The 72,089-nt window shown below is 32.6% G+C and overlaps 3 protein-coding genes and 1 long non-coding RNA gene across 11 annotated transcripts; 1 reads left to right on the top strand and 3 right to left on the bottom strand.

The window, feature by feature from the left end:
- Nucleotides 922-6,681, bottom strand: LOC18592727 (30S ribosomal protein S1 homolog A). Of its 2 annotated transcripts, none has more exons than XM_007019586.2 (8): nucleotides 5,759-6,681; nucleotides 5,384-5,458; nucleotides 5,236-5,307; nucleotides 4,224-4,331; nucleotides 4,012-4,109; nucleotides 2,077-2,202; nucleotides 1,420-1,468; nucleotides 922-1,335 (listed from the first exon to the last, which is right to left on the bottom strand). In XM_007019586.2, the coding sequence occupies exons 1-8, from the start codon at nucleotides 6,617-6,619 to the stop codon at nucleotides 1,159-1,161; spliced, it is 1,566 nt and encodes a 521-aa protein (XP_007019648.2). In that variant the 5' UTR covers nucleotides 6,620-6,681; the 3' UTR covers nucleotides 922-1,158. The 2 variants fall into 2 exon arrangements, with proteins under 2 accessions (XP_007019648.2, XP_007019649.2); XM_007019587.2 differs by having other exon boundaries at nucleotides 4,224-4,304.
- Nucleotides 28,763-43,001, top strand: LOC18592725 (type IV inositol polyphosphate 5-phosphatase 3). 6 transcript variants are annotated; one of them, XM_018126120.1, is made up of 12 exons: nucleotides 28,763-28,961; nucleotides 34,876-34,907; nucleotides 35,023-35,182; nucleotides 35,368-35,439; nucleotides 36,417-36,495; nucleotides 36,629-36,733; nucleotides 37,011-37,905; nucleotides 39,579-39,763; nucleotides 40,999-41,107; nucleotides 41,224-41,366; nucleotides 41,452-41,690; nucleotides 42,561-43,001. In XM_018126120.1, the coding sequence occupies exons 2-11, from the start codon at nucleotides 34,878-34,880 to the stop codon at nucleotides 41,657-41,659; spliced, it is 1,986 nt and encodes a 661-aa protein (XP_017981609.1). In that variant the 5' UTR covers nucleotides 28,763-28,961; nucleotides 34,876-34,877; the 3' UTR covers nucleotides 41,660-41,690; nucleotides 42,561-43,001. The 6 variants fall into 6 exon arrangements, with proteins under 6 accessions (XP_017981609.1, XP_017981612.1, XP_017981611.1 ...); XM_018126123.1 differs by having other exon boundaries at nucleotides 28,764-28,961; nucleotides 35,068-35,182; XM_018126122.1 differs by lacking the exon at nucleotides 28,763-28,961 and having other exon boundaries at nucleotides 34,693-34,907; nucleotides 35,068-35,182.
- LOC18592724 (50S ribosomal protein L13) lies at nucleotides 44,677-47,715 on the bottom strand. 2 transcript variants are annotated; one of them, XM_018125329.1, is made up of 5 exons: nucleotides 47,455-47,715; nucleotides 46,500-46,571; nucleotides 46,110-46,276; nucleotides 45,585-45,696; nucleotides 44,677-45,298 (listed from the first exon to the last, which is right to left on the bottom strand). In XM_018125329.1, the coding sequence occupies exons 1-5, from the start codon at nucleotides 47,497-47,499 to the stop codon at nucleotides 45,272-45,274; spliced, it is 423 nt and encodes a 140-aa protein (XP_017980818.1). In that variant the 5' UTR covers nucleotides 47,500-47,715; the 3' UTR covers nucleotides 44,677-45,271. The 2 variants fall into 2 exon arrangements, with proteins under 2 accessions (XP_017980818.1, XP_007019643.2); XM_007019581.2 differs by having other exon boundaries at nucleotides 44,684-45,303; nucleotides 47,455-47,709.
- LOC108663097 lies at nucleotides 59,169-60,838 on the bottom strand. The gene is made up of 3 exons (XR_001929023.1): nucleotides 60,798-60,838; nucleotides 60,068-60,141; nucleotides 59,169-59,197 (listed from the first exon to the last, which is right to left on the bottom strand). It is a non-coding gene; the product is annotated as an uncharacterized LOC108663097 (long non-coding RNA).

Here is a 72,089-nt window from a genome sequence, read left to right as displayed (position 1 = left end):
ATTCAAGATAGCCCTTTAGGCTAATGCTGCTGCGTGTCAAAGACAAATTTCTGAAATCCCGGTTTGAGTGTATAAATAATTAATGAAATCCCATTTATTGGTACATAGAAATGCACGCAAATTTTGTACTGCTTACTCTTTTTCTCTGTCCTTAATGCTGATGTGTACTGGCACACTTGGAGGCAAATGATTTGGTAATAGAGTAAAAAGCTGACCTAAGTTTACAGCTAGAACCCAGCTAGATGAAAGGGTTTTCCTACTGTAATGTAAGGCCAATTAAGCCCAAACAACTTCATGGTAGAAATTTACTAGTAGTCTGCAACGTTTGAGGCAATAGGTATAGAGAAATGGCCCTAGACACCCCAACCTCACCACACCACCCCCCACCCCCCGGCAAGGTTGCTCAATTAGTGGCTACCCAGAGAGCTACGAGGGGCATTATTTTGCCCTACAAGTATATTGGCATAAACTGATTAACTGGGCTGTTCAAGTTTCCACAGCCAATACCATGGGCAAACTTGTTAGCAGGTTATCCCTGCTTATATGCCTTTTTTTTTAACCCCAGAGATGCAAAAGCCAACATATGGCCTCAGTATGTTCATGATTATGCAAGTTTGCCTTTGTATTTCCCTTCTACTATAGCTTTGGGTCAATTAAGCACGTATTTAAACAAACACATTTTCTTTAGTCATCTAAGTTGGAGAGGCACTTGTAATGCAAGCAAGTTAAATCATCAATGAAAAACTAAATTAGATTTAATTTTGAAACTACAAATTTGCTCCTTTCTAGCTTTTGGCCGATGCCATCAGTCAAAAAAAAAAAAAACCCGAAAATGCTACAGCTTACAAGAATTTACTACTACTACTACAAAATAAGTTACAATACAAATTTGTGCACAACAGTTGAACAATGGAGATCATGTTGACGCAACAATCATCTGTGTATACTTGTATTTCAACTTCCTTTCAACTGGATTATGTATTTGTTATCTGAACTAGAATACAGGCTGGAGAAGATTCCTCGGGTTACAACAGAATCGCCAAAGATCACCTTTCTTCCATGCAATGAAGGCCATTATGCAGATTTTACAAGGGGTGGGGCACTGAGTCTCAAGTCTTCCCTTTTACAGTTCATATTCTGGTAGGGCAACCTTACAACTCAACTTGATTCATCTTCTCTTTCAAATTTGAACCACTTCCAATTTACATACAGACTTTCTTCATTGTCAAAAGGTAAAGCATCAGTTGGAAGAGGTTCTACATTACGTGGTGCAGAAACAGCAGGTAGATTTTGCCTATACTTCTTTGCCATCTCTTCAGCCTCAGAAAATACTCTCTGTGGTAACATAAAATTATCAACTACTGTGACAAACTTAAACCATACTTGACAATCCTCATGAAAAAGATCATAAATCTATACCTCTTTGTTTGATATAAATAGGCCAGGCTCACTTTCGAGGTCGGCAGTACTGCAAGATGCATGAGCAAAATTACATTATCGTTTATGGACTTACGGACAGATATAAGTTACACATGCATGTCAAGTATACTGCTTTCTTATACCTTCTTTAACCTGCTCAAATTTCCAAACATCAAACAACATTTTCATGAGCTGGAAGTAAGTGATTCTACACTTCCGATACATAGGAGAGGCGAGTGATGGTAAAGACATTAACAATCATACAACTACACCAACTTCAATTGAGAGATTTAACAGGAAATAATTTCCAGCAGGCATAGAAATCTGCTTAGAATAATTGATGATGTCTACTTATAGCAAGATATGGCCAGAACATTTTATCTCTCTTCTTTTCTGCACTTATAACAGTATAAAAAACTTGGTCACAAGCCATTGTAAGTGCATATGCATTTGTTTGTGCGTGCACAGGTGCCACTTCCAATGTAATTTTCCATCATGTCCAAGGAATTTTATAAATCCTTACAATTGCTTCAGATAAAGTGTCAAATAAAAGAAACTGTTATAGTTAAGATTACTCCTGAAGAGAAATAAATTTAAAAATTAGAATGGTGCCAGAAACACTTGGAATAGCAAAGATCTCTAAACGGTCCCAATTACCTGAGAGATATTTTGTCAGGAAAGAGTGACTTCACAACCAGAACCTTGATCTTCTCCCCCTCTTTAAGCAATTCAGCAACAGAAGTAATACGTGTTTTACTCATATTTGAGATATGGAGCAACCCACTGCAACAAGCAGAAAATTCAGCATAATTATGACCATGGCAAAAGAAAAATGTTAAAACTTCAAATGAACCAAATAAATATGCACACACAACTCATGTAAATCGAGAGCCATATCAAATAGAAAAGCAAAAGAAAGTGCTCATTTAGAGTCAAATGAGAAGGGGGCTTCTTTATTATTAAAAAAAAAAAAAGGCTTTCGAATATACTATAGAACTATGACTAACAAGGTGGTGAAGTATCTGGGTTGTAAAAAGCATCTTCTAGGCACACATCACGTTATGCCTCAAGGCCTGGCATAATAAAATAGCACCAAGGTGCAGTGCAGAAGGCATTTGCCTTTTCCTGCTGGTGCATGTACCCAACAACAGGATGTGCACTTTTGTCATACAAGTGTAGCATACACCTTTTAAACATCATGTTTCTTTTTTGCAGTGTAAACGCCTATTCTTCCAAATCTTTGATCAAACAAAAACACATGAGCTAAGTTTATAAAGAATAAAAGGGTTTTGAAAATTTCTTTTTAAAGTAGAAATATATAGAAGTGGAGGGGAAGAAAGCATATTTGAGAAGGATAGACAAAGAAAACAAGCAAGAGAGGAGGCAAAACTATTGCAGATGGACTGATATAAAAAGAAGATGGAGCAAAAAACAAGAGGGAGTAGGAAAAGCTGCAGATTTCTCAGTGGATCGAGCATCACATGTAACTGCAAAAGGGGATAGTAGTGGACTAAAATTCTTGTGGCACTATGTGAGTACAAGAAAACTCACAGGGAAAGTGAAAGATGGTTCTGGACTAAATAGGAAATAATTAAAAATTGTCAAAATATAAAAATGAACAAAAAAAATGCATTATGATAAGCCAGTAAAATTTTATTTATTACATGGATATGGGTGAAATATGACTTAGGATTGTTGGGCCTTATTTCATGTTAAGATTCACTTGAATTAGTTCTCCTTTGAGAAACAATGTGTAAAATTACATAGTTTACCATTTAGCATTTACATCATAAAAGAAGTGTTAAAAAAATTTCTTGTTAACTTTAAACATTATTTATCAAATGCTTACTATTTTTTGGATAGTGCTCAATAATGCTCAACAGACTTATGCCCAACGCTTTGGGGCCAATGCATTGCCTCAGTACAACAAAACACCTTTACCTCTAAAAACAGTGTGCACGTAGTTTGGACCAATATGGAATACATACAGAAAACTTTTTCTTTGCACCAATTTTCTTCCTCTAAAACACCCTTGTATATAAATTTGAGAGAACAAAATTTTCACTAAGCCTTTGCAGTGTGCCTCTCAGCCTTAACTTATTTAGCTAAATTATATGTAACAAAAATTACTTTCTATACTTGCAATTGGAGATAAAGTGAGCACCATAAAGTTAACCAAAAATGATTCAATGCTGCATTTCCTCAGTCTTTTCTGCTCCAGTCATTTTCTCTCACCCTCAAACAACCATCATGTTTAACAAAATCTAAAGTGAATGTTCAAAATGTGTAGGGACTCTAAACATTCATTTAATTTTATCCATTCACTGTTTAACATCCCTCTGCCCCTGCTCACTGCCTCCCAATTTCCATTATCTTTTAAATCTTGTCCTCCTGCCCCTTTCTTTTATCTTCTTCAAAGAACAGGTCTTTAATCCAAACATTATCAGAAAGCTCTCAGACTATCTTTTCATTACATTTTATGATGTTGATGAATTTATCTTTAGATGATAAAATAATAATGGAAAAAATCATAGACATTTGTATTAAACTTAATATTAGGTGAAAACAATAATATAGTACTATTGTACTCACCTTCTATTGGAATCCCCTATTCTTACTTGAGCTCCATATGGTAAAATTTTCACAACAATTCCTTCTAAAAGTGTTCCATCTCGAAGGTGCAGCATTTCCTACAACATTTTACAGTTACATCAGCAGGCACCTAAATTTTAAACTATAGTGATAGCAACCCAATGAATTCTTAAATAGAAAGAATGAGAAAGGGAGAGGCCGTAGTGACTAACCCAAGCTTCCCTCTCACTCAGTATTAAGTCATTGTTAGCCTCATTTATTCGAGTAATCTTCACATACATTCTGCAGCCCACCTGCAACATAAATGAACCAAAAAATGTCTTTAAAAGCATAGAATCAGTGAAAGAAAACGAGGATATGCAGATAGAACAGAACTACATTCAATTGTGTAATTATTTCCTTCTTACCACCATCATGCTTCTCTTATTCTTCTTACTACTACTACTTTTACAAATACATGTTTTTATTTCAGCACTATTTAAATGCTGAAACTCCAACCTTGAAATTTGTTTTGTGTTTCTAATTCTTCAATTTCTAATGAAGTTGTTCATTGATCATATACCTAATCGGTTCAAACCGTTCCCTACAAATTGGACAGTACATTAAATTAGGAATGCCACTTACATAACTAGGTGGATTTCCTCTTATCATGGGAGCTAAGGGGAAGGAAGCTAAAATTAACCTTGTAAAGGGGGTAAGAGAAGAAATGCCATTTGATAAATAATATGGGGCAAACCATTGGTCATGCATTCAGAGGCATTTTGTGATATATGAAAAATTTCTTTTATTTTCAAATAAAACAAAATCATGGACTGAGAAGTTGCTACACCAACATTCCAGCACCAAAAATTGAAAGATTTAGTTGCCTAGACCCCTCGACCAACAATTAACATGCATATGGCTTTGAAAGATCCTCATTTTCACGAAAAAAATACTCCTGCCATGACATAATTCCCCAGAACTCCTAAATAAAGTGCATACCAAGAATATTTCAAGGATGATGTATTCCATAATCAGAAGCACTACCTAAATGCATAAAGTTCAACTATAATGGGCTTTCACCTATTAAATCTAGATAGAATAGTCACAAGGTACATCGATAGATGGTTTTACACTTCAGAAATGCCTTTTGACTGAGTTAGGCCATTCAATGCATGAAGGTGAGGCATTACACAAAACAGAAACAGAAGTCAATAACTGAAATTTCCATGACAAGAAACTTACATATTCTTTCAACTCAGAAAAGTTGTTCACTCTCTTCATCAACTCAGCTTTTGGAAGGAAAGCTCGCAAACCCTGCAAGACCATGACTGAAAAGTGTTGCACATTGATACACATTCAGATGTATATAACAGAAATTAGAGACACAAACCTCAATTCTTGTCAGCAGGCCACCTGTATTCCACTCTGTAAATTTGACCTCTATAGGTTCATCGAGTTGTTTTATCTGTCCAAAATTTAGTTAAAGGAATTAGTTAATTTCAACAATTGGAAAGCTTAAGATTATCTGAATGCTAATCTTGTGAGGTTAACAAGTTGAAAGAACAAAAAGAATAATTGACAAGAGATCCTGATATAAATATATGTAAGAATTATAATTATCATCTTAAAATTCCCCTTCAACAATTAAAAATAAAGGGATGAATATGTTCCCACAAGCAACTAGGAAACCATCAAGCAAGTCAAAAGTATAAACACGAAAGTCACCAAATTTACTAGAAAGAAAAGAAAAAAGTGAGAAAAGAACCTGCCTCACTCGATGCCAAGCAATCCTCCTGAAGAGTCGTCTAGTTGAGAGCAGCGGCCTACCACTAAGTGTCCTTCCAAGAACCTCAGCAAACAGCATGGTTCCAGTCTCAACCACTGGCCTTCCAGGCACAGGTCCCCCGCTCATTGCGTCATCATCCTTAACAATTCCCATCTTCCCATAACCCATAAACTCCTCAACATTAGTTTTCAAATCACACGACAAATATTCCATCTCTTTATCATACAAGGGCAGCACCTCTTTTGTCAACATCGTACCCAACATGTCAGCCCCAACATTAACATCAAGCTTATTCTCATTACCAGAAACAACAACACCAACGACTAAGTCACCAGGTTTTGGCTCATAGTATTCAACACCAACCTTCTTGAATTCATTACTTTTCTCCTCAGAAACTCCTAACTCACCTCCTCCCTCTTCTACTTCTAAAGATTCGCCAGGCCTAAAGAATTTCAAGAAAGGCTCCAAAGCCTCATCTTTATCGGGTTTTTCAACATCCGCCGCAAACCCATTATTCACAGGTACTGGACTAGGCTTATTAAGCAGTTCAAGCTCCTCATTCTCTCGAATTCTACTATCATTTTCAAGGCTTTCAGGCAATTGGGTACTTGAGAATTCATCAAAGGTATCATTTTGAGAGCAAAATACAATCCGGGTACTTCTCAAAAACGTAATCTTCGAAAAAGACAAAGCTCCGGGTGTCCCAGTAGTGGTAAAGGAATAAGAAGATGGAGTTGTTTTAACAGAACATTTGCATTTGGGAGCACCATTAAGAGAAAAGTATTGAGTTAAAGAGTTGAGAAACGGAAAAGACTTACAGGGTTGAAGCAGGGTTTGCATCTTCCTTATCCTGCTTGCACCTCTCTACCTCATGAGCTCTTTTTCTCTCTTTCGATTTCGGAACTCCTTTTTCCCACTGTCAGAGGAGGTGGATATACCCAGGTTGTTTTAGCTTTTTAGAAGGTTCAAGTCTAGTCCACAGTTGACCCATTTCAAGCCTTTTTTGGGCCCATTTGTGCAACTGGGATGCTTTAGTTTTCATATTTGGACCTGCTTTTGTACTTGGAAACTTCATTGTTAAATACTCAAAAATACAAGTTTTGACTTTGTGGAAGAAATACTACAAATAAAAATATAAATTGCGGATGAAGCGTCATGTTTCTAGCCATTCGCTAATTTGTAATTGGATATGATTCTATTTTTTATTTATTAATAGCTAAATTAAAAACTGCTTGAATTTGGAACAATTGCTATGAAATTTCATTTAACATCAACTCTATTACCAAACATGTTTTTTGTTACTGTTTTCCAAACAAAAAAAAAAACTGAAAACGATGGCAAATGATGTTAAATAATGCACCATCATTTTAAAAACGGAAAATTTGCCATTGTTTTTGACTATGGATGTTCTTGCCATAAAATGACGGTGCATTGATTAGTGGCGCACCGACATATATTATATTATATAATATAATAAAGTTAAAGTTATTGTTTCTTTTTTTATATATATATTTTTAAAAAAATTTAAATTATTTTTAAAAAATAAAAAAATATATTATTTTTTATTATGTTCAATTAAGTCTTTACATTTTATTTTAGATCAATCAACCGTTGTTAGTAAAAAACGTTACATCATGTTATATGACATAATTTTAACATGATATAATAATCAGTCACAGTGAATGATGATGTGATATGTTAATGTGATATAATTATATAATCATATAATATTTTTTACCGTCCATATCAACATCATGTAACATCAAAAAATAACAAATGACGTTTTAATTACTTACAATTAATCCACTATTATTTGATTTAAAATAAAAATATAAAAATTTAATTGAATATAATTGAAAAATAATGACTTATTTAAACTTTTTTAGATAATCAAGAAACTTTTAAATCATTATGGCTTTGTTTTTTTGTTACAGAAAATAAAAGTTATTGGTGACAAGCTATCAAGATGAGATAACATTTTCAACTTGTATAATTAAATATTTTTCTTATGTTATGTTCGAAATTTTAGAAAATAAAAATAGAGAGGTAAGAATATATAGAATTGAACATTGCTGACAAAAAAGGATTTTACTATTTAATTAATATGTTCAATTTTATTTTCCTTGACGATTCTCATAAATCCAACACAGTTGTAAAGAATCTAGGTGTTAATTGTTTGACTATAATGCCTCTTTTTTTTTATATATGGAGAACTAAAGTTTTTGATACCCTTTTCTTCTTGACATTGAAACATTTTTTATTAGCATAATCTCATATATTTAATTAGCAAAGAAATGTTAAAGAATTTGTCAAAAAAATTAAATCATTATGAATAAACTAAATGTTATTATAAGTTTAAATGTACGAAACATTAAAAATTTGTCCTAATTATAAAAAATATTCTTGTTTGTGTTTGTTTCTTTCCCATAATTTGTATAAATGAATAACATGGACTAGATGGATTAACAACATTTCTTTTTGTAGTTTATGTTTATCGCTAGATTATGTGTACTTAATTAATTAAGGGTTATTATTAAACAGGATTGGCTTTAACATAAAGCCACCAAAATCTCTGCTTTAGGCCTCACAATTTTATAGGTTCCATAATTTTATATAATATAATTAATTATATTAAATATATATAAAAATTAAAATAATTAATAAAATATTTCTTAAATTAAGTGTTTATTAAATATTTATTTTCTCTCACTTCTTACTTGTTATTAATTCTCAACTATTTATCTTATTTTTTACTTAAGTAAAAGTCAAAATAATTAATAAAATTACATATTCTCTCACTTTCTCAATTATGTGTCAAATAAATTTATATTTTTTTATCACTTTTCAATTCCCATAATGCTAATAATTCTTAATTATTTTTTCTATTTTCAATGATCATAATATGTTTTTAATTATCTCCAATTAACAGTAATTATTTTTAATTTCAATAAAAAAAACCTCATCTAAATATTTAAGCATTTTAGACCTTTAAAGGTATTGAGCCACTCTTATTATTAAACCAAATCAAGCCTTACTTACCCAACACCACATTTTTTTTTTAATTTTAAAGTCAGAGACTTGAGTTGAAAGGATGGGATTTGGTGCCATCTCTTTTTATAATTGGTTGCATTTATTGTTTAAATAAGTCTATCATTTTATAATTGATTGAGCATCATAATAGAGTTGAAATAGCCTAATAGTAAACATATTGCATATTGGACCTTTGAGCCCAAAACAGCTCATCTGTCAGGAACGTTTTCTCTCTATTTAATTACGATGAGAATAAAACAAATTGAACCAAACCATGATGCAAATCAATCATCAGTTGCCAATCGCTATATATCAGCAATTATTACTCTATCAATTCATCATTTTAAAAAATATGACATTTTTCCTAATATATATATATATATATAAAGAAAAACTAAAATTCTTTACAAATTATATAGATTGTAAGGGTAAAAGTGAAAATATTATGTACTCATGTTATTACGTTATATTAGTATGTTATATCATGTCATCAAGGCCAGTCCTTGGGTAAAGCCAACCAAGCAAGGGCTTTAGGCTTCCAATTTGAAGAGGCTTTATAATTTTATACTATAATTTATTATATAAAAATTATATAAAAATTAAAAAATATAAAAATAAAAAATAATTGATAAAATTACCTGTTTTCTCACTTTCTTAATTATGTGTATAGTAAATCTCAATTTTCTATCACTTTCTAATTTCTAGAATACTATATTATTTTCAATCAACTAACGATCATATCTATTTAATCATCTCCAATAACAATTTTTTTCTCACTTATTTTTTTTATTTTCAGTCAACATATTTAATGATTTCTAACAACTATTTTTTCTCCTATATATAAAACAAATTATTTCTTTTTCAATATATAATATCCACTTTTGAATTTTTCTTTTCTCATTTTCGCTTTTTTCCTTCTTCTTTAACTTTAAATTTCCTTCAAAGAATACACAACAAGTTCGTTATATTATTATCTTTATAAAGCCATGAACCTCATTTGCGGTTTGTAATAAACATTCAACAATTAAGTACTGTTATTCTAATATTTACAGACTTTTTAACTTTAAATTTTAATTTATATTTTATTGTTATATTGCTTTTATTTTATGTGATAGTTGATTTATTTGAAACAAAATTTTTGATTGTTGATTTTGTACTAGCCATTTAAAAAATATAAAAATTTTACATCTCAAAAAGCTAGAAAAATAAAATTTTAATAATTTTTTTAATTTCAATAAAAAAAAGCCTCATTGAATATTTCGTTTTAGCCCTTTAAACTTATTAAGCCGCACCTACATGTCATTATTTATTATAATGTCAGTATATGACATAAATAATAATTAATCGTTTATTAATTATAAAATTTTATTTGATTTAAAATAAAAATATAAAAATTTAATTGAAAGGTAATAAATGACACGTTGATATGTCATAATGGATCATGATTTAATATGTTAGATTTTTGCCTTCCACGTAATGTCATGTTTGCGTCATTTAAGCATAAAATGATAAGTGATATATTGATTAATTATAATTATTCAACTGTTAATTATAAGAGTTTATTTGACCTAAAATAAAAATATAGAAACTTGGTAAAATGTAATAAAAAATAAAAAATTATTTAAAATTTTTAAATAGTTCAAGAAAATTTTCAAACATTATGTCAAGAATAAAAACTTAGTCAAATTTTCTTAAATAATTTATAAATTTATTTTTAAATATTATACCTTTAATTATTGACACCCCAATTTGTTACGTGTAGCTAAATGTGAACAAAGGCGGTCTGCCAATCGGTGACCTCTCAAATTTCTAATACAATTATATATATATACACATATATATGTATAGTCCAAATTTAAAATATAGTTGACTTTCTGTCATCTATAATGATGTTAGCCTTTTTAGATTAACTGCAATCCATTTAATTAAATAAGTTGATTCTTATAGGCTTAGAACCCATAAATATTATAAACCTACCTAGGATATATACCCAATAATGTAAGCAAATACATACAAGCATTGACTATTTATGTTGAGCCAAATTTAGATGGAAAAGTAAAGGTTAAAAGTGGATGGTGCTGCTTGTCCACTACCAATTTAAGATGCTTATGTCTGATTGCATGCTACAGAATAAGACAGAAATTATCACCCCTTTTTCAAATATTACCTAATTAATTAATAACAATAATGAGCTAAGACAAGCTACAGCTTTCTGATCAAATTTGATTTAATCCAAGTGCGGAGAAGAAAATAATTGCTGGCAGGAGAGGATAAGGGCAGTATTGATTGCACTTGTTAATTAATTGTTGTCTTCATGTAAAGGTGGCATGAAAATAGAGGTGATAGATTCAGGAAGTTTTTATATTTATTTAATTTTATAATGTAAATCGTTGAAAGAATCACAAACTGTATTTTAAGATTGCTTTGGCTAATAAACTAAACTAAATGTTTATTTTTCATCAACCACATTGCCCTTTTAATCAATCTTGATGATGACAATGCTAACATATATTTTAAACAATATGAATATATAAGTTATATTTAAAGCTTGGTCTACCTTCCTAGGATAATAAATTACACTGCCCAAATTTTTACTTTCAAGGATAACTCCAAATAAACAAGATAAGGCCAAAATTAATACAAAAAAATTGATTGAATAAATAAATAACCTTTGTGGTGAAAGTAATATCTATAGTAATTGACAAAGCCCTTCCATAAGTTAATCCTTGTACAATAATATATATAAATTGAGTATTTATGTTTTTTAAAATTGATAATGTCCGACCAATATTTATTGGTGTTAAAAATTTTTCATTAATTATGTTGATATGACATTCGACTGTATAGACGTAATATTAAATTTAATGATATTGAAGGTAGCTTTGATGAAGAGGGCAATAACCATTGAAACAAAGAGGATCAAAAGAAGAGCCAAAATCGAAGGCTATTATCATATTTAATTTCGTGTTGGTATAGTTAAATGCCATATTACTGTAACTAATGGAAAACTTTTAACACCGTCAATAATTGGATTGACATTAACAATTTTAAAAAGTATAAAAATTCAATTTTAACAAATTATTGTACATGAATTAAATTCATCACTTTGGCAAAATATAAGAAGTAATTGTATAATTTAATCAAAATAAATAAAGTAAAATAAGATTAACAACTTCAAGTTGTTCCTCTCTATATATAAGATTTTCACTAATATGCTAAGGCTTGATTGATTGTTATTTTTGTTATTTTCATTTTTGAGTTTCTTTAAAATTTGCTACAAAATAAGAGTAAGTTAATTCAAATATAGTTTTTTCAATTTAAAAGTAAAATTTTGTATTTCATTGTTCATAAAAATCAATTCATAATTTTACATGATTTTTAAAAGTTTTTGCCCTCAGATACATTTTTATCATTTACATTTTAATATAGTAAAAACAAATCAATTAGAGCATAAACAAGTCAAATTAAAATTGATCTCAAACTAAATTGGCAAATAAGTTTGAACATCAAATGTGCTTGTTAGCAAAATGAGTGCTCTAATTCAATTAAAATTAGAGATTAATTAATCATCGATTAGTGAAACTCAAATTTTACTTTTTTTTTCTTTCTTTTTCATAAATGAAGGATAATATATATGTAAAGTTAGGCTTTTGCACAATTAATGCAAGTATTAAATACTTTATTTTTGTTGAATAAATCAGTATTAACATTTGGTTTGAAATAAAAAAGTTCTTTTAAATAACTCATTAATTTTTGTTTTCTATTCATAAATAATGGGGAGAGGAAAATTATGAAGCATTATCATATAATACAAATCAAAATTTCATTTGAAAAATTTTCATATTCTACTAAACATTGAACTTAGTTAAAATACAATGATAGGGAGAGGAAAAGACTAATTAAGGCAATTTTAAGCTAAGTAATTAAACAAGTGAAGAAAGCAAAGGTCGAGAGTTTAAATTGTTAATGAGATGCGAAGAAAGCTAACTTAATATAATCTTCCTCTTCTTAGTATGTACTGAAAAATCCTGTTCACTAGTTTTAGGAAGGTGGAAGACTGCTGAATTACAGGGTACACACGCCAAGCTTGTATCAATCAGGTTTCAATCCTTTTATCAAACCTTATCTTAACAACACTTTTGGAACAATTCTACTCCAAAAACACATGTTGCACAAGTATGTCCGTCCCGACCAAAAGCTTCCCATCAACCAACTCTTGCGTGGCAGCAGCAAAAGCAAAGAAAACGAAAGAATATATAGGGAACAAAGGGACTCTCTCTTCCACCTCCCACGTCTCGCATTGGACCACACTCTTTTGTGGTAATGACAGTAAGTTGTTGGAACCAAGCTATATCGAATTAGTCAACAAAATGCACTTGGTTTTTGGATTGGAGTTCTTTGAAACTTCCTTTTCTTTTCTTTTAATTTTCCAGGAAAATATTTATGTGTTATATGACCACGGTCCATTGTGACTCTAAAGGCCAACTCCCACGACTTGGAGTGGCACTCATAACATAAAGAATATTAATTTGACAATTAATTTCCAATATAACGAGGGAATTAAAACTGAGAATGGAGTCACAAAGTAGATGCACTGTCTCACCAGGGGCGGCTCAATATTTTTAAAGGTTTAAAATGTTCAAATATTTAAATGAGGCCTTTTTGATTGAAATTAAAACAATTACTATTAATTGGAGGTCATTAAAAACATATTACGTTTATTGAAAATAAGATAAATAATTGAGAATTATTAACATTATGGAAATAGGGAAGTGAAAAAAAATAGAGATTTATTAGGCATATAATTGGGAAAGAGTGAAAATATGTGCTTTTATTAATTATTTTAACTTTTATATAAGTGAGGAAATGAGATAAATAGTTGATAATTAATAGGAGGTAGGAAGTGAGAAAAATAAATATTTAATAGACACTTAATTTAAAAAATATTTTATTAATTATTTTAATTATATAATATATATTTTAATATAATTAATTATATTATATAAAATTATGGGACCTGTAAAATTGTGAGGCCTAGAGTAAGGGCTTTGGTAACTCTATGCTAAAGCCGGCCCTGTATCTCACCAACCAAAACTTGCTCTAATAATTGTTACTCACATTTTCTTTCTGCCTTCCTTCAATTTTTACTGTCTAATGAAAATTATAATTGAGCCTAGTCTGTCAAAGAAAGAAGGCTTAGGAGTTTTCATTTATTTTGTACTTTATTACATGCAATTATAATGTGATACTAATCTCTTTCAAAATTCACATGTGTGGTCCTAAAAAGTTTTCAACCTTTCCCTTGAAAAAGATGAAGATTTCACACCATTTCCACGATGCCATGCATACCAGCAAAATGAATCATGTTTATTATACTTGGAAAATATTTCAAAACATATATTTGTTTGGAACATTAAAAATGTAATCCAAATGTAAACATTTACAGGTCAACAAGAAAAGAGATCCGTTGACTACATAAATTGTCTCACGCCCCAGAGAAGTGTAAGACAATTTCCAGATAACAAAAAAAAAAAAAAACTTATTTAAATGTCGATGAGACTAGTCGAGGTGCTCCCTATAGTACATTCCTAGATTCGAGTTACTTGGATCAACCCACCAATTGGTACAGTTTGTCAGTGAATATGTGGGAATACCAGTAATAAATAGATATATTAGTCACCGGATAAAGAAATGAGGCAAGGTGTACCATTTACCTAGGGCTTTTGCTCCCTGTATCAGTTTGCCAGTCACTAGTAGAGAAAGAACCTATTCTTGTATCAATTAGTTTGTTAGTATTCATTTTCCTACCTCTATTGATTGATCAACCAATGGTATGGAATCTAGTCCTACTTAGCATCCTTCTTAGCTTTGCCATCCCTTCTTCCTCCCTCGAGTTCCTTTATTGACATAGTGGTAAAGCTTCCTCCAACGACAAATCTCTCCTTCTTCAACCAAGTATGCTCAGTTCTCTATCTTCCCTCAAATTTGAAATTTCCTCAAATATCTCATTTCTCATTGCTTTTTCTTTCACTTTTTCTTGAGTATTTTTCATATTCTTCAAATTTCTTCTATTTTTATGATTGCATGTGATTTTTGAGGTGTTTGATTACTTTGTTTTGTGGCTTGGTTTATATTTGGTTTAGATTTTGTTTGGGTTATCATGCCTCTGGTTTGTTGGTTTTTACTCATAATTGATTTCATAATTCTTTGGTTGTGGTTATTACTCTTTACTAGGGTAACTTTTTTTCTAAGGATACTGGTGTCTTTTTATTTGCTTCTATTTCAAACAATTACATACATTCTTTGAAATTTCATAGCAGAATGCATACGTAACTTTCATCATTGTGCATGTATCTCTAGTGGTATTATTGGTCCCACTGAGGCTAAATGCACATTTAGGGTGCTCCGACCCTCACTTTAATTGGGTACTTTGACCCTTTTGTACACTAATGGTATCTTTGAATGCCTCATTATCAGCTATATAATCTTAGTGCTATTTTGCGACCCCATTGCAACCATGCAATGCATCATCAAACATAACAATCACATAGCATATCATTCACATCACATAAAACATAACATCATACCTACATAACTTAGCATCTAGTCATCAATCATTATATCCACATGACATGTAGCTTAGCTACCAGGCCCCTAAATGCACATCAATTCATAAACCATTCATAACTTAGCATATACTTATATACATAAGCATTGCATCTAATCGTAATTTATTCATGGCTAAACACACATGTTTATGTGTATAAATATTTCACCTAACCTTGGGTTCACATAACAACATGGAATTCAATTCAAAGTAGCTTGTTCCCATGCACTTTTCTATAAAATCATTTACACAGCACCATACTTTTAAAACCTTATTTCCTACTTTTCCAAAACCATTTGGATGCAATATCCACTCACCTGGTGGTAGCTCAAATCATAGCTAGGCAGCACAATTGATCAAACCTCGAGCTGCAATACTTGGTGCTTCAAATGCAATCTAGCATTAGAACAATGTATAATAATCATTAACATGCTTAATTCTTCATCATTTTTCTAACTACAATCTGCCTAGCATTTGTAGATCAAATTGTACCATATTTTCATTTTCTTGTCTCCTTCACATCATTCACAACTTAATTTCTAGCTAAACTTACCTTTTCTCGGCTTGTTTCTGTCCTTTGTGAGTCTTCCTTCATAAAACCAGCATTTGCAAAGATCCTAAAACAATTCATTTCCAACTCAATAGTTCCTAGGAATTTTTATTGTCCAAACTCATCTTGTTCTTTGTATTGAAAACCCATAAAACCCTAATTTAAAATTTCCTCAAGCTTTCCAACATTTGTAGACATTCATATACAAATTTCCAACACAATAACTATATATTTAATTCCTATCCATCCTTTAAATAACAACCCCAAGTATCTTACTCATTAAAACATCAAATCCTTACCTTAATGGCTAGCTTAAAGCCATCAAAATCTCCTAAATCTTCAAAATTGAGGAGAGAAAACAGTGGTTGGAACATAACTAAACTAAGAATTATAATTGGTAAAATTAAAGCTCAACACTTTAGAAGCTTGTTCTCACCTTGTTTACAGATTTCTAAGCCTCAATTCACCAATTTGGAAGCTCAAAATCCACGGGGAGTAACATGCATTCAGCTAAAGGAGAAAAACTTCAAAACTAGCTTTAAAACAAATGAAATGAGTGGAATAACTAATGTTACTGGGTGAAAAAACCAATGTTGCTTTAAAACCCATGGCTTCAGCCCCTTGTTTTCTCCTTTTTCTTTGTTTTACTCAAGGATATATTGGACTAATTGCTCCTTGAATGAATATCATGGGTTAATTGCCTTTTAGTCTTTTTTTTACTCTATTTACTTAGTTCACTCCTACTTTATTTTTCTTTTTAATTTAGTCCTCCAAATATTTATTTTTTTTCTTTCTATTTAGTCCTCTAACTTTTTTTTATTTTCAATTTAGTCTTTCCCTCAAACTTTTCTTTTAAGCCTTTACAGCTGAGAATCAATTCTTTCTCTACAAGGTGTTAGTTCTTTATACCCTGTGAAACTTCATTTCTCATATCACACATAGTTTCTTCATACTCCAATCCATGTGAAACTTAGTTTTCATATTTAAATTCCTTTCCCTAGGTTGGGGCATTGCAAGTAAATTAGAACACTAATAGATTTTAATGCTTTATCGACGAAATATTTTGTTGGTAAAGCCCATATTTTTGGTAGTGTCTTTTAAACTAGATCTTTTGAAACTAGCTTGTGACATGGAACTAGTAAGTTTTCCTTATTGTTAGGATTTTCAATTTGTGCAACTGTAAGAACACTGTTAGCACTATAAGTTTCTCTTTTCCATTAAATCTCCCTTTTGTGAACTTGAAATCTAGTGAAAAACCTATCAACCTATAACATTTCTCCTTATAATGACATTTCTTGCCACAATAAGTACAAAAAACATAATTATCTCTAGGTTTTCTATAAGTAGTTTCAATAAATGGATAAGACTAAACATGAATATTTCGTTGAGATTCCAACCTAAGAAGAAGGTTATTAGCTTCATCTAGTGTAGGGGAGGGCATAATATGATTTATTTAAGCCATTGAGAAATTTGAAAATATTATATTTTTATGTCATGACCTAAACCAGTGGATCTATTACTAGCACATGAGCTTGGCAGGGGGAGCCCGCGAGGTCTGAGCAAGCCTAGGTTTCAAATTGAACACATGCACTCAAAGGTTTTCAATTCCATAATTTCATATAATATTTGAATTTAAATACATAAATGTTGCCTTTGGCACATAGTTCATACGTGATATCCATAAGGCTATACATTGGCCATCAAACGGGTTCATACTTTATGACATTTACACAAATTTAAATGGCATGTCGTGCTTACAAACATAACAACTATATTGAGTGCGGAAGCTTGTGACAAACTCAGCAAAGTGACCAAAATGGTGTGGGGACCTACTGGATGCCAAAATTGGTTTGTCAATGGACGACCTTTGCCACGCACTGTCCAGTGGCCTATTTATCCGCACACGGTACAAAAATGGGTGAGTCATCTAATACTTAGTGAGAGGCGTAGATAAATAACATACACACGCACACATACATGTACACACATATAGCATTATCAATGTTAACTAACTGCTCTAACAAGCATCTCTAATATTAAGGTCATATCAGTCATCTCTATGATCTCTCAATAAGTAGTACATATCAACTAAGCTTATCTTTAAAGCTATTCAAAGTTATTCCCCACAAGCGCAGATTAATTGTTGGGGAGTCATATAAGCTCAAATCTATCTTCGCCTCTCCTAGGCTATGTCACATCATCCATGTCTCAAATCAAATCTTAGAGTGGTCTTTCTTTAGACATCATCAAATCACACATGATGGCCAACCGACAAAGTCAAATACACTCAAGGCTAAGCCACTAGCGAAGAATCAAATCACGTGCGTGTCAAAGTAACAGGTAGAGAATAAAAGTCATCATCCAGAGTAATCTCCCAACTTATGACATCACTCGGAGCAATCTCAGATGGGTGGCGTCAAAGCACTGCAGGTGGGAAACACAGGCGAGATTAGTACTATCATCCTTACTTACCACTATCCTTGTAGGACAAAACAAAGTCACGCGAAATAAGATGCCACTCAACCTCGAATCAAATCAACATCTGTAATTCATCCATCGGACGAAATGTAAAGCCCCAAATCAAGGCCATCATGCCTTGGGTATCACATAGACCACAACGCACATAAGAGATTTTCCTTAATGAGCTTTATACATCTCTAACTTGATATCTCATCTAGGTGCCTTTAATTCTCTAAAGCATTAAGTATTCATAATCCACCAAGGGTTAATTGTCTAGAGTAATTTACTCCTAGACGTTCATCATATCCTTTAGACTTCCTAGTTTAGGCTCACACAACATAGGCCACTATGTGGCTTGCATTAAGGCACACAACATAGCATATAGTCACATATGTTTTCGTTCTCTAGCATAGACACTTTCCTCTAGGCAATTATATAGACATACATAAATTTTTAATCTAGTACCATAGTATTGCCTTTATCAAGGCGTCATACATCACATGCATTTTAATTAAACCCACTCACAATGACAATCGAAAGTACTCCCACCACCAAGCTCAACTTCAGCCTCCAATCGTTCTCTAGCTCGCCAATGAGTCAAATAGCTCAATTTCCCTTTTAGAACACATCAAAACATCAAAATATAATTAAATTCTCAGCTTTCGAGAATACCCAACTTTTCATAAATAACTAAATTCTTAGTAATCCAACATACAAGTTCAAAATCTTCAACAATGAGATAAACCCATACCTTAGAAGCTGGGTTGCACAAATCTAACCTCCCAAATTGCAAGTAATTGAGGGGGACTAACCACAGCTAGAATAAATTGAATTTCTTGGTTATTTACCGATTAAATTGAAAATCAATTGGTAAAAAGGCTTAATCTTACCTCTAAAGGCATTTCCCAAGCTCCAATCTACTCTAAATGGCTCTAAAAATCTATTTAGCATTTAGGGTTTTTGGAGTGGTAGAGAGAGAGAGAGAAAGAGAGAAAGAGAGAGAAGAGAGAGAGAGAAGAAGTAAGGTTTAGGGTTTGTTTTATAATGGGCAGATAGTCCAAAACCATTTTTATTTTTTCTCATGCCCAAGGATGTATTGATACATATGGGAATGTATCAATACATTTGCACCAATTTCATCTAAATCTATCAATACATTTCCCAATGTATCGATAGAAATGTAGTAAAATGCTCATTGCCCAAAATGAATCAATACATGGGGAATGTATCTATACTTTTTCCCCTGGGTGCTCTTTGCTTCAAATCTATTGATGCATTTAGACAATGTATCAATAAAGGTTTATCCCCCATCAAATCCATCGATACATTGTTAAATGTATCGATAGAAAACCTCATGTTTGCCTTACATTGTTCATTCTACCAAGAATATATCGATACATTAGGGAATGTATCGATGCATTCTCCCCTGTGGGTAGATTTTCAGTTTCCAAACTTCAAAAAAAATCCAACCTTCTGTTAGTATAAGCCCTACAAGCAAATCTGTGGTTGTATGGGAATTGTATTTTTGAGATATTCATGTATGACACTTTGTTATTCATAATAACATTGAAGTAGTTCTTTATCCATAAGTTTGTAATTTAATTACTTTTTGTACTTAAGTAGATAAAGCCCATGGNGTTCTTTATCCATAAGTTTGTAATTTAATTACTTTTTGTACTTATATAGATAAAGCCCATGGAACTATATATACATTGCAAAGGAATTGTATTGGGATACAATTATGAGATTCTTATGCATTAAAGCATTGTTCCTAAAAGTTCCTGATCATTGTATTATTGAGACAGGGCATCAATAATGCTCAAAGATTGCCACATGTTATGTTCCTTATTTGTGAAGTAAGCAATCGTTCTCATAGGTTGAAGTATAGAGATATTTGGAACTAGCATGTGGGTGCTTGTCGTGGGAGAGCGAGTTCACTGAACATGACCTGCCATGAGAAGTGCATTTGGTACCTCACTCAAGTGTCTATACAATACTTCTCATGTGTCAGTTGTGTAACTACTCTTTAGACTTGAAACACTAGGTTGTCTTGTATGTGGAGTACTATGTTTTGATTTCATCCTTATGGGTGCTTAATCAAGGATACCAAAACGTGATGTTTTTTTAGTATAGTATGAAACATATGAAGGCAAATGAGTGATCAAGATAGGAATCATCACCCCAAGTGATTCAAGGGGAAATATCTCATTAGTTCTTGGTTAACATTAGCTTAATCAAATCCTTGGCCAAGGTGATTAGGAGATTATGAAATGAGTTTCATAAGTCTCCATAAAGCTAATGATCTAACTGTAAGAACAAATATATAGATCAATAAGAGTAGGCACTGCACCAAGCTCTTATCATCTTCGGGATATATGATGAAGGAATAAATTACACTGAAAAACTGTAATTGGGTGGCTATGATGCATTGCTAGATGCCAATCATGGTCTATGAAATTGAATTAGTTAATTTAAAATTGAATATGATTCATTTAAATTAATTAATTAATAATATTATAATTCAATTCCATTGCCAACATGTTAGGAACCTAATGGGTCACACACAAAGGTTGCAATTTAGATTAAATTGAGGGTGTGATGATTTAAGTTAGACTTAAATCAAATTCTATGTTTTAACTACAAAGGACCTAATTAAAAGAGTTTAATTAGGTATTGGTTAAATATTATAATTGTTATACTATTAAGGACTTATTTTGCAAATTTTAATAAGTTAAACCTAGATATAAATATCACGTTATAGCCACTCTTTTTCTCTAAGAGAGGAGAAGGAAACAAAAAAAAAAGGATTTTTCTCTTGAGTGCTGCCACTCTTGAGAAGTTTTTTTTTTTGTTTTGAAAAACTTCTCCTTTGATTCTTTGTTGGAAATCGAAGAAGAAAAGAGGACAAATCGTTGTCCACTTGCTAGCACAAGCCTGTGGCATAAAGCTTTCTCCTTGAGAATGATCCGTTACAATCGTGTGTGCATCATTGGAGGCCAAGCGATTGAGTGGCTGGGATTATTTCACACCAAAGGTGTTCATGTTTTATCACCAAAAGGAATCCATTTGATTACGATATCACTTGGAAAGGTACATTCTTTTTCTGATTTTATGTGGTACATAACTTTGCATTAAACAACCAAGATGTCCAAAGGTATGAGGCATGGTTTTTTTTTTATTCCGCTGCGTTGATGCTCTAATCATGCTGTTCCTAGCACCTTCAACACTTCAAAATCATTTCCTGTTAATATCACGTTTCAAATGATTCATATAACTTAAATCCATGTACATATATCTTCAAATATCACATAAAACTTATATTAAAATCTCAAACTTTAATATTCATTCATCACTTCTCATAAAAATAGCCTAAGTGTCATAACATAGGCTCCATACACTTACCATATTTAGTCTATCCTTGAAAATCCTCAAGACATAATATGGTTCATAAATCATTCTTAGTTAACTTAGTTTACGTCAAAAATTGGGGGTGTTACATCTTATGCTTATCAATATAATTCTGAAAACACTTATGATTACAGTTGCCACATTCACAATAAGGCATAGATCTAAAGTTCCTTATTTCCTCCTAAATTGAATTAATTCAAATAAAATAGATGCCTTTAGATCGAGTACCTTGAGAAATACTGCATAAAGAATATTATAGGTTACAAACTTTCACATCATCTAGTTGTGCAAACCTTCTGTTGAGAATGTCTCAAATCAGAGTTTCATTATTCATGTAGAACACAATGGAGACTATTTGAAGAGTGAGAGAATCTAACAACCAAGCCACTATAAGGTTGTTAAGCCTTGCCCATGCCATGTATAACTTGTCAAAAGGGTTAAGTGGAGGAATTAAGCCATCGATGAATCTTGTTTTGTTGTGGATTGAAAGAGCTAAAGTAAAGAAACGACTCCTTGAAGAATAATTACTTGAATTGAGTTTTGGTGCAATGATTACTGAACCATGATTGTCTGAATGATGGAGTAAATAAGGAAAAGCATACAAAACTTTAAGAGGTGAAGCTTTAGATTGCCATGAGTACAATTCTTGAATTGAATTGAATTAAGAATCAATTAAATAGAATTCAAAAAAGAAACTGAATTTTGATCTTGTGAAACCTTAGATGATACTTTGATATCATGTAAAAGAGATAATAATTGAGAAAGAATTATTCTCAAGGTGAATTTTATTTCACTTGAATGAATTATGTACAGAAAGATCCAACCTTTTTGTTAGAAGTATTGGCTCTATAATAATGAGAAAAATATCCAAGAGGGGGTGAATTGGATTTTTAATAATTCTTTTCAACAAATTTAAATTTTTTATGAAGGCGAGTTTGAAAACAAGTTTCTCGAATTTCTTTTCACTTTAAAACATGCCAAAAGTAATTTAAGCAAAGTAATGACCAAACAAGTTGAAAATAATTTTCAAACTCTTTAAGGCAAAATGCACTAGTGTAAAATTTTCACAAGCTTCCAATCAAGTCAAGCTAGAAATAATTTTCATAAATTCGTTTTTCTGTCAAAGTGTGTCAATAATAATTTGAAGAGTAAATTAAGGAATAAACAAGTTAAGAACATATTTGATAAATTCTTTAATGTAAATGCATAAATCAAGAAATGAAAAATAAAAAAAGAAGACACTATTTTTATAGAGGTTCAACTTCCTTGCCTACGTCGTCTCCCTTAACTCACTAAGGAATTTTAAATCCACTATGAAAAATACTTTTTAAGGCTCAAGCATAACCTTTACAATGTCTTTCAAGGATCAAACACAACCTCTCAATACAATGCCTTTTATGGATCAAGCACAACCTTCACAATGCCTTTAAAGGTTAAGGCACAACCTTTTCTCTCTTACAATTGAATAACAAGGATACCTCTAGAAAGTGGGTTTTGCTAAGTAAGTACAATATAGGAAGAGTGTGATGAGTATAAAAATGATTACAAAAGATAGGAATGAAGACACAAAGGAATTATAGCACAAGAAAGCTTAAAAGCTTGGTGGAAGAATATGAATTGCTTGCTCTAGATTGGTTTCTTTCTTTTTTTTCTTCTTTTTCTTCATATAATTTGATTCTTGATCAAATAATGTTTTTTCTCCACTCTTCTAACCTTGTAAATGTGTTGGAGGAGTCTTTTTCATAGTTGGAGAAGCTTTGGAGCCGTTAGAGAAAGTTTGGTGAAGAAAATAGCCGTTTTTCCTTTAATTTTTGTGTGTAACAGCTAGTTCTGGACCAAATGTATCGATACATTTTGGAATGTATCGATACATTGTCGAAATTTTCCTAAAGTTTGGTGATGCCAAATACTTGGACATTTCAAAATCAAAAGCAAGGAAGGTTAAAACTAATTTAAACAAGTTTAAAAGCTATTCAAACAAGTTCAAATATCATTAAAGCAATTTTCAAAACTCATTCAAGTAATTTTGAAACTTTTCACATGGAAACACTTAGGCACTTCAAAACTTATTTAAAAAAGTTTAAAAACTCATTCAAACAACTTTAAAAATTATTCAAACAAGTTCAAAGATCATTTAAACAATTTTGATTATTTTTCACATAGAAACACTTATGCACTCCAAAAGAAAATGTATGAGAGTTTTTAACATTAATAAATTAAGTTCAAAAAAATTTTCAAACATCTTCAAAAATCATTCAAACAAGTTCAAAGATCACTCAAAGAAGCTTAAAGATCATTGAAGCAATTTTGATCACTTTTGTCATTTCAAAATTATAATAATTTTAAACCTGATAAAGCTAACACTTTTATACTAGCATTGAAATTAGGAAGGAAAAACTCAAAAAACTAACTAATTGAATAACAAACCTTTAAAAGGGTAAATCGTTCTATAAATGTGTACAGTAATAGTTCATTTATTTGGTCATTAAACGGTAAAAGGATTCATTTACTTGAATAAATCTATTTTGTTTCTAAATGGAAATCTTTTACCTCTAGTAAGTTTTTGTGAACAAAGCACAGAATGGGACACCTTTAAAGGATAGAGGATTTCCATTCCTTGTTTCTACTCCTAACTAACAAACAAACATTGTTCAAATTAAAAACATAATACTTCAACTCCGTAGCTGCAAATTTCGACTGTGTTTTATCATTCTGTTGAGCTACAAATCGAGATAAATATTTTTAGAATAAATTTATCTTTAATATATTTTTCAACAGTTGTCAAAGATATGGTAAAAGACAACACCACATCACACAGTCATTGTCTTCATGTTCAATTTCTTTCTTTAATATGCAAAGTGGATGAAAGAAAGGCTAACTGATTCTCAACTTCAACTAGTTGTCGGATAATTTGTTACTATTGGTCTTATTAATCAAAAGTTGTGACTAAAAAGTTATAAATAAGAGAAAATTATGAGAAATAACCTTTCTTGATAAGAGCATTTAAAAAATAAACATCAAAATAAATTTAAAAGTTTTTAGCCATGACTTGACAAAAATACCCCGTGTAACTATTTTAAATAAATTAAAACATTCATTACAATTTCTCTCCATTTGTGCTTTCGATTTCTCTCTCTCACCATCCCACTCTCTCTAATTTTATCGATTTCTTTCTTCAGCATTCATCTGGTATGTTCCCGATTTCTTTCTCCCGCGCTTTTAGATTTCTCTTTCCTATGTTTTCAAGACACCAAGTGATGGTTTTGATGTGCTTGGGTGGGTGGCTATTTGAAGAATTTGATTTTTAGGTATTTTGGATAAAACTAAAACTATAGAAATGATCACTGATATTTAAAATAGCTTTTGATTGGATCAATTTGGGACTTAGACACCAATAAACTTAAGAATTTGAAATTTATAAACCTAGATTTTCAAAGAAATTTTTTTTTGATTGTTAGTTGAAATAGGTGTTTTAAATAAGAAAATTTGTGTTTTGATTTATGAAAACATGTTATAAACACTTTAATCGGTGCCAAATTATCAAAAAAACAAAAAAAAAATGAAAATAGTTAAGAGGATTTGAAGTTTAGGTTTGTAAGTAACAACAACTTTAGGTATTAAAGTACAACAAAATGTTTTTGAATATAGCGTGTAACAACAATATGTTTTCAACATGGTGTGTAACAACAATATTTTTTTTCAACATGGCATGTAATAACCTTTTTTAATCATGACGTGCAACATGTTTTTATACATAGTGTGTAATAACAATATTTTGTTTTCAATACGGCGTGTAACAACCTAACCATGGCATGTAATATGTTTTTGTACATGGTGTGTAACAATAATATTTTTTTTTCAACATATCATGTAACAACCTAACCATGACGTGTCACATGTTTTTGTATATGACGTGTAACAACCTAATCATGAAGTGTAACGTGTTTTTGTACATGGCGTGTAATTTCATTAAAGGTAATTTTGTTCAACTTGGCTAAAAATAGTTAAAATTATAAAGAGGGTTATTTTTAAAAATATCTTATCTTTAAGGGTTATTCTTAAAAATGCCCTTATAAATAATTACCTTATTAAATATAACTTTTTAATAGTTGTATTATGAAAGGTTATTCAATATAATTTTTATGAATAGTTGTATTATGAAAGGTAATAACTTTTGAATAGTCATTTTTTGAAAGGAAACAACTTTTGAATAGTCATCTTATGAAATAAATGACTATTTACATTGAAAGACATGTACGTTCGTTTATTATATAAACAACATTCTTACACTATCATTTTCATAATTCTAATAACTATGTTAAGGACTTTATTATATCCTGAAAATTGAAAATATACTTTAAAAAAAGTGTTAATTCATGCCCTTAAAATCATACTCTTCATTCTTCTCAAAATTTTTCTTTCTTCTCAAATATTACTAGCTGCTCCTTCACATATGCTATCCAATTCCTTAGCAAAACTGTCCTTTCTGAGGTTAGGTGGACAAATTGTCATCATGATTCCAGCCTGTCATTTCTTATTCTTACAATTTGTTATATTTTCTCAATAAAGAATTATGGATTTACATTATTTATATTTATTTTGTCTTTTATAAAATAGACTAAGCTTACTTGGTCTTGATAAAGTGACAATTAATTATATCCTATAATTAGATCTACTTATCATTTATTTAGCAGAGATACATGAATCTACTGATTCATGTATGCAAAAGAGATACACGAATATGAATCTACTGATTCATGTATGCAATAGTGATATATGAATATACCAATTCAGGTATCCAATAATAATACATGAATACAATAACTATGGAAACCTTACCTCCCATAAAGGGTCGGACTAGGGATTCATTATATAAAAGGAAAGACCAAGTCCCCTCTCTTGTCATTCGAAAAACATAAGGATCTTATCTATTAAAGAGTTGCAAAGAAAAGAAAAGGAAGATCGTAATGCACTGAAGACCAGCAGTCATTTGGTCAATATTATTTCTATTGTTGAATCATAGATTAAAAATTCAGTATATTTTGTGTTCTAAATTCTTATTATGATAGATCTTGGATTTATGTAACCTTATTTATACATAAAATTTTATCACTATTTTCCATAGCTTTTCCACCTATCAACTCTTGCATGCCAGCAGAAAAAGTACAGAAAACAAAAGAATAGGGAAAAAAAAGGGGGCATTGTCCAATTCTCATTCTTCCACGTGTCTCATTGGACCACACTCTTTTGTGGTAATCAAAATATTGAGCTATCGAAACTCCACAAAGTGGTCTTGCTTTGCGGATTGCTTTCCCTGGAACTTTCTTTTCTTTTAATTTTCCAAGGAAAATATATTAATGTGTTATAGGGACCATTTTGCACTGTATCTCACGTAGTTCTCCCTCTCTTGCTTTTTTATTTTGATTTATGAGAAAGAAATTGTTGAATTATAATGGATGACATTCTCAGGAATAGTTGTAATATAATATAATATAATATAAAATATATTGTTGAAAATTCTATCCTTGTTCTGTGATAGAGAAAATATATAAGGCTTGAATTCACATGTAGGGTTCCAAAAGTTTCCAACCTTTTATTTCCCTTGAAAAAGGTCAAAGATTTCACACGATTTCCACGATATTGTAATATAAATTGTTCAACCTGCATTCCAAATTGATATGTATATATACCCGAAAGACATATGTCATTTAAAACACGTGTTGAATTCATTAGCACTCGTGGTGCAAACCGCAGCAAGGAATGAATGAGCTAGAAAATAGAGTCGCAACTAAGCAAAGGTTTTGACAACTGCTCTAATTTTCTTTTCAAACCAAATCTTGTCTCTCTTTATATTAGGTTTGGTTCACCACCAAAGTAGATTAAAAAAATTTGAAAGCAAATAGAAATTTGGAGAAAGCAATAACAACACTATTATTTGATTTTCTAAAATTAATTTGGAATGCTGTTTTAAATTTTTATTTTTCGATACATGGGAAAGCTCGTTAAGCTTAAGTTATATAAAAAGGGAACTAACTCTGAAATCCTACAATTTCTTTTCAACCCTTTTTCACACCAAATATCCTACTTTCGTAAATTATCCTGATTAGAAATTAAGGATCAAATTCTTGAAGTGGGGTTGAAATAATTATGAGATAGAAATATATTGGTATAACACTCCAAAAAGTCCCTGAACTATTCAAAAAAATTTAAATAAACTTTTATTCTTTTATTACATTTAATCAAGTCTTTATATTTTTATTGTGATTAAATAGACTCTTATAACAAATATTTAATTAATTTTTACTAGTTAGAATATCACTTAAAATTTTATACTTACATGGCACTGACATGAAATTGATGTTGATGGTAAAAAATGTCACATTGTCATATTATCATATTATATTAGTATGTCTTGTCATCATCAATTATGATATTTCAAAATACCATGTTATAATCAATTATAACATTTCAACATACCGTATCAATATTATATAGTATAAAATAATAAGTGACATTTTGACTAAGTCATCTATTAATCATAAGAGTTAATTTGATTTAAAATACAAATATAAGGATTTATTTAATTCAAAATAAAAGTATATGGATTTAATTGAACGTAATAAAAGAATAAAAATTTATTTAAATTATTTAAAATAATTTAAGAGTTTTTTTTTTAAAGTATTTTGTGAAATATATTACATCCTAGTATGCGGAGATGGACGATGAGACGTGGAGAAAAATAATTGAAAATTTTGTATTCTTTGTTTAGATGAATCCTAGTGATGTCTAATCTATTAGATAAATAAGGTAAAATGACTCAAAGAACCAGGACGCAGTAGACAGGGACGTGCTGTGCCTAAGCTGCTACCCAAGTCTTTGAAATACATATAGCTTGCCAAAGAAGGCCAGACACTCCTTCCCTCATCAACTCAACAACCTGAAGAAAATTAAAGCTTCTGTTGCTGCGGAGAAAACAAAATCCACCCTCTCCTCTCCATAAAAGGAAGCCCCCCCTCGCTCCACTACCAGAGCATAGCCTTCCTTTCTTTTTCTGGAAAACAAGATAAAACCTGAAAGCGCTTTTTATTTTCTACAGAAGCTAGCTGAGTTTAGCCAAGCTACCAAAGGTACGATCTCTTTGTCAATTGGGTGTATATATGTATATATATATGTATATGTTTGACTTCATTTCTCTATAAGGTTCTTGCTGCTTTTTTGTATCAAAAATGATCCTTCGAGCTTTATTCAGGTTCAGTCATGTGTCAATTGGGATAAAATGGATCTAAACTCTAAGAAACTGGTTTTCTTCAACAACTGTGCTTTCTTTCATTTCATTAATTTACTGGAAACTCTTTTTTTTTTTTTTTTTGTCCAGAGATTAATTTTCTATACGTTTGCTCTGATAAAGTCTTAAAAACAAATATTAAAATGAAGACAAAAGATGAAAGAAAGCACATGCTCCTTCCATTTGATATCAAATTAAATATGACAACTAATTTCTTTCTTTTTTTCTTATAATTATCAAGATTTTGACATAAGTGAGCAGATGTTAGATTCAAGACAAATATAATGCCTAAAAAAACTCCTAAATTATTTAAAAAACTTAAATAAATTTTTATTCTTGTATTACGTTCAATCAGCTCCTTAAATTTTTATTTTGACTCAAATAAACTCTTATAACGACTAACTATTATTAATTAAAATATTACTTATCATTTTATGTTATGTGATATTAATCTGACATACTGACATGTTATCATGTCATAATATGTGATGAGATTACTATGTGACATTTTTATTTTTCATATCAGTGTCACTTAAACTTAAAATGACAAGTGATATTTTAATTAATGATAATTAATCAACTATTAATCATAAAAAAATTTTTTAACTTAAAATAAAAATATATAAACTTATTGAATATAATAAAATAATAAAAACTTATTTATAATTTAAATTTTTTTCCAAATATCATGTCTAAATTCAATATTTGGCTAGCCAACAAATAAAATCTAATAATTATATGATAGGGCCATAGATTTGGCCACAAGTTTATATAGAAGGGATGCATGGTACGAGACGCTATGGGCTTGGTGGCATTATTGTCACTTAACTTAGAAACGGAAAGTACTATAGACAAAGATAAAAGGGTACCTACTCTTTTTGAGAAAACCCCATACGCGACACCTCTTTTTCTTTCAACAAAAAAAAATCCAACAGCACTAGATTACAGATGAACTGTAACTAACCAAAGAAAAAGAGAAAAACAGTATTAATTACCTCAAAGGAACCTTTTTGTTTTGATGATGTTCCGAATCTCTGGCAATCCGAGAGGGTCCATATCTATGCATTGCTGCCTAAGTAGTATTGTAAATAGTTCCACCATACAAACAAATGATGAGCATAGGGTCATGATTAATTAATTGGAATCCAAAGAATAACTTGTCTCATGTGAAACGAAAGATGGCATTTCCCAAATCATTTCTTGTTGTATCATGCATCATCATCTAACCAAAGCATGTGGATTTCACATTGTTAATTAATTATGTGTAATTTTTTCATTTGATACATTAACTAGTAAGCCTAATAAAAATTTTGAGTCTAATTATATATGTATGCAATATACTATATTGATTTAAACACAAATTTTGAGACTTATTTTTAGAAGTTAATTAACATATACTATGAACAATTAAAAAGTTAAGATATGTTATTAATCACTGAGAAAAATTTAAAAATTGTCTTATAATTAATTATTACTGGTTTTGTTTTTCATTTGTTCCCCTAGCATGCATCAATATTTATTTTAATTAATAGGTATGATTATTTTCATGCATATGATGATAATGGCTGAAGAGCCAAAATTAGCTAGGCATGATTAATTGAGGTTTTTGTTTTTGGCCAAATTATTAGTGATAAGGTTCATTTTGTCTACTAAACTTTTCAGGGCACAAATAGAAATTTCTAGACCTAAGTATAATGTATTGCCATAGACAAAAAAAAAGAAAGGTATATATATAGTTTATTGCATAGAAATAAAAATTGAAACATAATTACTAGGTTGATTTTCAGAAATTTTATATTCATTGTTGGGATTTGTTATATTTAAAGTTATAGTCTAATACTTTAATTTTTGCTTGGGCAAAATGTTTAGAGAAAATTAAATAGAAAATTAATTATAATAAATAGTAAAAGCTACTAAACTCTTTCTTAATTACACTGTTATGACTTTTTTTTTTCATATATTAAATGATGATATTTTCTTTAACATGTTAAAATGTTCGGGAAAAAAACATGTTTCCACTCCCACTATTTCTAATCCTCTTTAAAATCTTATTTGGTTTATGAAATGATCATTTAGGAGAGATCAAAATAGCCATTTTAACTGCACGGGAATAGGTAAAAAAGTTATTAGATAAAAATACCCTTAATCAATTTTAAAAATTATTATCTTATATAGCACAAAACTTATTTATTTTTCATATTTTCTTTCTCTTTTCTCTCTCTAAATTTCTTCCACCACCATAGAACATAGTCTAAAACATATTCTCCCTAAATATAAAAAAATTTCAACAAAACAACCACAATATAAAAGACAAAATGTATGAATTGCCTATAGAATGAAAATATAGAAAGTAAAGTAAAAAGAAGAAAATATGAGAAGGTACAAAGACAGGTGAAAAGTGGGCACATGGAAGGAATTGGTTTGGACTTTGGAGTTAAAAGGAGTGAAAATTGAAGGCTGACATTGACTTGTGTCGGCCGGTCATCCCCAGTGAGGAGCTGGAATCCCCTTTACCTGTTGAGTTGATTATCAGAAACAGATAACAAAGGCTCCATCAACAACAGGAATTTGTAAGGTGGATACATCTCTTGACAGATTCGAAACACGTAGCTAAAGCCCTGAGAATTGGTATCGACGTCTATTGAGGTAGATTACATTCCCACAAAAATTTTCAGGGTCCCAACACCTTTTCCTAATGAAACATAAAACAAAATTGAAGGGTCTCCAGTTGCCTTGTGAAGTTCAACGAATACGAAATATATCACTATTGGCCATTTCGTGAATGAGTTTTCAAAAGCCAAAGGTGATGAAATAGATGCAATAATTTAGCCGATATAAGTGGGCAGAGAAAGTTGTCGAGCTGCACAAACTACATTCAAAGTTTTTTTCAAAGGGTAGTTCGTCGTTAAAGGTTTTGGGTCCACGGCAGCCTTTGAGTTGTTGTTGTCCTGGCTCGTAGCTCCTTTCCTTACTAATTCCCTTCTGGATCCTCCTCAACAACAAACAAATATTTAATCTTAATATGCATTTGAAAGAGTGATTACTTTCGTCATTAAGATAATAATTGTTAAGATAATTATATAAATTATCGCTATTATAGGCTTAGATGATACGTTCTTTCCACTAAGGTATTAAGTAGATCATTTTGTGTCTTCTTTTTTCATTTAAATATAATTACGTAAAGTGCAAAAGTAATTTCTAGATAAATTTTGATTAATTTATACTAATCCATAGAACATAGTGTAAATAGTTTTCGCTATATTATATATATATATATATATATATATATATATATGCATAATTATAAATGTGTTAGATAAGAAAACATGATATGCCTTTGTCATTGACCGTCTATCCATGTGATCGGATATGGATTCGTTTTTAATTAATGAACAAATTGATTAGGGAAAAGGTTGAACCACATGGTAAGTAGATAATTTATGTGTGTATTTTTTATGTTTTTAATTAATTAATTAATTAATGAAATTGAGACCATCATCATCTTTGTGGATCAGTATATAGCCAAATTTTAGGGTTGCAATTGTGCATGGATTGATTGTGCTTTAACACGATACCTTTTTTAGACTAGAGACTTTAAGTAGATAATTTCTGTGTGTATTTTTTTTTCATTTAAATACAATTATCCAAGTACATTTTGAATATTTCCTGCTAGGAGAAAATAAAATTGGAAAGTAATTTCTAGATAGATTTGGAATAAATTATACTAATTCAGAGGGGAAGATTAAATATTTTATGTATGTATTATATTAGTATAAATGTGTTAGGACATAGGGGAACATGAACTACTTTGTCATTGACCATCCATCCATTTGATCGGATATAGATTGGTCTTTAATTGATTAACACATTGGCTAAGGAAAGCATGAGCCACGTGAACGTGTAGTCCAAAAAAAAAAAAACAATAATATTTGACGGTGCAACCTGCCCTACTTTTCTACCTAAATTAATTTAATGATATAAATAACAACCACCAACAATATCTCTCTCACAATTCATAAAAAGAAAAGAAAAACAAAGGAAAAAGAAGCAAAACACCAGAATATATTGTTGATTTTGTTTTGGGCTAAACCATTAAAATTAGGAAAACAAGAACTTGCATTAAGGATAAATATTTCATTGAATTTTTCTTTATTGATAAAATAATAAGATTGGGTTTCCTTTGAAACTTTTATATCCATCATACTTTGACCCTTTTTACTATAAAAGAAGGTGATTGACTTGAGAGAAATACAAGGAGATGATGACAAAATTCACATATATATATATATATATATATATATTATAATATATATATATATATATATATATATATATATATATATATATATAGATAGATCATAGATGGGAAAGGAACAATTCCCCCGGCATGCCATCTGAAGTTTTACAAATGAAAGCAAATGGTCAGGGGTTTCAGGTTCCAACTACACGAAACAAATGATTTGAATAAATAATTGCTAGCAACAAATACACTGCCAAAGATTGTGCCATTTGGAACATAGGGAAAGGTCTCCTGCTATGGAGACCAGCTGACACTCGGTCCAACTCCAACGACCCTCCCATTTTTGGCCTTGGGACCGCCTCTCATCATACGTCCCTTGTCAAAATAAAATTTTTATTTTATTATTAAAGTTATTTTTTATTTTATTCAATAATAGTTTTGGGTTGTTAGTTGTTTTTGAATTTACTTAAATAACGTTATAATTTATATTTATATGTATTATTTTAAAATTTGGTAAAATGTTATAAAAGGTTGTTTTAATTCATTGTTTTAAAATTGACCAAACCGATCAAAAGTTGTTGGGTTTTCAATTGATTCGGTTAAGTATTTTAATTCAATTAGATTTGATTTTTTTTTTCACAAAATAAATTTTATTTTTTGGAATTTTAACACCGAAACAATCCTTTGCACACTACTATCTTTAAGCATAACGAAACTTGTTTGTCCTTTTATACTAAATGGAACTTTAAACAGTATCAACTTCTCGTGATTCATTTGTTTTTGTTTTCAAAAGTTTTGGTTCACCTTTCAAATCAAACAAGAAAAGATTGACAAGGAGGCATTATTAACATATAGAGTAACAATGAATGCAAAAAGAATAAAAAAAAAAAGAAACTGATTGGCCCCTATTCCATTCCATGTATTAATTCACCCTGAAATTTGCAAAATTCAATGAACCCTAGCGAAGCTAACCATCACTTGAGTCTCATGAGCTATATAAAGAGTGAAATTTAGTACATTCGAACATTTGACTCATTAATTAATGCACGATCTTCCTGCTTAAAAAGTAAAGTTCGAATCTCTTTCTCCTAATTATAAAAATAAAGAGTGAAATTTAACCTAACGTCGCAATAACTCAACAATGCCATAAAAAAAGAGAAAGAAAAAGAAAAATGAGAAATTATAGGAGATTAATTCAGTAATTATCATCATTCAATATGTTAATGTTCTTGTGTTACTGAATAATGGGTAGCCACTAATTCCTTGATTAACTGCAAATCAAGCTCTGATTTAATTTAAGAGTCAAAATCAAGCTTATGTATAAAATATTAGTTTAACTCCGCCCAGGCCACTACCGTTATTATTCCATTCCAGCCAGAGGTAGTTACTCCTGACCTTCGTTTCCTGAAGCTGCTTTCATCTTTCCTTCCCTCCCAAAAATATAGGCTTCCATTTTGTTCTCTTTCTTTCTTCTTCATTGCTCTCTCTCCATTTCTTTACATTTTTGTATGCACAGCCATGAAGCAGGGCTCCAAGCACCAGCCAGAGGTACTTTCTCTTTCTCTGAGGCTCCCTCTCTTCTTCTTTCTTTCTTTCTTTTATTTGTTTTTGTTTTCTGGGTTTTGGATTTTATTTTATGGGGTAACTAAGAGAGAGCTTGCAGAGAAGTTGGGCTGAAATCTGCTGTTTTGGTTGCTCCTGCCTACAGCTCTTTTGGCCTCGACTTGTCATGCGGAAATTGCTCAACATCACTGCCAAAGACTCCGATTACAGCGCCGATACCGATGATGAAGACGACATTGGTTCTGACTCTGAAACCGAAGGTGACTTAACCATTTTCTTTCAAACCTCATAAATCAAATTTTAGATTTTTGCTTTTCAGTTCTTTTAGGAGATTTGAGGTTGTTGGTGGTTTTTGTGCGTTCTGGAGTTGTTTTTAGGGATTCATTTTCGGTTTCGAAAATAACCTTTTGGGGTTTGAGTCTAAATGTCAAGTGGGGTTTTGCAGAAATTTATGAATCGTGCAGAGAATCAAGGTTTAGAGGGAACAGAGATGAGGAACCTCTGCCTGATCTAAATGGTAATGATTTTAAGCCGCTTATTAACGTTGAGGTTTTAATTTTTCTATATCATTTGTATGATCAAGTTAGTTGTCTTCTATTTTCTTGACACCTTCAGCGGCATCATTTTTCTATTTAGTTGTAAAGTTTGGAGCTTGAAGGTGTTGTAGAAAGAACTTTAAATACATATGGATCATCTATTGTAAAAAATTTGGGTTATTGATGCTTGTTTTGGGGTTTGATGGACTTTAAAGTTCAGTTTTATGGTCAGGTGATGTGTAAGTAGCCAAATGGAAATCATTGTGATTTTGGAATTGAGATTCCTTTTCAACCTAAGATAGTTGATGATTTTGTAGAACTCTTGTTTAATATAATTACTTCCTTCAGCTGGTAGCTGGTAATGCATCTCCTGAAACATGGTTGGTAAAGGTGGCTAGATTAAGTCAATGGAGTTAGGTGTGGAGGAAATTTTAGTTTTTTTTTTTAATTTTTTATTTGGCTAGTGGAGGAATTGATCAAAATGAAAGGGTTTTTTATTGATGGTTTTCTTTGATTGGGTATAGTTCTTTTCTTGCCTTTCTTTTAATTGAATGTTATCTATGTAGATGAACACTTCTAATAACAATTAAAAGGTAACTGAGGGCCTCATCAAAATGGGGTTATCCTATAGCATCCAACTTAAGCCAGTTTTTAAAAGAGATTAAATTTTTTATTTTTTACCCCTCTAATATTTGCAACCAAATTACCTTTCAAATGCTGTGAAACTAATTAGTCAAGTACTAGTACTTATTGGCGCAATATTCAGGAGGGCACTTTTTCTCTCTCTCGTTAAGTTTTAATCAGATATGAATATCCCTGCAACCAGAGACATGGGGCTTTGGAATTCTAAATGTAATCTTTTGTGGCTCGTTGGAATATGCAATTTAGGGAGTAGGTGAATTGCTCTTTTAATTTCTTTACTCAGCGCATGGTTAAAATTTTTTTCCCCTCTTTTTAGGCTTAGATGGTCTTCCAAAGTTAAGGAGACGAAAGTCAGAGACTTTTAGGGCGCAATACATAAACACAAAGGAAATAAGGTGCAGTGCCTATCCCTTTTTGCTGCTTCTACACATAAATCTTAAACTAGTTGCACTATTTTGGTGACTTCAAAGAGTTTGGTTGTTATAGAGTTTGTTACTGAAATCATTTTTTGTCCTTTTCAATTAATAGAGTATGCGTTGGTACCTGGAATGTTGGTGGAAAGGTTCCTCCTGATGACCTAGATATTGATGATTGGATAGATATCAATAAGCCTGCTGACATTTATGTGCTTGGGTAAGTATTTTCCTGATATGCATTTTGAACTTTCTCTATTTTTGTGTTTTTACATTTAAGCTTATTTTCTTTCCCTATTGTTCTTTAATCACAAGCAATTGTTTTACGCTAAAAATCTGTTGAGATGCCTTTGATCTTGTTTTTATCGGCTTGGCCTTCAAACACTCACATTTGTACATGTCAGTTCTTCAGAATTTTATGCATCTTGCTTCTTTTAGCTTATATTTTTTGCTATTCATGTTCATCTTAAAATACAAGAATTGCATTTTGTTTACAGTCTTCAGGAGATAGTACCATTAAATGCTGGGAATATTTTTGGTGCTGAAGATAGCCGCCCAGTTCCAAAGTGGGAAAACATCATTCGTGAAACGCTCAATAGAATTCGACCTGCAACTACCAAAGTAAAATGCTATAGCGATCCCCCATCTCCATCAAAGTTTAAGCCATTTGATGATGTCCCCAATTTAGAAGAGGAGATTATTCTTGAAAGTGATAGTGATATTGGTGAAGAAATTCATCCATTAGATGAAGAACCCAATAGTTTTGATGAAGTCAATAATTCAGCCGGAAATAAAAGTGTGTTCACCAATTCTGGGGTTTCAGACTGTGGTGGTGGTGCTAAACTTGATGTGCCAGTAGAACAGGATTTACAGAGGCAATTTTCTTCTCCAAAGAGGTTAGATAGATTGAATTGCTTGCGGATGGAGGATTGTGCTGAAAATGTAGAAAGCCCAGTCAGTCAACAAAATAGAAAATTTACCAGAATGCTTAGGGGGATTGAACAAAATGGAAAATTAACCAGAATGCTTAGTGGGACTGAAAGGATTGGTTTGAGCTGGCCAGAGCCTCCACTAAACTTGCTATCTCAGCATGTTTTGGAGAGACCAAGTTCTTTCAAATCGATCAAGTCTTTTAGAGCAACCAAGTCTTTTCAAACATATAGTTCCTTCAAGTCCATGAACAACATGGCATCAGGGCTAGCTTTGCTTGCAGAACTTGACCTCGAATCCCTCCTGAAGCGAAAAAAAAGATCATCATATGTAAGAATAGTTAGTAAGCAGATGGTAGGAATTTTCCTCACTATATGGGTTCGTAGGAGTTTGCGCAGGCATATTCAGAATTTGAAGGTATCTACTGTTGGTGTTGGTGTTATGGGCTACATTGGTAACAAGGTCTGTTCCTTCTACTAATGTTAGTTTCTCGAGTTTTTTTTTCTTAAATTGAATGTTTTATTTTTAATCATGTAAGCAATACCCGGAATCATATAGTTTGCATATCATAGTGCTGTAATTCATGCAGTTTTTTGGTTGGACACTTATCTTTAGGGCTCTTTGTAGCTAAGCTTGGCTGTCTTACATTATACTTGAAGACTTTTAGAATCCAAGGATTATCACTTGGACAGACTCAAATGATCAATTTTGTACCTCTTTATGACAAATTCACTACATATTTGCCTCAAATATTGTCCCTGCCCCCACTGCCATCCAGTCAGATGCCATGAAAGTCAACTACAATTATGAACCTTAACTTGTGAAGACTGATTGTTATTTCTCGGTGCTGATAATTGGTGTAGGTAAGCAGTGGAGAACATCTAGAAAATGTGGTTTTGTGCCATATTTTGTGGATGCTAAATATAGGGCTGTCTCTAGTGTTAATTGTGTAACTTTTTGTGTTGTAACTTAGTGTAGGATTTGTGATGACCCTTGGCCATTCTTGGAGAAAATGCTTAGATTCAAATTTTGACTTGGACAAGAATGCTGTGCATTCTTTTCAGAAGTTTTTAAATGATCTAATGAGCACTAATAAATAGGAGGATCAGCAATTTAATAGATTTTCTTAAGGCAGATCAGATATCGTTTGTTGATAATTTAGAGAGTTCTTTCAGTGAGGGATGAGGTAGTGCTGCAACTGTGTATGAAGGAACGAATTAAAGAGGTAGAGAGGAGGAGCGGACAGCCCTTGGGGTACCTGAGTATTTTTGGTGGTTGATGGAAGAGAAGGGAGTGGCAGAACTATGAGCAGGAGTGTTGCAAGTAGCATAGCTGAAGATAAGGCACATTAGAACTATGTACACTTGAAAGTAGGTGATTGAGATATGGAACTTGGGGGAGGTTGGAAGGTAGTAACACTAAAGGTGATGATGGTGGAATAAGGCTAAAACTGGTGTGAGAAACTCTAGGTGGTAAAGGTGTGATTCCCCTCCAAAAGATGTTAAATAGACAATATATAGTATGCTGAAGGGGGTGTATTTAATGTAGCCAATGAGGTGATGACGAGTGATTTTTAGTGAAAAGGAATGAAGTATAAGATAGGATGACTGGTTGTTACATCAAGCCTTTTCACAAATGATGTAGGTAATACCACGTGCCAACAAATGACTCATGGTAGGTACTTTGATACTTCAAAGAGGTCAATTGGAGAAACTATTAACCAGTCTCGTATTGAAGTCCACCCAACCAATGCTCTATGACATCCTAAAGATCTGAGAACAATACAAGGTTCCTGCCAATAATCCCAGGGTTACTCCAATCAAATAGCTAGTATCTAATGGACCCAGTGATATGTGTGGTCCGTGGTGTATTACCTGCAAGAATTAGCTAAAGACAAGTTCAAGACTGAGATGGTATAATAAAAATAAGCCCTAACCATGCATCTACAAAAATAATGCTTCCTTTTTGCGTCCCATGTCTTGTAACAGGAATTCTGCATATGGGTGGTAATCTTTGAAGCAATTTATTAGAATCAGTGCTACTACATATTTTTATTAAATTTTCACCTGCTGATCATACTTTTATTCAATTCTACTGTCTTTATCTAATATTATAGCCATTCATTGTTCTTACAGGGATCTATATCAGTCAGCATGTCCATACATCAAACGCATTTTTGTTTTGTATGCACTCACCTGACATCAGGTGAAAAAGATGGAGATGAACTTAAAAGAAATGCTGACGTGCATGAAATACTTAGAAGAACTCATTTTCATTCTCTTTCTGCTTTTGGACTTCCCAAAAGCATTCATGATCATGAGTGAGTATATGTTATATCTACTTGCAGTGTGAATTAGTGGCTGTTTACTCATCTATCATTCTAGTTGTTGAAATTGTTACGTTCTGATTATTCGTAATATATTATGACAAGTAAGTTCCTCCAAGTTTTATGGAACATAGGAACCTTGAAAGCAAAAGAAATAAACTCTCTTGTTTGATTAGTTGCCCCCTGACCATGCAAGTTGGCATCTAAATAAACTAATATTCTATTTGCTAGCTATGTTTGCTGTTTGCTTTCTGCTTTTGGAGCCAAAAATCAAAATGTGCATTTGATGAAAAAACAAACATTTATGCATCTTTTTGGATAACAAATTGCTTGATTTTACTTTTATACATTAAACAAATATGTTACAATTGATGTATTTTAGTCATTTCAGTCAATTGTGATCTTGCTTTATACCATTTTCTTTTGCTTTATTGCAACTTTTGAGGAAGCAAAAAGCAAGTAGTAAAAGTAACAATCAAAAGAAACCGAAAGGTCTGCACATGCATGAGATAGTGTTCCAGAAGCACATTTAAGCAGAAATAGACAGATAGATTAGTAATAGCTGTAAATAGATCATGACGCAAAATTTTGTACCATTTTTACTGTAAACCTCATTCATGTAGATGAGCATTAGTTTACCACAATAAATTATGTTGAGACCAATTGACGACATAGTTTAATAAATAGGGTGTAAATAAAGGGCGACACAGAATTTTGTACCATTGCTGCTGTAAACCTCATTCATGTAAATGTGAGTTAGTTTACAACAACAAATTATGTTGAGAACAATTTGGGACATCATTCATAGTAGTGGAATCAATTGAGCTCTTTTTTTCCACACAAGGAAGATCCTTATGCTGTTGAATAATGTATTTGGAACCTGTAGTCTTTATGACATACTAATAGTTGAAGGAGTAATATTTTAAATAAATTATACATGTTGGATAATTTTAAATGTAATGAGGCAGAACTGGGCCTTTTATACGAGGAATAATTTGGATATTAGTGCCTATAAACAATGCTCCTAGCAGACATTCTTAATTTAAATGTACCTACCAAAATAAGTTACATGTTTGACGCTTATTTTGTTTATTTTTTTATTGAAGATGTTATTCTTGTTCTGTAACTTAGAAAATGTCAAGCATTCTTTGAATAATGTACACTTATGTTACTCATATATCATTGACCTGATTATATATGTTTAACAGATGATATTTTTTCTTTTGCAGAAGAATAATTTGGTTGGGTGATCTAAATTACCGTATCAATCTGTCATATGAGAAAACATGTGCTCTCATCTTCAAGAAGGAGTGGTCCAAGTTGATTGAGAGTGACCAGGTACTTTAATAGTCCTACACAGAGTCTGGATTGTTGCTTTTCTTATCAAATATGAACTCGAAAGCTGTTGAGATACTAGTTTAGCTATTAATATATTGTTATCTTTATTATGACAGCTTGTACGAGAGTTGCGCAAAGGTCGTACATTTGATGGATGGTCTGAGGGTGCTTTAAATTTTGCACCAACATACAAATATGAGTTAAATTCAGAGAAATACTATGGAGAAGATCCCAAGGTTGGGAGGCGCACGCCTGCATGGTATGCTTAAAAAAGATTATAAGATCCATCCTTTGTTGTTTGCTTGCCACTTTCTGAATTTTTCTAATATACCCTCATCTTTCAGGTGTGACCGTATCCTTTCTTATGGTAAAGGAATGAGACAACTAAGTTATAGGAGGACTGAGCTTCAACTTTCTGATCATCGGCCTGTTTCTGCCATTTATATGGTTGAGGTTGAGGAATTTTGTCCGAGGAAACTACAGCGTGCTCTCACCTATACTGATGCTGAAATTGAAAATGAGGAAGTTGTGGCAGAGGATATTCAATATTGATGGTTGGAAAGAGTCCGTTGAGTTGGATCAGGTGAGTGGTTTGCTATGTTTATTTTGTCTTGGACTTTGGTCATAAAGCATAATAGTGAAATAAAGTAATGCTGGCTACAGAGAGTTATTAGTTTAATGAGGAGGTGGAAGATCATTGGAATAAGGTAAGGAAAGAAGATTAAACATTGTTAGATAGAAATGGTCTAGGTTGCCTTAGAGAGAACATGTTTCTGAAAGAGGCATGGATGGGTATGCACAGGTTGAATGGTGGTTAATATGTCCATTGGGAATATGAACTTCATCTGGTAGTAGAGACAGGTTTTACTGACGTGATGTGGTATACTTGGTGGTTGGAAAACATCTTGTGCAGTGCCATGTTTCAAGGGTGATACAGGGAAGCTTGGATCTATTTTTCAAAAGTGCCAGATCTGCGTTTTAATGTCTGTCGCCATTGGAAAACATGTTTTCCTATATACATATCATAAATGAAACTGCGTTCTGACTGGATATAGTAGATGGCAGATCCTAACATGGATTTAGGTGATTTCTTTTTTTTTTGAAAATGGATTTATGTGATTCCTACAATGGAAAAGTCACTAAGAACAACCTTTTTCCTGATCCATACCTCAATCTCTCATACCACACACTGGAAATGAAAAACGAATATATGAATTAGGTTTGAGGACATGGGCATTTTACACGTTATGTTTGGATCATTAAATTCAATCTGTTTTGGATTTGCCATCATCATTGTATTGAAACCAGATAAGTTTGTCCAGGGTCTCTTCAGCAGTTAGCATAGGCAATTAATGTCTTTATGCAGCCTATACTTGGAAAAATATCTAATGATTACTTGAAGTTATATGCACTATGTATCCCACTAAAAAAAAGGTTTTGCCTTTTAATGCAGGATAGGTTTGCTGGGAGATCATCAAGGGAGACTAATCTATGCCTGAGCCTTAGAGGCTGGGGGTGAGAGCTCCTACAACTCTTGATATTGCCTACATCTTAGATTCATTCATTTCATTTTTTTTTATTCTGTTACAATATTGTATATTGCTATCATTGTGTAAATGCATTAGCTCTAGGGTTTCACGACATAGGTTATGGAACAATGCAGATAAAAGTTATAGTCGGGTTTGCATGTATGCATACAGCATCGGCGTTTGTAAAGTTTATTGAACGTGCCCTTTTGCCACCACCTTTTGTTAGCCAATAAAAAGTTGATGTAAAGATATAGCCAATGCATGTTTTTTGTTGGTGGAGTTGCTATTTTTTGGTTTATGCCTCTTGGCAACACTACATTCTTCTGTATTATTTGTAGAAGCTATATATTGCTATTTCTCTCTCTCTCTCTGTGTCTTTGTATGATCACATTGAATCCTGAGTTCTTTCGCACAGAAAGAGCCAATGACAGATTACTTGTTACTTAATATATGTACATTTACCATTATCTATAACTGGATGGGGCTCAACTTCCTATGTTTGGTGGTCTTTCTATAGCTTGGAGGTTGAGCAAAAAATCTACTAGTGACATTAAAGAAATTAAATAGGTTTTGCATAAAAGTATAATAACCTTATGACCTGTATGCACATCTCAACGAGATATATGGTGACTTTGGCAAGCCACTAGCCATTAGATGTTTCTTTATTATGTCTTCTATATCATACCGTAGTGCCATGACATTAGTTAGTTAAGGACGGAGCAGATGCAGTTGGAGATGACAAAAATTTCCAGATTGATGCCAGTAAAACTCCATTTATCATTTCCTATGCTCTCTTTGGTTGTTAAAAGGATCGATAAAGGATATATTATAGTACTTTTGGAAAAGTTCATTAAGAATTTCTGGAGAATTGGAAAAAAAAAAAAAACAATGATCCTGGGATATCTAGACTTTCTGTAGTCTCATTTCTCATTTCATCATTGTTCATCTTTATTGTTGGCCTGCCTTGTATCAATTGTTGCCTGCTGCATATGTCACAAGGAGTATCAAGTTAAGTGCTTAAAAGAAATCATTCTTGTCCAATTAGACAAGTACAGTTCTGGTCATATTAAAATTATGGGTTTTCAATATTATGCTCGTTCTTTCCAGCCAATATCTAAGGTATTTATTTTGTGAAGAAAATTTTAATGGGAGAGACAGTTGTATTTAGTTGGTGGAAATTTCATATCAAGTTTTAGTTGATCGTACAGCCAAGAAGCTATGGCTGTGGTTTCAACACTGGGATACAGCAGCATTCATAGCTTTAAAAGACAGCAACTTTGCAACTACAATTCAGTTTCTGGAATCACTTCTGATGGAGTGCGGCTATACATCACTTAACCCCAGGGATGCCGTGGTTGATTGTTATATATTTATTTATTTATTTACGATAAATAGAGTACATAATTGATTTTTAATTTTATCAGGCATAATATTTAAAAAAATCTTTAAAATTATTGAGAAAAATTTAAATAAATTATTATTATTTTTATTACATTCAATCAAGTTGTATTTTTATTTTGAATCAAATTTATCATCTTATCATTAGTTAAAATGTTATTTATTTTTTTATATTATACGATATAAACGTAATATATTGACATGTTATAGTAAATATTGATATGACTAAGTAATATTTTTTATTATTTAATTAATGTCACGTCAATATCTATTTTTTGGAAAAACACATCATCTTACAGTTCTGCATTTGATGTTAACAGCATTGGAAAAATAACAATTGAAGTTCCTTTACAAGGAAATTGCTCCTTTCATTTCCATTAGAGATATTGATTACTAGACCAGTTGCCATTGCCCTTGCTAGTTTAGACACCATGGTCCTTATGTTAATGCTGGTTCTTGCTTCACCCTGGGCAGTGAACTGCCTAATTATTTGTCCAGTCCCTAGAATTTTGCATTCTCCAAATTTTCAGGAGTTATTCATGGCTTGGTTGATTTTTCCGAGCACCAAAGAGATCTAGGATGTCATTGGCAGCTCGAGGACAAAGGATTTTGAACATAGTAACATAAAAGAAAAGAAGCATGAAAGCAATTGGAAGGAAGTTTCTCTAAAGCAAGCATGTAGCGGACACTAAATCAAATAAAATGTAACGCATGATCTTGTCCTAAAAAACCCAGCTTTGCCAGCACTACTCAAGGTACAACAATAAAGAAATAGCTTAATGCAGACATTTAAAGGAGTAGTTTGGACTCTGGGGAACTAGTGGGCTGCCAACAAGTGAAGACAACAGCTACATCTTTTGCTTTGCTGAAAAGCTAAACTCGAAAACAAAAACTCGGACTGGTATGTTCGAGCTAGAAAGAATTTTTGGAAAACTGATGAGCAAGACTATTATTCCAACAAGCACTGATCCACCAACGGTTGCTGTGATTTTATACAGAACACGAAAATCACTGGCTATCAGAGAAGGAGATAAGGCCAATCACTCTTCATGCTGTAACTTCCATCTTAGCTTCTTTCCTTTTGCCTTTTCTTGATTGGTTGCCACCTTGTTCTTGCTCCTCTGCCCTCTTCTGAGCTCGAATCAAGGCTCTTCTTGCACGAGGCCTCATTTCTCGTACTGTTCGGGGTGGCATCACATACGGTTTAAGAGGCCGATCACCAAAGGGGTGCTCACTATCAGCAAATATCCTCAATTTTCGATCTCTATCCTAGATTCAAAAGAAGCAATAATCTAAGAAAATCAAATTCTGACGTATACAGAACCAAAATTCATAAATGAAAAGTAAGAAACAAATAAGGGCGAGCTACTTGAATTAACATGCAGAAATTTGCATATGACAAACCAAAAGTCAAAACATATTGCTGGAATTTTTTCCTATGGATCAAAGTCAAATAGAAAATGGACAGGTTAGAAGATAGGGAAAAAACCCAAGCAAGCGATACACATATAAAAAATGCAAGAAATAGTTTCATCATGTTTAATACTTACATCACGCAGTTTGTTTCTTGGAAGCATGCGTAGGACTGCTTTGCGTATGACTTCTGTAGGATCCTTTGCCATCTGGTCCTTCAAACTTCTTTCCTTGAGGTTGCCAACATAGCTGAAGGAGAAGGATGATTCATCAGTAGAAGGACATAGAACTTCACTAATTGAAGCATCCAATCTCAAGAACCAAATATATAGAAACTGACAAAGAAAGAGGGATCTTGGGGAACATTAAGAAAGCTCATTTATTCCTGTTCTATAGACAGAACTCAAAAAACATGCCTGTTTTGATCTCTGTAACACATAATATCACTCTCAAACTCATAAAAGAGGACATGATTTTAAGTTTCAATAAAGAACCAAATCTTCAAATTACAGATTGCAACTCAACTGGTAGGAAAACACAATTGAGTCATTAACTTCCATGTAGTTTACCAATATGCAACTAACTTCAATTCATTAAAAGAAGCAGCTAAAACCTTTCAAAAAAGAAAAAAGAAAGAAGCAGCTAAAAATAAGAGTACTTGCCCTGTATGCCAGTAATAAAACTTATCCGTAAGTTTTCTCCCTGTAACACAGACATCCTTGGCATTAATCACAATGCACATATCCCCATCATCGCGATTTGGAGCGTAAATAGGCTTGTCCTTTCCTTGAATCACAGTAGAAATTTGAGATGCTAATCTTCCAAGGACCTGTCAAAAAAATATATATGCAAGTTATTCTTGTTGCTTTCGACCTCAGGCAGGAAAAGACTTTAAAATAAAAGGCTCAATTGTACTACAAAACAAGTAAGCAAAGACTGCATTGAGAAACCAGAATCAGTAGCAAACCATAAAATCCACCACTGTAACATAATTATCACTTCTCAAAAAGAGAGGTTCCGGAATTGAAGGTTCTGGAAAAGGATAAAGATACCTGGCCTTTGGCATCAAAGACTCTCCATCGCAGACCTTCCAGATTAATTCGCCTCAGACCAGCAAGGGCTTTCTGCATGAGTTCAAAACGACAATTAAGAAAAAAGATCAAGTTTTGTTATTGGGCAGCAATTACATTGCACTCCAATCAGAAACTTATCTAGAGTAGAGCTGATCACGAACCAAACTCCGGGAATGAAAGGAGGGAGGAAAGAATATCCCCATTGTAGACAATCATTTTGTCCTGGTTTTTTTAGCGTGATTAAACTAGTTCATTTGGTGCATAACTTTGAAATTGGAAAATACTCAGCTTTAAAATGAAGCCACCTAACTTTAAAATTGGAAAATGTTCCTCACTTTACAAATGACGTTATGTAACTTTAAAATAAATCCCTATGTTAAGACCCATGATCACAAACCACTCATTCATCCAGAACTTATTAAATAGTTAAAATAATTAACGAAAAATATGTGAGCAAACAAGTTAATTCAATAATACCACTCAAACTCACATAAAATCCCAAAACATTCTTCCATGTTTTCTCTTCACAGCATATTTACGAATCCAAACACACCCCTATTTCTCAGTTCAAAGCATCCACCAAAAAGGAGAAGAGGATGGCCGAAAAAGTCCCTTGTTTTCCCAGTAATAGAACAGAAATTGCAGAAAAAATTTCTGTCTCGTTCACTCAACCCACACGACTCAAATATAGCCAACCAAACTAAAGTAGGAACTTCTAAAAATCTGTAGCTAAAAATAACAAAGCCCATCATTTCAAATTGCCAAAAATAAATGATAGTTCAGTCAGTCAATTGTACAAACAGTTATGTGGTTTGCAATGAGGGGTCATTTATCCTAAAAAATGTTAATCAAAATGATGGGTTATTTGGTTTTTAATAAACAATAAACTACGATATGAAATGGGTAATTTTAAAAAGATGAAGGAAAAACTTGCCTTTAGATTTCCATTGAAAGTGGTAGCTGCTGCTTGGGTTGCCATTTCTATGTGATTTCCACTTTTCTTTTTCTTTTTCCCGGAAACGTCAATTTAAAGGGAAGACCCTGTTTGGTAAAATTGAATCAAGTTATCTTAGAATGATCAAGAGGGAAATTTTAAGTGAAAAAATAAAAAGGAAAATCGAGGGAAAAAGAAAAAAACAGAAGGGTCTTTAAACCCTAATTGACTGGACATAGAAGTGGATGGCCAATTGCAATGGGTTAGAATTGGGCTAGCACTGGAGCCCAATTCTAAATAAAAGCAATCACAAAACAAAGAAAAAAAAAAACTGGCGAATTTCCAAAATATTTCAATTGATTTTTTTTTTTCATTTTTCGAGGCTCGAAATATATTCCTTTTTATCTTAGCTCTTATTGTGATGGTTATCTTCCCAAATCAAAGAGAGAGAAAGATGAGCAAGACAAGTCTTAAGTTGGAATTGTTAATCTTGTTTTTTTTTATTGAATTTAAATTATTATAAATCTATATCAAGTTTGTTAAAATTAAAATTAATGTTTAATATATTTTAAGTTAAACACATTAAATTTTATAAATCACTTATTTTTCAAGATAAATACTTTGCCAACTAATTTGCAATTAGTTAAAATTTTGAACTAGTTGTACTATACTCGATATCAAGTTCCATCTTCATGAAAAATTGAGGTGTTTTGTGTAGGTACTTTAAAAAGCTCTTAAATTATTTAAAAAATTTAAATAAGTAATTATTTTTTTATTGTATTTTCAAGCAAGTTTGTACTTTCAATTTAGATAAAATAAGCCTTTATAACTAATAGTTGAGTAATTGTTATTTGTTAAAGGATAAAATATTCTCACCCTCTTAACTTTTACCCATAATTTCACGTAGATCAATTAGTTTTCAAAATAGACAGTCTGTCTCAAAAGAATATCTTCTGCTGGGCACATAAATTCAGCCGTTAGTCAACTGTTAATGTTTTCGTTAGTTTGATGATGAGACAATATTGAAAACACAATTTTATCCTTCATTAATTTTAAAAATTATCACACTGTATAAACTATAATTTTTCATTTTTATTTTTTTTCTTAGTCAAAAAATAAATCTATCCCCTACCTCTTTCCTCGATTGAAGCACCAAATTTAGCTCTGGTCGAATCTTTCTCCCCCTTCGCTTTGTGCCCTTATCACCCCTATGCTCCCTAGCACGAGATATGTGCTTTGGCTCCTCTAGGGAAGGTGAGGGTAAGGGGGGCACAGTTCCCGTGGGGAGCGTGGGGGTGGCCAGTTGAGAGCTTTTCCCGAAGGCCAAAAAAAAATAGTGAAAAAGAGGTAAAAAAAGTAAAGGTATTTTTAACATTTCAAACTTGTACGTTAATGTCGTTTATGCATTTGGGGTGGACTGCCTATTCTGAAAACTAATGGACTTGTGTAGAATTACAACTAAAAATTAGGGGGTGAAGGTATTTTACCTTTCATCAAAATATCACTTCTTTTTTTTATATCACGTGGCATTGATGTGAAAGGTGAAAATGTCATGTAACTATGTCATCAAGCTACATAAGCATGTTATGTCTGTTGGAATGGTATGAAACTAATAGATAATAATTATCATATGCAGTGAAAAATAAAAATTTTAAACGTATCATGCCATGCCGCCACCCATGGATCACCTTGGTGGGTTTAATGCAAACAAAATTTAAGAGGAGTAATAAAAAAATATTACCTAACCAAGTGATGTCGTAATCACGATGGCAAATCTTCTTAATTGAGAGAAGATATGGCACTACTCTTGTTTCTATTCAAGCCTATGTTCACCACAAAGAGAGGCAGAACCCAAGCCATCTAAGTGTTTGGCCTCCAACGGGTGCACACATGATTGTATTTAAGCCTTCACAAAGAAAGAGCTTTCTCGACTATGCCTTTGTGTTAGCAAGGTGGACAATAACTTATCCTCGCCACACAATCATACTTTTCCTAGCTGAATCACAAATTTGGAAAACTACTTTTCAAGTTACTCAAGAAAGTGTGCGGTTAGGCTTTTTCGTTAGTTTTTTGATGACTAAAAAACTTAACTTGTGCATTTTATTTGTATTATGAGGAGTAGTTGAAAGGTGATATTTATATCTAGGTTAAATAACTTCTTAAATTACAAATAAGGTTTCAATATTATGACTTTTTATAATATTAGGCCAACACTTAATTAAACCTTTTTAATTAAGTCATTGTAAATTAAAATTAAATTAAATTTACTTTATTTGTTTACAATTAAGGCTTTAATATTATAACTAATTATAATATCGGCCTTATACTTAATTAAACTATTTTAATTAAGCACTTAGAAGTTAAAAACTTAGGATATGATTTAAGTCCAACTTAAATAATCATACTTCCAATTTAATTCATAATGCAACTTATTGTATGTGACCCATTAGGTTCCTAACATGTAGACAATGAAATTGAATTATAATTTTTATTAAATTAATTAATTCAATTCCATAAACCAAGATTAGCATCTAGCAATGCATCATGACCACCTAATTGTTAAGAGAGTCAGTGTTTTTTGACAATCTTTTAGTGTACAGTCCATCAGTGTAATTCATTCTTTAATCATATATCCTGAAAATGATAAGAGCATGGTGTAGTGTCTACTCTTATTGATCTCCATATTCGTTCTTGAAGTTAGATCATTAGTTTTATAGAGACTTATGACACTATTTTTTGTAATATTCAAGTCACCTTTGCCAAAGACTTCAACAAGCTAATATCACCCAAGAACTGTTAGGATATGTCCCATAAATCACTTGGAGTGATGATTTCTTTCTTGATCACTCATTTGGCTTCACATGTTTCATGCTATACCTAAAAGTATCTTATTTTGGCATCCATGGTTAGGCACCCATGGGGATGAATCAAAGCATAACACTCCACACTTAAGACAACCTGGTGTCTCAAGTCTTGCGAGTATTTACACAATTGACACATGAGAAGTATTGCATAGACACTTGAGTGAAATACCAAATGCACTTCCCATGGCGGGTTATGTTTGGTGAACTTGCTCTCTTAAGTAAGTACCTACATTCTAGTTCCAAGAATCTTTATACTTCAACTTATGAGATCGGTTGCTTACTTCCTAAGTAAGAAACATAGAATGCATCAGTTTATAAGCATCATGGATGTCCAGTCTCAAGGATACATTGATTAGGAACATTTAGAGATTATACTTTGATGCATAGGGATCTCATAACTACAACCCATTACAGTTCCCTTGCAAGGCATATTAATTTCATGGACTTCATCCAATTAGACTTATAATGCATTATAATTAATGTCTTATTGATGAAGGAAAATTGTTGGCTCTATTAGTTTTTGATGATAATAAAACATTCCCATTTATTTGTATCTAATACCTTTACTTGAGTGTGTAGGAAATTAATATATGAAATTAATTAATTGACTCTTCAAAGAGTATTTTTGAAAGAAAAAGAGAGATAAAATCAACAAGATGTAACTAAATAACAAGAAGGAAGCTTATTGGTGAAACAAGAAAGAACATTGGTTGACCAAATTTCAAATTGGAGAAATGGCAGGTTGAAGAGTTTGAGAAACAGAACCAATTTAGTCAACCAAGTCAATCGATTAAGTGCTCTCTGCCAGAATTTGCAAACCAGAAACAAAACCAACTTAGTCAACCAAGTCAGTCGACTAAGAGTTTTCTGTCTGCAATTTGAACCAAAGCACTACAAGACAGATTAACGGCTAGAACTCATCCTCAACTATTTCCAACGGCCATAAACTGTCAAATTGCCATCAGAATTGCATCTCCAAGTATAAAAGTGTCTTCCAACAATGAGAAACAAGTTTTTTTGAAGCCTTGAATGAGATTTGAGCCATAAAAAGTAGATAAAACTAGAAAAGCTTCACTGCATCTTACTGCACTTAAACGTCAATCTTTGTAATATAGTTCAACACTTCATATTGTACCATATAGATCAAGTAAGTGATCATAGGTACTTTTTTATTACTTCTCTTGTATTGTTAGAGTGAGGGAGTCACTTTAAGGGGTTGTTCAAGCTTGGGATAGCTTGATTGTTAAAGGTTGTGGTTGAGCCTTGGAAAACCACATTGGGTTTTAGTTGAGCCCGTGAAAAACTAGTGTAAAAGGTTTTTGGCTGAGCTTGGTAAAAGCCATTGTAAAGGTTGGTGAAAGCTTGTGAATTTCATCGGTCCGTAGTGGATTTGTGGGAAAATCCTTGGTTGGATAATCAAGGTAGTGGATGTAGGTCTTGGACCGAACCACTCTAAATTGCTGTGCAATTTTATACTCTATTTTTTTTTTCTTAAGTTCTGGAAATTAGTTTTTAATCTTGTCAAGAGCCAAATTGTGCTATTCACCCTCCTTCTAGCACATATTATTAGGACCAACAATTAGTATTAGAGCTAGTTCTCTATTTTAAGGCCTAACATCCTTTAGGAAGATCCAAATGGCTCAACAAAAAACCATAGTTGGTGAGGGACAATCAACAAACAGACCACCTCTGTTTGATGGCTCTAATTACCCTTATTGGAGCACTAGAATGTCAATTTATATTAGGGCTATAGATTTTGAAATGTGGGACGTCAAAACTGATTGACCCTTTATGCCCTCAACCGTGAATGTAGTGACAAATGAGTTGATACCCAAGCCAAGGTCTGAATGGACTGAGGCTGAAACTAAGAAAGTTCAAATAACCTTTAAGGCCATCAACACATTACATTGTGCCTTGACCCCCACTGAATTTAATAAAGTTTCAAGTTGTACAATAGCTAAACAAGTGTGGGAAAGACTTATAATAATCCATGAAGGGACTTCTCAAGTAAAGAAGTCCAAAATTGCTCTTTTAACACATAGTTATGAAATGTTCAAAATGGAGCCTAGTGAAGATGTCACGACTCGGTACTCCCCTCGAGTTCACGATAACTGTCGCGGTGTCCCGATAGACACTCATTACCCAGAATGCCAATCGAAACCCCGCAAGGCTTTAATATCAGTTTCTCATTTCCCTTGTGAGTAACTGTTGCCAAATATCATGTTTTACGAGGTTTTAAACTATTTCCAACTTAAAACAATAAAAAATAATTTTCGTCTCACAGGGGTATTTTGGTCAGTTTTTCTTAAAATTTTTGAAACCAGATAAAAAACTAGTATGCGAGTACAAAACACATAATTCAAAATCAAAAATAAATTTAGATGTCTAAAACATTCGTTTGAAGTGAAATTATGACTATTAAAATAAAATAAAAATATTAAACAAAATATTCTATTTTCTTATAAAATAATATTTTTAGAACACTGCGTAAATAATTTTTACAGCATAAAAGCAAAATAAATTCCTACATACAGTAGTACAGATAACTAGAGTATGCAATTTAATTTATAGTGATATGTGGACCCCCAATGACAAAAATGAATGAAGGTTGCAAGCCTACAGTTTTTGAGGAAGTAAAGCCAATTGTAGCCTTTGACGATATCAGCTATTTACAGCTTATATTGAGCCTGAAATGGGTGGAAAGGAGGGTGGTGAGATTATAAAATCTCAATGAGTAAACAGACATCATCATAAACATCTAGAGTTGAGTACATGGAGACGATAAAATAAATCATCGTAAACTGGGTCGTAGCATTAGAACACATTTCATTCAAAATACGTAACGAGGCTTATGAATCTCATAAAAACTAGGCTTGTGCCATAAATCTATCCTCGGGGACACCTTGGCCGAGGCATTCTACCAAGACCGCCAAGGCTTTTAAAAATTCACATTTCGCATAAAACATATTTTTCGTTGGACATCACAACCGTTCCTTGGCATTGGCTGAGTTCACCATCACGTGGTGGTTCGACGTGAAGTGAACTCAAATATCACCTCAGAAGCTACCCTACGTGCCTCTACAACCGAGGTGAGCACATATAAACGGGGTTACAGTGCCCCTTTCATAGGTTGGCCCATGGAACCCGCTTACTGCAGTAAGCTAATAATTATCCCACCAATCAACAAAATTCAATAACATGATATGGCAATTATTGTAATTCACAGCCTTTCAAGGCAAACAAACAATCCGTATTTCAATACAATTGCCAACCAGCCAATCATGCCCGATTTATCATAAGCCAATCAATGTAAACAATCAAATTGCAACAAATAGCAGTCTCCGTGTACTCTATTTTTCAAAATCATTATTAATTTCAAAACAATTTATAAATTAATTTCATTGAAACACATTTATTCATAAAACATGAAAATTTACCTTTTTAAATCCATTTTTTCATAGAATTCATGAAATCATCTAAAAGCCACCCTAGATAATTAAAATGACAGTAAGTTTACTCACAATGTCTAGAATGTAGATTTTCGAAGTACTCTAACTATCGGTCCTCGGACGCAATTTCCTTGCCTTTATCGGAGGACTCACCACCTTGACATAGTACAAAATCGAGAAACTTACTACATTGATACTAAATCGAAATTAAACTAATTTAGACTACTAATGCATGATGTGGAATGCTAAATACACGGGTAACCATTTAAACGCAGTATTAGCCTAATTCGTTTTATCACCCGATTAATTGGCCAATGCGTCCAATTTAGCTCCAAATTGCTCCATTTCTTTTCCAATACCTTAATTCACCAAACATAAATCAAATAACCTAAAATTTGGCAAAACCATCTTCACTTTTCTTCTTAGAATTTTTGGTCAATAATGGTGCATTAACACCGTAATTTTTCCTACTACTTTTCCACACCATAATTCATCATTTTCTAGCCAATTTTCTTAAAATAAAAATCAAATTCATCCTCACTCAATACAAGGTAGGTTCGGCCATTGATGGGTGATGGGGAAAATGAATTCTTTTCTTATTGCTTTGCTTCTAGACATGGTAAACTAACTAAAAACACTAATATAACTTGAAATCAAATCAATCCAACATCATTCTCTCTCCATACCCATTCGGCCAGCCATGAATTCACCATGAAAACATGAAATTTAACCATGGAAAATAAGGAGAAATGCTTAAGGAAAATAGATTTCAAGTTGAAATTGAGAAATTCTACATTTTTCACTTGTTTTCCTTGATTTTTCACACTTTTTCCCTTGAAATTCTCCACCTAGGGTTTGTTCTTCCTTTGTTTTCCTCTTTTCCTTTCTTGGCCAAATATTTGGAGAGAAATGAGAGGTTTATAGGCTGATTTTTAAAAGAAATAATAAAATATTCTAAGCTTGACACATGGCAAGTTTCCATTGGTCCATTTTTAAAACTTTAAAAATTTTAAACTTTTTATCTCCGTCACATATATTTTCTCACTTATCCATAACATAAAAAGTCTATGGATGAATTCTATGAGCATGATAAGTGTTGGGTGTGTAAAATTTCAATTTTACCACGAGGGTGGCAAAAATACCATTTTACCCCTATGCTTTGAAAAATATCGGGATTACAATTTTTCACTTCTCAACCTCAAATCATACTCCAATAAGTCAAATGTGATCAAAATCTTTCAAAAAAATTCCCATTTTGTCCTCAAGTGGCAAAATTATCGTTTTGCCCCTAGATAGTGAAATTTTCGATTTGACTCTAAATTGATCCTTGAACTCTAAATCACCATTTTAAATCATTCCTGGATTGTAAAATTTTCAATTTTACCCTAAAATCTCTATTTGATCTAGTTCGAGGCTTAAATCAAATTTGTTGTACCTCTAGGTACAATACCGACTTTTGTAAATTTTTCGGGACTCTCCTAGCATGCAAACATACTATCCATCACATGTATGTCATGACAAGTATTTTATAAGGTCAGTGTCATGACCCGGAACCTCCCTCGGGCCCATGACAACCGTCGCGACGTCCCAATTGACACTCATTACCCGAAATGCCAATCAGAACCCCGCAAGGCTTACATATCAGTTTCTTGCCTTTTCTGTGAGCAATCATTTTTAAACATTCCATTTTAAACAATTTTCAATAGTTTCCTGCTCAAGTAAATCAAAAGACAAATATTTTAAAAGGATTTATAGATAAATATCACTATTCAAAATATTGATTAAAATATAGTATTTTTATATAAAACAATATTTATAGAAACACGTGTAAGAAATCTTTTGTAACGTGTAAGTAAAATAAATTCACACATACAAAAATTTACAAAGTTATAATGTACAATAATGGTTACAATGACAAGTGGCCCAAAATACACCCAGTGTTGGTGCTAGAAACCTACTGTCTGTGTGGTAGAGATGTCAACTGGAATCCTCGACAAAATAGGGTATCTACAAGCTACCACAGACCTGAAATGTTTGGAAAGGAGGTGGGTGAGATTTTGCAATCCCAATGAGTAAACAGACATTATCATAAATATCTAAAGGCGAGTAAAATGGAGGCAAGTTTAAACAACAAATTTCAACCCATTTCATAATGTTTTCAATTTATTTCTTAAACCATAAAATATTTGTAATTTACCAAAACAGTTGTTAAGGCTTATGTCTTTTATTAAAACAAGGCTCAAGCCAAAACTAATCCTCGGGGATACCTTGGCCGAGGCATCTAACCGAGTCCGCCAAGGGTGTTAAAATATTCACACGTGAAACACATTTTTATTTTTAAAACCAGCCGTTCCTTGGCGTTGGCCGAGTTACACATTCACGTGGGGGTTCGACGTGAAGTGAGCTCTAATACTACCCCGGGAGTTACCCTCCTCGCCTCTACAACCGGAGTAACTATATAACTGGGTTTACCGTGCCCCTCTAATAGGCAGTCCACGGAAACCCGTCACTGCAGTGACTAACCCACCAATTTTAATAAAATTTCGACAGTATAACGTGGCTTTTATTTATTTATCCAGCCTGCATAGTAAAACCAACTTACATAAATTTCCCAAATGCACTCACAAAATATAGCCACATATACTCATTTCTCATAAGCCATTCCTAGGAAAATATATATTTTTCAAGTCAATTTGCAGCCTCCAATTACTCAATTTCATAATCAATACAATATATTTTTATTTGTCACATTTATTCCTAAAACATCAAAAATCCCGTTTTAATCTCGTTCTCATTTCATAAAATACATAAAGGGCATTTAAAATAAACTCTAGATAATTTACAATAATAATAAGTTTACTCACCGTTTGTACAAACTAAAAGCTTTCTAAGCGCCCCGATCACTACTCGTCGGGTACGACTTCTTTGCCTTTTCCGGAAGGCTCTCCTCCTAGACACATTACAAAAATTTACACAATTCATCACATTGATGCTAAATCACTATATAATTAACTTAAATCCTATACTAATGCATGGTATGAAATGCAATAGCCTAAAACGGCTTAAACGCGGTATTAACCTATTTTTGGCACTTTGCCCGATAAATTGCTAACGCGCTCCATTTTAGCTCTAAATCATCCCATTCTCTCTCCAACATTTCTAACCATTAAATATCAGCCAATAACCTTCTAAAAACAACAAAATCAGCTCACTCCCTTCCTTGGAAAATTCGGCCAAAAATGGGACATTAACTCGGTTAATTTTCTACTTTGTTTTTCTATCACGTTTAATCGTTTTTCATCATTTTCTCTTCATTTCCCTTAGAATAAAATCAATTCATCATCATTGTACAGCATTGAGCATCCAGCCAAGAGTGGGTATTGTGAAAATTTAATGATTTCTTGCCCAATTTAATTTCTAAACACATTTAACTAACTAAAACTATCAATTTAACTAAAAATCAAAACCTAAAAATTTCAATTTCTCTCCCCTAGAATTTCGTCCAGCCCTTGATATCACTTTTTGATCTCTCTCCTCAAGCATGCTTAATGGAAATAAAGGCATAGGAAAGGTAAAAATCAAGCTAAAATCGAAAAATCTTACCGTTAGACGCGTAAACGGGCGAAAAACTCCAATTCCCCTTTGAATTTTCTTGTTTCTCTTTGGTTTTTCTTTTTTTCTTCCTTTCCTCTCTATTTCCTCTCTTGTTCTTCCTTATGGCCAGCCATCACTTAAAATGGGGTTTAAATGGCTGACTTTTCCTTTAAAATATTATAATATTATTTTATTCATTTTTTTATTTTATTAATTCCTTAAATTCTAGCCATCCATTTGTTTTCAAATTTTCACCATATACTTGTCCCACATATTCATAGCTTAGATAAAATTCTCAGACTTATCCAAAGTCTTGGTGGAGTAATTTTTGAAACTTATACTTTTACCCCTATGAAAGTCAAAAATTACATTTTTGCCCCAAAAATTGAAAAATTACCCATAGACATATTTTTCATCCCTTATACTCATACCATTCTCCAATTTGTCAAATGTGACCTAAATTCTCTCAAAATCTCAAATTTTGTCCACGGGTGGAAAAATTACGATTTTGCCTCTGAACATCAAAATTTTCAATTTTACCCCTAACGAATCCTCGAACTCCGAACAATCATTTTTAGTCATTCCTGGACTATAAAATATTAAATTTCATCCTACAATTTCTATTTGAACTAGTTCGAGGTTAAATCAACTCAAGTGTACCGTTAGGTACGATACCGGGTTTCGTCTATTCTTAGGTGTTTTTCTAGCATAATAACATGCTACTCAGTGCATGTATGTCATGACATGTGTTTATAGGGTCGGGTTTTACAGTTAGGCTTTACAGAAGACATTACCAGCATGTTTGATAGGGTTACAAACATTACAAATAAATTTAGTTAGGCAAGCCTATCCCTGAACATGAATTAGTTAAGAGACTACTTAGATGCCTACCAAAATTCTGGAAACCAAAAGTGACTGCCATTAGAGAGGCTAAAGATCTGAACATCATCACTGTCGATGAGATTTGTGGTTCTCTTCTCACTCATAAGCTGGAGCTTAAGGAAGAAGAAGAAAAAGACCGAAGGGAAGCAAAGGAAAAGAAAACGAGCATTGCACTTAAAGCCAGCATCTTTGAAGAAGAGCTGGAAGAGCTTTTTTGTGATGATGATGAAAAATTAGCTCTAGTTGCAAGAAAATTCAGAAATCTAATGAGCAGAAGAAATCGAAGGCTAACTAGAAGAGGTTTTAGGAAAGACCAAGGTGCTTTATGGAAAATAAGTGTCACGACCCCGAACTCCCCATCGGGCCCGTGACAACCGCCGCGAGGCCTCGATAGACATTCTTCGCCCCGAATGCCGATCGAAACCCCGCAAGGTTTAGCATCAACTTCCGCATCTCCCCGGTGAGCAACAATTATTAAATCTCGCATTTAAAAAAAATCATAAGTCATTTTCAAATAAGAACAATAAATTATTATTTTCTGGCTCATAGGGGCATTTTCGTAATTTTTCGTCAAAAATCTCAAAACTTGCTAAAAATGTAGTAAGTAAGCAGAAAATATATATTTAATGATTTAAAAACAAAATAAGTATCTAAAACGTTCATTTGAAAGCAAATTGTTAACAACTAGTACTATTCAAAAATAATTAATAAAATATTCTATTTTCTCATAAAATAAATTTTTATAGAAATATTCGTAAATAATTTTTCGCACATGAAAGTAAAGTAAAAATTGTATGAATAGAAATACAGATAACCAAAATATAAGTTTTGATCTGCAATGACACGTGGGCTCCAATTGACCAAGAGGATGTAAGACTGTGAACTCTTACTTTCTATAATGCAGTTCCGAGCTTAGTTCTCGTCCTACTCGACTATCTACAAACTGTCCTGAGCCTGAAAAATGTATAGGAAGAAGGGGTGAGATTTTATAATCCCAGTGAGTAAACAGATACCATCTAAAGTATCTAAAGCCGAGTAAATGGAGACAATTAAAATAAGTCATCATACCGTAATTTCATTACCTTTCAGTTCATTTCAACCAAATAAAATCAATCCATATAAATCGAGTAATCAACTTGGCTTATGAATTTCTTAAAACTTTGGCTCGTGCCAAAACTCATACTCGGTGATACCTTGCGCAGGGCATCTAACCGAGTCCGCCAAGGCTATTAAAATTTTGTATACACTTAAAATATATTTTAGTTTGAGAAAAATACAGCCGTTCCTTGGCGTTGGCTGAGTTCCCCTTCACGTGGTGGTTTGGCGTGAAGTGAACCCTAAGCTTTACCCCAGGAGATACCCTACGCGCCTCTCCGTTCGAGGTAATAATATAATGGAGTTTACCGTGCCCCTCTAATAGGCTGGTCCACGGAACCCCCTCTGCAGTAAATAATTAATATATACTCCACCAATTCAATAAAATTCATTCTAGCATGGCATGGCAATTTATCGCAATCTAGCCTCTCAAGGCTGAATACACAATACAAATAATTCTGACACCAAAATCAATTTAGCCATTCATGCTCATATATTGTCATAAGCCATTCAATTTAAAACCATAAATTTACAACACAAGCAGGCAGTCTCCAATTACTCTATTTTCAAAACCAATATTCGATTTTTCAGAAAATTTATAAAATCATTTTATAAAATCACAATTTCTCTTAAAACATAGCAATTTACCATTTAAACTCATTTTTTTATAAAATCACACAATTGTATAAAACTACTCTAGATAATTAAGACGATAATAAGTTTACTCACAGTATTAGGAGTAGAAATACTCCTATCTTCCGCCCTCGGGTGCAGTCTCTTACCCGAAACAATTGACTCACCACCTATCCATAATCCATGACACAAAATTCAGTAAATTGTGTCAATTTATCATAAATTATTTCAGGCTCTTATCCATGCGTATGCACTAGATAGGATTTGAAATGTCTAGACAATCGCTTAATTGCGGTGTCCGACCTAACTCGCCTATACACGGTGTAAATTCCTAAAATCCCCAATTCGACTCCAATTCCATCCATTTCAATTTCAATTATCCAATTATATCCACAATACCTCAATGACTGTGAATTTGGTCCAATTTATCAGTCCGGACTATAAATTACGCTTTTACCCCTAGTGGGTAAAAATTTCAATTTATTGCACCGAAAATTCCCATTTAATTTCCAACCTCATAATTCATCATTTTTCCACCCAATTCTCTTAAAATAAAGTCAACCTCATCCTCACATACCATTGGCTAGATTCGGCCTAGGGAAATTCATGGAGAAGATAAATATTTTTCTTGTTGTTTTACTCATAAACATGCTAAACTAACACTAAACACTAACATAGCTCAAAATCAAATTTATCTAACAACTTTCTCTCTCTAAACCCATATGACCAGAATTCAAATCATCCTCAAATCACATGATTCAACCATGAAAAATGATGGAAAATGCATGGGAAAGGTAAAGCACAAGACAAATTTAAGAAATGTTACCTTTTTTCACTTGATTTTTGAATTTCCACCTATTTTCCCTTTAAATTTCTTAGCTAGGGTTTTATTTTCTCCTTTCTCTCTCTTGTTTCTTGCTTGGCCGAATGTTGAAGAAGAAGAATGGGTGGGCTGATTTTTTTATGCCTTTTTTATTGTTTAATGAAATAATATTATTTTATTCATATTTTAAATATTTTATTAATTCATTTTTTTTTCTAGCCATCCATTTGTCCTACTTTTTCCACCATGCATTCCCTTTGACTTATCCAAGTCTTAAGTGAAATTTCCAGATTTTTCCAAAGTTTTGGTGGAGCAAATTTTTCAAAATTACACTTTTGCCCCCGAACTTTTCAAAAATTACATTTTTACCCCAAAAATTGAAAATTTGCCATAATGCATAATTTGCACTCCTCATACTCATTTCACACTCCAAATAATTAAATTTGATCAAAATCCTTTCAAAAATTAAATTTTCGATTTCGGATGGCAAAATTACCATTTTACCCTTTTTCTCCAAATTATACCGAAATTAAAATTTTTCACTTCTAAACCTCAAATCTTACTCCAATAAGTCAAATGGGGCCAAAAATCTTTTCTAAAAATTTCCATTTTGTCCTCAGGTGGCAAATGACCATTTTGCCCCTAGATAGCGAAAATTCCGGTTTGACTCCAAATTGATCCTCAAACTCCGAATCACCATATTAAACCATTCTGGGACTTTAAAATTCTTAATTTCATCGTAAATTCTCTATTTGATCTAGTTCGAGGTTTAAATCAACTTTGTTGTACCTCTAGGTACAATACCGACTTTTGTAAATTTTTTTTTTTGGGACTCTCTTAGCATGCAAACATGCTATCCATCACATGTATGTCATGACAAATATTTTTATAGAGTCGGGCTTGTCATCTTCTCCCCCACTTGGATCAACCATATGATCCTTCTTCATGACTGATTTCGACATCCGGCTAAATATTAATATTTTAAAAATTTTATCTTGTCTCCTTGGTACCTGAAATACCTTATTATGCCTCACTTGACTTCTGAATCGCCTTTTATCTCACAAATTCTCCTCTGATAAAATTATTATTATTTTATTGTTATTTTCTCACTTGCGAAATATTTTATCCTAAACTACTCCTTTCGTCTTTTATCACTTTTAAACATTTTAATTGACCTCAATTTGCATTCGATCAACTTTATTTATCACTATATCAAAGTATGAGGTATTTCAATAAGGAACAAAAATTACTCCAACAAAAAGAAGAAGATGATCTGCTATGAATGCAAGAAACCTGGTCACTTTAAGTCCGAATGTCTATTGCTGAAAGATGAAACCCCCAAGAAAAATAAGAAATCCAAGAAAGCAATGGTGGCTGCTGCATGGTCAAACAGTGACACATCAAGCTCTGAAACTGATGATGAAAAATCTGAGGAAAGAGCAAACATTTGTTTAATGGCACATGAGGATGAAACAAAGGTACCCTCATCCCCCTGCATTAATTCTTATGATGATTTACAGGATAAGTATGAGTGCCTTTATGATGAATTTGAAAATCTTTTTTCAAAATACAAATCATTAAAGAAAAAGGCTGCATTTTTTGAAAATGATTTGGAATAAATCAAACAAGAGTTTACTTCTGTTTTTGAGCAAAGAAATATTTTGCAAATTGAGTTAGAACACTCAAAAACAGACTTTGAGGTTTTAAAACAAGAGTTGGAAAACAAGTATGAAGCTTTGCCAATAACTTTTAATGAAAATACAGCTCTTAAATGTTTGAAAAATGAATCCTCAAAAAGAGATGTATACCACAATAAAAATTTAGCTAAAGCATTACCTAGATGTTATAATTATGGTAAACATGGTCATTTATCATATGAGTGTCTTAAGAAAAGAACAGTGCAGAAAGTTAAGAAAATCTGGGTTCCTAAGGTATCCTTTGTTGCAACTAACACTCAAGGACCTACCAAAGTATGGGTACCTATAAAGAAAAACTGAAATTTTGTTTTGTAGGTTGAGTTGGACTTAAAGGAGACATGTTCAAAAGCTCAACTCAAGAAGAAACAGCCTTGGTACTTGGACAGTGGTTGTTCACGGCACATGACAGGACATAAAATGCTCTTTGGTCAGCTGGATAAGAGAAAGGGAGGAACCGTATCCTTTGGAGATGATTCAAAAGGAAGAATTCATGGTATAGGTACGGTTGGTAAAAATTCCCAAACTCAAATTAGTCATGTGTTGTTGGTTAAAGGCTTAAAACATAATTTACTAAGTATTAGTCAATTATGTGATAAAGGATTTAGAGTGTGCTTTGATTCAACTAAGTGTGAAGTGATAGATATGAGTACAAATAAAATCTCATTTATAGGAAATAGATTGAAAAATATGTATGTAATTTTTCTTGAAGATCTTGAAGTAAATAGTAAAGTATGTCTTGTTGCAAATGCTGAAAATGATAGTTGGCTATGGCATAAGAGATTAGGACATATGAGCATGCGTACTATGTCAAAATTAATTAAGAAGAATCTTATTGCTGGATTGCTTGAGTTAAAATTTGAAAATGATAGGATATGTGATGCTTGCCAACTAGGAAAACAAGTTAGGACATCTTTCAAGTCCAAGAAAATTACGTCAACATCTGGACCTCTTGAATTGCTTCATATTGATCTATTTGGTCTAATAAGCACAACTAGCTTAGGAGGAAAATCTTATGACTTTGTTATAGTTAATGACTATTCTTGTCAAGCCCAACTCTACAATATGTTTATTATGCCATTCTTACATAAGAATGCATGTTTGCTTACTTGGGTACCTCGAAAATTATTAAAGGACGACAATGTACCAAATGGTACAATTAAGTTGAATTAAGCCTCGAACTAGTCCAAATAGAGATTTTAAGATGAAATTGAGAATTTTAAAACCCTAGAATGACTTAAAATGGTGATTCGAAGTTTGAGGATCGATTTGGAGTCAAATTGGAATTTTTATGACCTAGGGGTAAAATGGTCATTTTGCCACCCGAGGTTAAGATGTGAGTGTTGGATGGAATTTTTGACTAAGATTGATCATTTGGAGTATAATTTGAGTTTGAGAAGTGAAGAATTTTAATTTCAGCATTTTTTCGAGCATAGGGGTAAAATAGTCATTTTGTCGCCCAAGGGCAAAATCGTAATTTTACACCACTCAACACTTGTCCAGCACATGGATTTTACCCAATATTATCATGGATAATTGAGGAATTTAAAGTGGTGGAGAGAGATTGCTTAATGGGTAAGTATGACACATGGACCAATGGAATGGTGACATATGGCAAATTTTTGTCCATTTAATATTTTCCTTTATAAAGCCAATTTGAACTCTTCCACATTCATTCTTATGGCCGGCCAAAGTAGGAACAAAGGAAGAAAAGAAAGAACAAAAAACCTAGAGTGAAAATTCAAGAGAAAATTGGTGGATTTCAAGTAATCAAGCAATCAAACGTAAGATTTCTTGATTTTGACTTGTGATCTACCTTTCCCATACATTCTTTGCATTTTTCATGGTTGAATCACATGATTTCATGATGGGTCTCTTGCTGGCCGAACACTTCGAGAGAGATTTTGATGATTGTTTTGGTTAGATTTTAAGATATTCTAGTGTTTTTAGTTGATTGGTGATGTGTAGCATGAAAATCAAGCAAGAAAAATTCATGTTCTTCCATAATCCTCATTGGTCGAATTCTCCATGTGGAATATTGATGATGATTTTGATTTTATTTCAAGTAAATTGGTTAGGAAATGATGAATTACGGTGAAAAAATCAAGTAGGAAAAATCATAGTATTGATCACCCACCATGGCCGAAATTCCCAAAAGAAAATGTGAAGATGATTTTGCTAAATTTTATGCTATTTGACTTGTATTTGATGGTTTGGAGAATTGGAAGAAAAATGGAATTATTTGGAGTTGAATTGGACGTATTGGCCAATTAATCGGGTGATAGATCGAATTAGGCCAATACCATTTTATTTAGGTACACAATTGAATTTGTGTAGAACACCGTGTTTAGACGATAATCCGAACAATTTGCATTCCATTTCATGCATTAGTATAAAGCCTGAATTGGTTTTATAACAATTTAGCACAAATGTAGTAAATGGCTTATTGTGCATTATGTCTAGGTGGTGAGTATTCTGGCAAAAGTAAAGAGATAGTACCCGAGGATCAAGAATCGGAGTACTCGAAATTCGACTCCCAAAATAGTGAGTAACCTTACTATCGTCTTAATTATCTAAAGTGGTTTTTATCCGATTTTGTGATTTTATGGAAAATGAGTTTAAATGGTAAATCTTTATGTTTTATAAGCAAAATGTGATTGAGTGAAAATGATTTTATAAAATTGTCTTGAAATTGAAAGATGGTTTTGAAAATGGAGTAATTGGAGACTAATTGTTGTGTTATAAATCATGGTTTGAATTGAATGGCTTATGATAATATTGGCATGAATGGTTGATTTGGTAAATGTGCTAAAAAAGTATGAACTGTTGATTTGCCTTGAGAAGCTGTAAACTAAAATAATTGCCATGTCATGCTATTGAATTTTATTGAATTGGTGGGTTATAAATTGGTCACTGCAGTAGACGGGTTTCGTGGATCAGCCTATTAGAGGGGCACAGTAACCCTATTATATTCATACCTCAGTATGAGAGGCGCGGGTGGACAAATCCTGAGGTTAAAACTTTAGAGTTCACTTCACGCCAAACCACCACGTGAGGGTGAACTCAGCCAACACCAAGGAACGACTATGTTTTCAAAATAAAAACATGATTTATGCGTATATGACTTTTTAACAACCTTGACGGACTCGGTTGGGATAGCCTCAGGCCAAGGTATCCCTGACAACTGAGTACGAGAATCATTTTGGCATTAGCTAAAGTTTTAAGAAATTCATAAGCCATGTTGATTACTTGATTTATATGAATTGATTTTATTTGGTTGAAATGAGTTGAAAGGTGATGAATTATAGTATGTTAAACTATTTTATCTGTCTCCATTTACTCAGCTTTAGATATTTTAGATGGTATTTGTTTACTCATTGGGATTATATAATCTCACGACCCTCATTTCCACCCCTTTCAGGCTCAGGATAGTCAGTAGATAGCTCATTTCATTGAGGGCTACAGTTGGACTTGCATCTTCAAAAACTGTAGGTTTACCACTTTTGATATTTTTGGTTGTTCGTGTGCCCACGTGTCACTGTAAATTAAATCTTATGCTTTGGTTATCTGTATTACAGTATATATGAATTTATTTAGCTTTTACGCTACAAAAATTATTTACCGGTAACTCTATAAATATTGTTTTATAAGAAAATAAAATATTTTATTGAATATTTTTATTATATTCAAATAGATATAGTTTCACTTTAAATGAATGTTTTAGACATCTAAACTTATTTTTGATTATGAAATATGTGTTTTCCACTCGCATACTACATTTTTAGCTGGTTTCGAGATTTTTGAGGAAAAATGACCAAAATGCCCCTATTAGAAAAAATTATTTTTCTATTGTTTTGATTTCGAATAGTTTATAATCTGTCAAAACATGATACTTAACAACTGTTGCTCACAGGGGAGGTGCGAAAATCTGATATTAAAGCCTTGCGAGGTTCCAGTTGGCATTTCGGGCAATGAATGTCTATCTGGACGTCGCGGCAGTTGTCATGATCTCGAGGGGAGTACCAGGTTGTGACAATTCTAGATATACTTGGGTGTATTTTCTTACTCATAAGAATGATGCTCTAAAAGCATTCTTAAGTCATTGTAAGGGAGTAGAAAATGAAAAAGGACTAGCCATAGTTAGCATAAGGAGTGATAAAGGAGGAGAATTTGAAAATGATGAGTTTGAAAAGTTTTGCAATGAAAAGGGGTTGGATCACAATTTTTCTGCACCTAGAACACCCCAGCAAAATGGAGTTGTAGAGAGGAAAAATCGAACCTTGAAAGAAATGGCTAAGACCATGTTATGTGAGGACAACCTACCTAAATATCTTTGGGCTGAGGTAGTAAATACAACAGCTAATATTCTTAACAGAGTCTCAATAAGACCCTTGATTTTGAAGACTCCATATGAACTTTATAAAGGTAGGAAACCAAATATTTCTCACCTAGGAGCTTTGGCTATAAATCCTTTGTATTGAACAATGGAAAACAGCCCCTAGGGAAGTTTGATGCAAAGAGTGATGAAGCAATATTTTTAGGATATGCTTTAAACTCAAAGGCTTATAGAGTTTTTAACAAAAAGACCTTGACTGTTGGAGAATCAATTCATGTAGTTTTTGATGAGTCAAATGCATTGCAAAAAGAAGTTCATGATGATGATGATGATGATGATGTAGAAGTCCTAGAAAAACAAATGGAGGAAATGAGCTGAGAAAACAATAAAAATAATGAAGAAAGCTCACCTAGAAGAGAAGATAAAACTCCACCTCTAGAAAATCTATAAAGAGCAGAAAATCAACATGATGATCTACCAAAGAGTTGGAGATTTGTGAGAGATCACCCACAAGACCAAATAATTGGTGAGATTTCTCTAAGAGTTAAAACTAGGAAAGCAACTAGAGAAACTTGTGAGTTTTCAGCTTTTATATCTCAAATTGAACCTAAAAACTTTGAAGAACCTGAAAAAGAGGAAAGTTGGATAATGGCCATGCAAGAAGAATTTGATCAATTCACAAGGAGTCATGTATGGTCATTGGTACCTAAACCTTTAAACCACCCTATTGTTGGTACAAAATGGGTGTTTAGAAATAAGGTAGATGAGCAAGGAAATGTAGTTAGAAATAAAGCGAGGTTGGTAGCAAAAGGATACAACCAAGAAGAAGGAATAGATTATGATGAAACTTTTTCTCCGGTTGCTAGGATTGAAGCTATAAGGTTGTTGCTAGCTTTTGCATGTTTCATGAATTTTAAATTGTTCCAAATGGATGTCAAAAGTGCATTCTTAAATAAATTAAATCAAGAGGAAGTATATGTAGAACAACCACCTAGTTTGGAAGACTTTGAAAAATCTGATCATGTTTTCAAACTTCATAAAGCCTTGTATGGATTGAAACAAGCTCTTAGAGCTTGGTATGAAAGGCTTTCAAAATTTCTAGTTGAGAAAGGGTATGATAGAGGCAGCATCGATACTACATTGTTCATTAAGAGATATCTAAATGATTTAATTGTTGTGTAAAATATATATGGATGATATTGTATTTGGTGCAACTAATGAGGCTTTGTGCAAGAACTTTGCTAAGGAAATGTAGGGTGAATTTGAAATGAGCATGATGGGAGAGTTGAAGTACTTCCTTGGTCTTCAAATCAAACAAAGTGAGGAAGGAATCTTCATCAGCCAAGAAAGATACACTTATGATATGCTGCAGTTGAAATCAATTTCTACACCAATGAGTCCATCCACCAAACTCGACTTAGATGAAAAAGGTAAGGATGTAGATCAAAAGCTTAATAGAGGTATGATCAGCTCTCTTCTCTACTTAACAGCAAGTAGACCAGATATTCAGTTTAGTATGTGCTTGTGTACTAGATTTCAGTCACAGCCTAAAGAATCACACCTAACAGCTGTTAAGAGAATTTTTAGATACCTCATAGACACTCAAGAACTAGGAATATGGTACTCTAGAGACTCAACTCTTAGCTTAGTTGGATATTCAGATGCTGACTTTGCTGGCAACAGAACTGATAGGAAAAGCACTAATGGAACGTGCCAATTTTTAGGAAGGATGCTTGTGTCTTAGTCCAGCAAAAAGCAAAACTTAGTGGCACTATCTACAACAGAGGCTGAATATGTATCATTAGGTAGCTGCTATGCACAAATCCTTTGGATCAAGCAATAATTAAAAGACTATGGAATAACTATGCATAATGTACCAATATATTGTGATAACACAAGTGCAATCAATATATCGAAAAATCCTGTGTAGCACTCTAGGACAAAGCACAATGAAATTAGACACCATTTTATTAGAAACCATGTGGTGAAACATGATATTAAGATAGAATTTGTGAATACTTTACATCAATTAGCAGACATTTTTACCAAACCTCTGAGTGAAGATAAATTCTTTGAGATTAGAAGAAATTTAGGGATGATTAGTGTGAAGGAATTATAAGAAAACCTTAAGCTCTCACATAGAAAGTAGATTGCTTTCAGTCGACTAAAGATTTCTCAATCAACTAAGAGTGGTCTGACAGCCTTTAATAGTAAGACTTAGTGAGTTTTAGAGAAAGAAGAGTAAAATGTGGTAAAAATTTACATTTACCGAGTGCAAAAGGAATGAAGGAAAAACTGTCAAAGGTAAATAACCAAATTTAGAGGAAAGTTTGAAATTGTAAAGAAATAAAATAGGGCAGCACTTAAAAGGAAGGTGGAGAGTTTTTTTTGGTAATAACTACTGACTGCCTCTCTTCCTCTCTCCCCTGAAACCCGTTGCTCTAAAAACAAAAACCTAAATCTCCTTGTTTGCCTTTGAAACTGACTCAAACCCTCAAAAATTTCTGCAACCAACATGGCTAGCACATCTCAGAGCAAAGAGATATCAGAAAAGAAGAAAGGGAAAAGGCCAATAGAGGAAGAAACAGAAATTGAAAGTGTGAAGAAGAAACTGAAAATCATGCCTGGTTCAATGAAAGATATATGTGAGTGTCACGACCCAAATTCTGAGCCATGATTGGCGCAAGGGCCCAATAGACGTAGTCCATTAAGCCCAAGCAAGCCTATTGATCTGACATGTTCATCATTCCATCATAAACTGCTAAGTCATATTTCATAACTTAGAATCAAAATAATATTAAACATTGGCACTTCATATTGGCATACTAAACAAGTGTATATACGTTGTCTGCAACATGTATCTTAATAATTTACATTAGGTTTGTCTATACACAACAAAAGAATACTTAACTTTCAGCGAAGGGACTCGGACGAAGGTACAACTATTGAATGTCGAGACACCTACCAAAAGATGGATACAAGTCTACAAGGACACCTCGTCCTAGTTACTGGCTGCCTCGTAATCTGAAAACATGAAGTTGAAAATGGTAAGTATAAACCCAATGAGTGAACAAAGAAAGGAACAAGTAACAACAAGGGAGAATTTAAAATCATGATGCACTTGTTTCAAAACAATGCAATTTAGTTCCATTCATATTAAATGTCACGACCCAAATTTCGGGCCATGACCGGCGCAAGGGTCCAATGGACGTAATCCACTAAACCCAAGCAAGCCTATTATTTATCTTACTTATAATTCCATCTAATATCACTAAGTCATATTTTATAATTTTGAATCAAAATAGTGATATACATTGCCAACTCGTACTGGCATTACTCCTTAAAAATTTACATACAATGTCTACAACATGTATTCTAATAATTTACATTAAGTTCATCTATACAAAATAAAATAACACTCGACTTTCAGCGGAGTGACTCGGATGAATATACAGCTACCGAATGTCGAGACACCTACCAAAGATGGACACAGGTCTACAAGGACACCTCGTCCTAGTTACCGACTGCCTCGTGATATGAAAACATGAATTTGAAAATGGTGAGTATAAACCCAGTGAGTGAACAAGGAAGGGAACAAGCAACAACAAAAAGGTAGAATTTAAAATCATGATGCACTTATTTCAAAACAATGCAATTTAGTTCCATTCATATTAAAAACCTCTCATTTTAAACTTAAATCATTTTGTCCTAAATGTTGGAAGTCCATGCTCTGATATGGTAGCAAAGAAGTGAAAAATAGGGCAGTAATTGGACAAGATAGGAGACAAAACAGAAAGTTTTTCGTTGCAGCGAGAATGAATTTCTCTTCAGCGAAATTGTTACCTAGAAACAGAAAGTTTTTTTTTGCTGCAGCTAGTTTTCGGCCAGTCTACCCTTCCAAACTAGAGAGTTTCTCGCGGCAGCGAGATTCATTTTCGCTACAGCGAGAACCAGTTCTGTTGAAAGGTCTTCAAACCCGAGAGTTTCTCGCTGCAGCGAGCATGAATTTCGCGGCAGCGAAAACAGAGCAACAAGAGAAACATTTTTCCTCACTCAACAAAAAGCCATCTTGCTAAACTAACAAAATCAACATAAAACTCATGAAAATTCTCAAAGTACAATGTGTCAAATTTCACATATATGTCAATCATATATCACATTCATGAGCTTTCATTTTATAAATCTAGATATGCATAATTACATAGACAAACATCAATATCATCATAATCACTCCTGGCTCATGTAAATCCCCCCACATCGTGCACATAGCCGGCACCATCATGTGCATCCCCCACATCGTGCATAATTAGTGCCATCGTGTACATCCCCCCACATCGTGCACACGGGCACTATCATCATCTATCTCTCACGCCACCACCATCATCGGCATGTGCATTCTCCACCTCGTGCACACACACGGTTACAGTCATTATATACAATATCATTCATCATGCCCAACACACATATATATATATCATCATAATACAATAGTGCATGAATCCATAGCAATCACATATTACAACATAAAACCATTTTTCAAAAGCTTGTTCCCAAGGCACTTATTTTCATGAAAAGCTTGGTAATTCATTCAAATGGGTGGCAATTTCATTATATTTCCCAAAACAAGTTTTGAAGGCAGTCCACTCATAGGTGTCGAAAATTCAGATTCCGGGTGCACTCGGACTAATAGTCCTCAAGCGTAATTCCTTTTCCTTTTTCGGACGTCTTACTTCCTTGACAAATAACAAAGTCGAGGAATTTACTATATTGTCCATAAATTGATATAAACTAATTTAAATTACTAATGCTTGATATGTAAATACAAAAATACGTTCGATTACCACTTAATCGCGGTATCGATTAAATTCGACCGATCACCCGATTAATTGGCGATTGTGTCCAAATCACCTCCAAATTAATCCATTTCTCCTCTAATACCTTAATTTACCACATACCATTTAAATAAAGCCAAATTCAGCATTAGAACCCTCACAGTTCCTTATAGAAGAATTCGGTCATTTGGTGCACTCGCACCGAAATGTTTTCTACATAACCGTTTCACCTTAATTCATCATTTTTCAAGCCATTTTCCTTGAAATAAAAACAATCCCCTATTGATATTCAGCCCTCATGGTTCGACCAACAAGGAACCCTAGAGAAATTGAATATTTCTTTTGTGTTTTTGTTCATAACCATGCTTAACTATCCCTAAACACTAACATAGTCTAAAGTCAAGTTATTCCAACAACAATTCCTCTTCCATAC

The sequence above is a fragment of the Theobroma cacao genome, chromosome 8 (genome assembly GCF_000208745.1).
Source record: "Theobroma cacao cultivar B97-61/B2 chromosome 8, Criollo_cocoa_genome_V2, whole genome shotgun sequence".
Lineage (NCBI taxonomy): Eukaryota > Viridiplantae > Streptophyta > Magnoliopsida > Malvales > Malvaceae > Theobroma > Theobroma cacao.
This window is presented reverse-complemented; position numbering and strand designations above follow the sequence as displayed.

Excerpts from the sequence above, each read along its gene's own strand:
- LOC18592724 (XM_007019581.2), bottom strand. The coding sequence starts at position 47,499 with ATGGCAACCCAAGCAGCAGCTACCACTTTCAATGGAAATCTAAAG. Across the intron at positions 46,572-47,454 it reads CTTTCAATGGAAATCTAAAG|AAAGCCCTTGCTGGTCTGAG; the intron begins GCAAGTTTTTCC and ends GAACTCATGCAG. Across the intron at positions 45,304-45,584 it reads CAAGAAACAAACTGCGTGAT|GATAGAGATCGAAAATTGAG; the intron begins GTAAGTATTAAA and ends TTTTGAATCTAG.
- LOC18592725 (XM_018126120.1), top strand. The coding sequence starts at position 34,878 with ATGAAGCAGGGCTCCAAGCACCAGCCAGAG. Across the intron at positions 36,496-36,628 it reads ATAAACACAAAGGAAATAAG|AGTATGCGTTGGTACCTGGA; the intron begins GTGCAGTGCCTA and ends TTCAATTAATAG. Across the intron at positions 36,734-37,010 it reads GCTGACATTTATGTGCTTGG|TCTTCAGGAGATAGTACCAT; the intron begins GTAAGTATTTTC and ends TTTTGTTTACAG.
- LOC18592727 (XM_007019586.2), bottom strand. The coding sequence starts at position 6,619 with ATGCAAACCCTGCTTCAACCCTGTAAGTCTTTTCCGTTTCTCAACTCT. Across the intron at positions 5,459-5,758 it reads CTTGGCATCGAGTGAGGCAG|ATAAAACAACTCGATGAACC; the intron begins GTTCTTTTCTCA and ends AATTTTGGACAG. Across the intron at positions 2,203-4,011 it reads ATAGGGGATTCCAATAGAAG|TGGGTTGCTCCATATCTCAA; the intron begins GTGAGTACAATA and ends TGCTTGTTGCAG.